The sequence below is a fragment of the Emys orbicularis genome, chromosome 1 (genome assembly GCF_028017835.1).
Source record: "Emys orbicularis isolate rEmyOrb1 chromosome 1, rEmyOrb1.hap1, whole genome shotgun sequence".
NCBI lineage: Eukaryota > Metazoa > Chordata > Testudines > Emydidae > Emys > Emys orbicularis.
This window is the reverse complement of record NC_088683.1, coordinates 14,431,603-14,503,691: the sequence shown is the minus strand read 5'-3', so window position 1 is coordinate 14,503,691 and position 72,089 is coordinate 14,431,603. Positions and strand designations below refer to the sequence as shown.

The 72,089-nt window shown below is 46.1% G+C and overlaps 1 protein-coding gene across 5 annotated transcripts; it reads right to left on the bottom strand.

Moving 5' to 3' along the window:
* Positions 1-45,649: 45,649 nt before the first annotated feature.
* GATA3 (GATA binding protein 3) lies at positions 45,650-67,627 on the bottom strand. Of its 5 annotated transcripts, none has more exons than XM_065401608.1 (6): positions 67,501-67,627; positions 66,459-66,956; positions 63,388-63,927; positions 58,983-59,128; positions 51,999-52,124; positions 45,650-46,047 (listed from the first exon to the last, which is right to left on the bottom strand). In XM_065401608.1, exons 2-6 carry the CDS (start codon positions 66,697-66,699, stop codon positions 45,763-45,765), a joined length of 1,338 nt encoding a protein of 445 aa, XP_065257680.1. In that variant the 5' UTR covers positions 66,700-66,956; positions 67,501-67,627; the 3' UTR covers positions 45,650-45,762. The 5 variants fall into 5 exon arrangements, with proteins under 5 accessions (XP_065257680.1, XP_065257697.1, XP_065257688.1 ...); XM_065401625.1 differs by having other exon boundaries at positions 58,983-59,125; XM_065401616.1 differs by having other exon boundaries at positions 63,388-63,924.
* Between the last annotated feature and the right edge of the window lie 4,462 nt (positions 67,628-72,089).

Below are 72,089 nucleotides of genomic sequence, written 5' to 3'. Positions count from 1 at the left end.
GCAGACTGTGAGTTCTCATGATGGGCCAGCATGGCTCCTCCTCAGGTCCACCTTGTTCTATCTGGTCCCCGAGTCTGCTTGGCTCCCATGGCTTCTCCAACTACATTCCTCACCCTTCCTGCTGCCCCAAACCTCTGCCAGTGCTCCCTGTTCCCTCATCCTCTACTGCCTCTTTTCCCTGCAACCCTGACCTCCTCTGTCCTCTTTTCCTGCCCATTTCTGACCTGATTCCCTGCTCTTACCTCTACCATGCTAGTCCTATTCATCTCCTAGCCTCAGTCTTGGGAAGCCAAGACCCCTCAACACACACCTAGCCACTTGTGTGATGCTGTACGTAGGGAGAAATTCCATCCTATCCCCTGAAGGGGACCTGATTACACCCTATAACATATTTGAATTCCATTATCTTACCATTCATTAGCTACAAGTACCACTAATGAACATATTATTCAGTCTCTTTATTAACCTAACAGCAGTATTTGATGCAATGACCACCTGATGCAGCTGTCTGATTCTGTGTGCCTGGTTGTTGTTGTTGTTGTTTATTACTATTATTATTATTTTGTACCTGAGAAAATCATAGACTAATACAGCGAGGGAAATGGAAATATGGCAAGGAACAGACTTAGCACATCAGCCATACAAGCAAAGACAAGTTTTGCAAAGAGGCTGAGTTATACTGGACTTACAGGAAAATAAAAGCGCAGGGATCTAGCTCGCTAGCTAAATATTTTTAACACATTCTCTACTAGTGTTTCTGAGATATGTTTGAGTTGGAAAAAGTTCAGAGAAGGGCAACAAAAATAATTAGGGGTATGGAACAGCTTCCATCTGAGGAGAGATTAAAAACGACTGGAACTGTTCATCTTAGACAAGAGGTGACGAAGGGGGGATATGATAGGAGTCTATAAAATCATGAATGCTGTGGAGAAAATGAAAAAGGAAGTGCTCTTTACCCCCTCACATAACAGAGGAACTAGGGGTCACCCAATGAAATTAATAGGCAGCAGGCTTAAAACTAACATAAGGAAATACTTGTTCACACAACGCATGGTCAACCTGTGGAACTTGTTGCCAGGGGATGTTGTGAAGGCCAAAAGTATAGCTGGGTTTAAAAAAAATTAGATAAATTCATGGAGCCCAGGTCCATCAATGGCTATTAACCAAGATGGTCAAAGATGCATCCCCATGCTCTTGAGTTTCCCTAAACCTCTGACTGCCAGAAGCTGGGACTGGACAACAGGGGATGGATCACTTGGTAATTCCCCTGTTCTGTTCATCCTCTCTGAAGCACCTGACACCGGCCACTGTCGGAAGGCAGGATACTGGGCTAGATGGACCATTGGTCTGACCCAGTATGGCCTTCTTATGTTCTTATGAGTCCAGGGATCAAGTCTTAGGACTCGATACTGTAAATGCCCCATGTATAAAATTGCTTTTTACCCCAGTGGGAACTCCATATGCTGAGAGACACAAGACTGGGCTCTTAGTGAGAAATTTTGTTTTCTAAAGATTGTAAGAATATACAGAATGGTTGACTATGAAAGCCATTGCTGCCATTCAACCTAGGGACTGATCCAATGCCCTGTGACATCAATGGAAAAATTCCCATTGGCTTCAGTGGGCCAGGCCCCTGGTGATCATATTGTCTTTATAGATCTCTCTGGCTGTTATATCCTCCAGTCACCATATGTACACATGACTATTTGGTTAAAATATTTACAACAGTATTGAGGAAGACTATTACCATTTTTACTTGCAGTAGCTAACAACTCCACATAGGATCATGTGGCCTATACAGCTATTAATCTGTGAATTTCATGTCATGAGTGAGTTGTTGTTTCTTGCTCTGTGTTGAAATAGCAGTAATAGTCATTACAAATAGTTGCCTAGGACTAACATTTGCTAGTATAAACCATGCCCCCTGATCATTCTTGCCCATTAAACCATCTTAGAGCATTTTGCACAAGAGTTACCATATTTCCTGGCCAAATTCCAGCTTGTATACTTTACACTCTGACCTATCTAAATTCTCCTTGTAGTTTCAGCTAGGGAAGTTGTTGCACTCTTCGATTCCTAGGGTCTACCAATGTGATATATGCCATCATGTGCCAGCAATGCCTCTCTGCCATGTACATTGGCCAAACCGGACAGTCCCTCCGCAAAAGAATAAATGGACACAAATCTGACATCAGGAATCATAACATTCAAAAAACAGTAGGAGAACACTTCAACCTCTCTGGTCACTCAGTAACAGACTTAAAGGTGGCAATCTTGCAACAGAAAAGCTTCAAAAACAGACTCCAACGAGAAACTGCTGAACTTGAATTAATATGCAAACTAGATACCATCAATTTAGGCTAGAATAGAGACTGGGAATGGCTGAGCCATTACACACATTGAATCTATTTCCCCATGTTAAGTATCCTCACACCTTCTTGTCATTATCACTACAAAAGTTTTTCTTCTCCTGCTGAATTGCTCATCTTAATTAATTAGCCTCTTAGAGTTGGTAGGGCAACTCCCACCTTTTCATGTTCTCTGTATGTGTATATCTATATCTCCTTACTATATGTTCCATTCTATGCATCCAATGAAGTGGGCTGTAGCCCACGAAACCTTATGCTCAAATAAATTTGTTAGGGTACGTCTATACTACCCGCCGGATCGGCGGGTAGTGTTTGATGTATCAGGGATCAATTTATTGCATCTCATCTAGACGTGATAAATCGATCCCCGAATCGACGCCCGTATTCCACTTCGGCAGGAGGAGTAAGTGGAGTCGACGGGGGAGCCGCAGCAGTCGACTTGCCGCCATGAGGACGGCCAGGTAAGTCGAACTAAGATACTTCGACTTCAGCTACGCAAATAGCGTAGCTGAAGTTGCGTATCTTAGTTCGAACCGCGCCCCCAGTGTAGCCCAGGCCTTAGTCTCTAAGGTGCCACAAGTACTCCTGTTCTTCCTAGGGTCTGTCATGTCTGAGGATACAAAATGACCTCCACGGGCCACTCCACAAGTGTCTGCATTTCAGAGGTCCTATTTCTGGTCCATTTCAGAAGTACCTACCTGATAGGTACTCATGAATGTTTTGGGATCCTTCTGGATAATTGTATACGGTGCCTATATTATCGTTAGCATCTGATGAAGTTTTAAGTGCTTTGCGTGTATGCAAATGCATTTTAAAAGGTTTGCATGAGGGCCATTTTATTAATCATTCTTTATTCATGGCTGTGCAGTGGCAGATGAAGCATTGTCATACTAGAGACTGGGATTTGGGAGGTCAGGACCAGACTCGGGGAGATCAGAGGCAACTCAGTTGGAGAGGTGGAGTCTGCTAATGCAACTACTTTTCAGGTCCCCTGGCCTATCACTTCAGGAAGCAGCACTAAGGAATCTATTATAATTCGTGCTGTAGATAAGCATAGGTAAACACTGGAAGCCTACCTGCCTGTCTGCAATGCACCTCCTCTCCACCAGCCAGGACAGCAAACTCCCACATCTCCATATCTACTCCATCTCTCAATGTGTCACTGTACTGCCGAGTCAGCTTGCCATACACGCTTCATCACTAGAGCAAGTGTCCGTTGTGTAACACTTTCAATAGCATTTGGAAAATGAGCAAAGCAATTAAAACCTCATTAGAGATCATTGTGCCTGAACTTGCCCTCCTGACTGAGGACAGGGTCCCATGAATGGAATTTTGCTTGAATACGGACCGCTGGATCCGGCCCATTCTTTGTAAATACCTTACCCAGCTCAGCTCTCCTCCATCCTTGTTTACATTAGCGTCTGGTTTTGATCCCGTCTGAACATTTCTGAAGTGGATAAAATCTGCCAACCTCAGCAGAGCATGCCAAATTCAGAATAGGGTAACCATCGCCAAGTGACTGACGCGCTGATTTTGAAAGCTATTTCAGTATTGCTGTGCTCAGTGTCACAACGCCTAACGGATGTAGGAGCCTAAATCTCATTTTCAAGAGGGATTTAGGCCTTCCTCTATTCAAACACTTGCAATATGCAAACACCAAACTGCACTGACAACCTGTTCCACCAGCCATGCGCAGAACTTCCACTGGGAATTTCCATGCCTAGTGATGATTCTGGGATCAAGGCCTCATGTCATCGGATTGCCCAGGGGGGTTGTCCTGCCACATGCTTGGTTTTTCTTCTTTTAGTTTAGCTATTACCTTTCGGAAAACTGGTGAGTCGCTGCGCTTTGTAACTAGTTGATCAGGATACATTTCATATTACGCCGCAGCTTTCCTTCCACGTCATGTGCTGGAGGTGTTGTTTGTTTTAGTTTGGTTCGGTTTGGGGTTCTCTCGCATGCGATGGAGGTTGCAAAAAAACAAAAACCAAATGGAACTACTACATCTAAATCAATAAGAACTGTTGGAAAATTCCCAGTAACTTGCCATCCTACAAGCCAAAGTTGCCTGAGGTAAATGTAAGTCACACTCTGCCATTTAATGAAAATGCTAATGATTTCTCATTTGGAATATATTTTAGCTTCTAGTTTGAACAAGATGCATCTCTCCTCCAATCAATTCCACACCGCTTTTCTGCACAAGGGCAGAATTAAAAAATGATCACCTGGCTCCACCCAAAAGGAAAAAGGAGCAGAAAGCACACCTTCTGCTGTGTGCTGGGGGGGATGAGGTGGGGGGGACGGAGAGGGCTTTTCATCATAGCAGTGAACCCGTTTGTGTCTCATTGTCTTAGAAAATCAAATTCTCAATGAAACTTCTTCATAACACAAAGCTGTACGGCCAGATCCTCAGCTGGTCTGAATCAGCATAAAGTCAATGTGGTTGCGTTGCTTTGCACCATCCAAGGTTCTGGCCTGCAATGTGCAAGTCTCTTGTTACCAGTTTCTGGAGCTCCCTTCCTGAAGAATTAAAAGAAGAAATGAGAAAGAGAAAAGGAGAAAGTCAACATTTCCAAAATAGAACAGCCTGTCTGTCCTGCCTTGCCAAAAACTTAAAGGCTGTCATTCTAGCACCTCATATTTCCTCCTTCTCCCTAGACGCACTGTGCTGGTGTTTCACTTGTAACAATACGTGAATTCAATAGCACGTCGACAGATTTGCATGCTCTGGCTCCCCAGCTTTTGACTCCTTTGTTGTATTTGTATATGTCTAAGCCTGTAACAACAACCGATAGTTTCAAAAATAAAAGGAGCTTCCAAACTGGTTTCAAAAGCAAACAACCATGCTTATAGCCAGTGTGCTTGAAACTGCTAGACAACTGGCTTGAGGGTGGAGACACCTGAAAGGGGATTTAGAAGACAAACACCTTTCCCTGAAACAAGAGCTGTTCAGAGAGGAGGAAAGAAACATATGCGCTTTGCATGGAGTGGATTTCTTGTAATGCTCAAAAGTGCATCCTCAGACTCAGCTTAACGTATAGGTGTTGTTTTAACCAAGTGACTAATTCTGTACCATTTTCCTTATGCACTGGATTTTAGATCAGCCTAGCACACGTTGCTAAAAAGCTTTGACTTAAAATAAACTTCTAACTGGGAAATCGTATACAATAAAGGCCTGATCTTCATCTGGTGTAAACTGGCATAACTCCATTGATTACAATGGAGCAGTGCTGACTTCTACCCGCTGAAGATCTAGACCAGGGGTCGGCAACCTTTCAGAAGTGGTGTGCCGAGTCTTCATTTATTCACTCTAATTTAAGGTTTCGCGTGCCAGTAATACATTGTAACATTTTTAGAAGGTCTCTTTCTATAAGTCTATAATATATAACTAAACTATTGTTGTATGTAAAGTAAATAAGGCTTTTAAAATGTTTAAGAAGCTTCATTTAAAATTAAATTAAAATGCAGAGCCCCCCCAGACTGGTGGCCAGGACCCGGGCAGTGTGAGTGCCACTGAAAATCAGCTCACGTACCGCCTTCGGCACCCGTGCAATAGGTTGCCTACCCCTGATCTAGACAATGGGTTCTCAGCATGGGGGTGCCAACTCCCAGAGGGTTTGTGATCAGGTCCAGGTGGGTCACAACCATTTTCCCTTTCTTCTGATTAAATGGGAGTGGGCTCGCAGAGCTATGGGAAGGGAGTCATTAATTTTTTTCTCTCAATAAGGGGTCACGGTATGGAAAAAGTTCAGAACCATTGATCCAGCCCAACATGCTTGTTCTCTTCTCTAGTATCTCCTGACTGACCATCAGAGGCATAGAAGCACTTGGCCATGGACACATAAGTCAGCAATGGAGCTGACAATAGCACCCAGGAATTTTGATTTCAAGTCCCCTGCTCTGGCCACCAGGCTATCTTGTTTCCCACTAAACAAACATTCCCTCTAAGTTTAGGACACTGGTCCCATATATTGATGGGCTGAAGTTGGCCAAGAGCTTCCAAGAGCAGAGTACAAAGTCACACCACCCTCTCCACTGCCACATACGGTAGCTGGCCCACCATCATAGCACACTGTTGATGGCACGGAGTGTGCAGTAGACGATCAAAGCACAAGGAAGGAGATCCACATCACATGTAGGCCAGCAGCACCCCTGGGGCCATCATCATACTTTGTACTCTCGTGTGGTCTTGCTTATGTCTATGCCAGCACTCTGCAAACAGGCATTTCCAGGCTCTGGAACATGATGGTTGCAACCAGCTTTTTCAATACATACCTCTCTATGGGCTAAGAAGCTGCACCTGACCTAAGAATAAGAACTAGTTGATTTCCATTCTCAGCTTTTACCCATGCCACCCTCTTTCCCTTACAGTCAGGATTTGTTTTTCCCATGAACAGCCAATATATGCAAAGCCTCCTCTTTGCCTTTCACCCACATAAGGAACATCAAGCACCATGCACATTACTGAGATGTGGTATCTGTCTGCAGCTATGTGCCTGCCTCTTGAAGCAGGCGCAACAGTTATGTATGGGCTCCATCCACTTGAGCTGACAATGGGATGGATCTTGTCTCCAACGCCATTTTTGTCACAAGTTTGTATTCTCTCAATGCATGTTTGTTGTATGTTCTACCCATTTCAGACTCATATCTCAAATGACTGGCGTTCTCCGGAGTTACAGAGGGGAGTTAACCAAAACCCTGTATTCAAACACTTTGAATGTTGGGGGACCTCAGATCTGGATCTGGACTTGAACTTCACAGTGTTGACCCATTTCTGCCAGGAATCCAGAGTAATATATACTGTTACCCATCATTTTGCCATCAACAAGAGCCCAGGGGCTCCATGTAATCATGGAAGTAGATGATGAGGCTTTCGTGTTTTGGCATTGGCGTACCAGCAGCACGAGTGATCCACTGTGGCACCACCATGGTGGGCTTCTCTCAGAAAGGGACACCCACATTTGAAATATTCTGAGGCCACCCATTTGAGGTGCATGGTGACTGAACACCTGTGACCCCAAAGAGGAACTAACAAGGATTCAAGGCCTGAATTCCTTACTCAGACTTCACTCGATCCTTAATGAAGCAAAGTTCCTATTTAACATCCACTGAATGTGCGGCAGTAGTCAAAAAAGCTAACCGAATGTTGGGAACCATTAGGAAAGGGATAGATAATAAGGCAGAAAATATAATGCTGCTGTATAAATGATTGATGCTCCCACACCTTGAATACCAGTGCAGTTCTGGTTGCCCCATCTCAAAAAAGATATATTAGAATTGGAAAAGGGACAGAGAAGGGCAACAAAAATGATTGGGGGTATGGAACAGCTTCCGTATGAGGAGAGATTAAAAAGACTGGGACTGTTCAGATTAGAAAAGAGATGACTAAGGGGGGATATGATAGAGATCTATAAAATCATGAATGGTGTGGAGAAAGTGAATAAGGAAGTACTATTTACCCCTTCACATAACACACAAACCTGGGGTCACCGATGAAATTAATAGACAGTAGGTTTAAAACAAAAGGAAGTATTTCTTCACACAATACACAGTCAGCCTGTGGAACTTGTAGCCAGGGGATGTTGTGAAGGCCAAAAGTATAACTGGGTTCAAAAAAGAATGAGATAAGTTCATGGAGGATAGGTCCTTCAATGCTATTAGCCAAGATGGTCAGGGACGCAACCCCAGGTCTCAGTGTCCCTAAACCTCTGACTGCCAGCAGCTGAGATTGGACAACAGGGGATGGATCACTCATTAATTGCCCAGTTCTGTTCATTCCCTCTTGAAGCATCTGACTCCGGCAAGTATCAGAAGACAGGATACTGGGCTAGATGGACCATTGGTTTGACCCAGTATGGCCGTTCTTATGTTCTTACCAGGGGCGGCTCTGGCTTTTTTGCCGCCCCGCGGGGGGGGGGGGGCGGAGCCCGGGGGGGGGCGGCGGCTCCGCTCTCCCGCCGGGGGGAGGGCGGCCGGAGCCCCGGGGCGAGGGTGGCGAGCCCCGGGGGGAGGGCGCCGGAGGGGAGGGCGGCCGGAGCCCTGGGAGGAGGGCGGCGAGCCCCAGCGGGGGCTCGGCTCTCTCCCCCCCCCGCGGCGGCCAGAGCGCCGGGGGCAGGGCGGCGAGCCCCGGCGGGGGCAGGGCGGCGAGCCCCGGCGGGGGCTCGGCTCTCCCCCCGGCGGCCAGAGCGCAGGGCGGCGAGCCCCTGCAGGGGTCCCGGCAGGGGCTCGCCGCTCTCCCCCCGGCAGCCGGGGGGAGGGCGCGGGGGGGAGGGCGGCCAGAGCGCCGGGGGGAGGGCGGCGAGCCCGGCTGTGGCCCCGCTCTCCCCGGCGGCCCGAGCGCCGCGCCGCCCCCCTCCAGGTGCCGCCCCAAGCACCAGCTTGGTTGCCTGGTGCCTGGAGCCGGCCCTGGTTCTTACATTGACTTCAGCGGGAATTTTGTCTAGATAAAGACTGGAAGCCCAATTCTGCAACCCTTAAATCAGTTAAGTAATGCCTTTCTCCATGAACAGCCCTACTGATTTGGGTCAAAACTTCTTATAGAGTGATGATGAAGATGATTTATCAATACAGCTCTGTGGCCTGTGCAAACAAATTAGATGAAATAAATGGAATTACTGATTTGCAGGAGGAGAGGCAACTCAACATGGGGAACTATGGTAAAAATTGGTCTTTAGGATTTGGTCCAACATGCCTTCATAACATTTCGTGACATCTCATGATCTTTCACTTGTGTAACCCTCTTCCTCCCATTATTTATTCTCATCTCTTGCTGGGTTTGTCTAATTTAAACTCAAAACTCCTCGGGGCAGGGGCCTGTCACGTAATTTGCTTGTAAAAGACCTGACGCACCTACAAAGCTGTATTAATAATGAGCAACAGTATTAAGCAACCTGCAAGCAGATTTGACCCACCGTGAGAGATGTGTTAGGCAAGCGCTGTGCATATGACCACAGTGAGCACTCATGCATGGAATCAAGAGATTTCAGACATGTTTGTCTTAGGTGGGAGACCGACCAGTTCCAGGAATTCTCTTGTGGCTATATGCCTGTTTGTTCTGGGGAAGTGTCTATGTAATTCACCTCTTGTTTGGATTAACTTCTAACAATAAACTAATAGGGTTTCCCCCCCCCCCCTTTTGTTACCAGTCTCTGGAACTCCGGGTATGTCTACACCCAGCCGCTAGTTCGGCGGCTGGGAATCGAAGTTCTGGGTTCGACGTATCGCGTCTTGTCTGGACGCGATACGTCGAACCAGGAAGTGATCGCCGTCGACTGCGGTACTCCAGCTAGACGAGAGGAGTACCGCGGCGTCGACGGGGGAGCCTGCCTGCTGCGTGTGGACCGAGGTAAGTTCGAACTAAGGTACTTCGAACTTCAGCTACATTATTCACGTAGCTGAAGTTGCGTACCTTAGTTCGAATTGGGGGGTAAGTGTAGATCAAGCCTCCCTTTCCAAGGAATTGGAAGGAGGAAAAAAAACAACTAGAGCATCCATGGCTGATTCTCTGCTACCTGTGTAAAACTGCCACCCTGATCTGCATTCATCTTGCACAAGTAAAAATGACTGCAGAGGGAGAAAGGCAGCGGATAATCATGCACCACCCATTAAACCTGTCTGGCTTCTCTTGCCAAAAACACATTGGCTTCCTCTGCCACTGCGCAAGTGTAACACTGACAGACGCCAGTGGTCGGTGGGCAGGACTGAACCAGGGACCTCTGGACAGGGCCGGCTCTAGGTTTTTTGCCGCCCCAAGCAAAAAAAATTTTGGCTGCCCCCTCCCCCCCAGCCCACCAGTGCCCCCCCCTACCCGCACCCCCTGCCACCCCAGCACCGGGCTCTCTCTTCCCCCCCTGCACCCCTTGCCACCCCAGCACTGGGCTCCCCCCCAAACGTGGGATCCGCTACCAGCACACGGTGGCCAAGCCCTGGCCCAGCCATGACTCTCTCCCCATGCGGGTGGAGCTGCTGGGTGGCGCGGAGTGGGAGTACTTCCAGGTGGCAGTGCGGCTGCGGGGCGGCGTGGAGAACACGGCCCCCTCCCTGGGCTTCGCGGCGCTGCTGGTGGCCAAGGTGGATCAGTTTGTGCTCACCGCCCTCACCCCTGACATGCTGGCAGCCGAGGACCTGGAGAGCCCCCCAGACCTGCTGCTCTTCAGCCTCATCGCGCCCTGGCCCAGCCCCGGTGGGCGGGAAGGCAAGGATCTCCTGCTGCGGGGCTACCTGCTCAGCACCGATGAGCCCAGCCGGCCGCTCACCTCTTCACACACCCCGGGAGCCCCTCTCGCCGCCGCCGCAGCCCGGGCTTGGCTCCAGGGGACGCCACTTCCCTCCCTCCCTGGCTCCTCACACACTCTGGGCAGGGCTGCCCAGAGAATTCAGGGGGCCTGGGGCAAAGCAATTTCGGGGGCCCCTTCCATAAAAAAAAGTTGCAATACTATAGTAACATGTATTTGGAAATGTGAAAAATAACTAGTGAAATAGATTCAAAAATTAATTTGTAATAATTTGAAAATACACTAAATACATTATTTAAAAACATTAAATGCTTTAATGGTATGTATACATTTGCAATTACATAATGGGCTGTTGCTGGGTGATGGTTGGTGCCAATGGGCTGCCGCTGCCTGGGGGTGGTGCTGCTGTTGCCCAGGGCTGGGTGGGGAGCTGGGCTCTGGGTTGGGGGGTACCCGGCTCACAGGGGCTGGGCTCAGGGCTGTGGGGAGATGGGGTCGGGGGGTGTCCGGCTCAGAGGGGCTGGGCTCGGCGCTGGGGGTCAGGGCTGTGGGGGGGATGGGGTTGGGGGGTGTCCGGCTCAGAGGGGCTAGGCTCGGAGCTGGGGGTCAGGGTTGTGGGGGATGGGGTCGGGGGGTGCCCGGCTCAGAGGGGCTGGGCTCGGAGCTGGGGGTCAGGGTTGTGGGGGATGGGGGATGGGGATGGGGATGGGGTCGGGGGTGCCCTGGCCCCTTACCATGCCGCTTACCCCTCTCCCAAACATCGCTGCAGCCGCCTGGTGTCTCCAGCGGGGCCTGAGTTCCCGCCGCTGGGCCGCAGCTTGCAGCCCCGCCCCCTTACCGGCTGAGATGCCGGGGGATGGGGGAAGACGGAGGCGGGGGGAGCCTTGGACATACCCGGGGCCTGGGGCAAATTGCCCCACTTGCCCCCCCCCCGGGCGGCCCTGACTCTGGGAGCCCCTCTCGCTTCCACCGCAGCCCAGGCTCGGCTCCAGGGGGCGCCGCTTCTCTCCCTCCGCGGCCGCTGCAGCCCGGGCTGCGGCAGTGGCTAGAGGGGCTCCCGGAGTGTGTGAGGAGCGGCAGGGGGGGAAGGGAAGGGAAGACTTGGCGCGGCAGCGGCAGCAGGACCCCATCTCCCTCCCTGCATCCCAGGCGCCGCTTCCCTCCCTCCCCCCCCCCCCCCCCCCCGCTCCTCACACACTCCGGGAGCCCCTCTAGCCACCGCCGCAGCCCGGACTGCAGTGGCCGCGAGAGGGGCTGGGGGGGGGAGGGGGAAGGGAAGCGGCGCCCGGGATGCAGGGAGGGAGATGGGGTCCAGCTGCCGCGCCGAGTCTCCCCAGGGCAGCGCTGTACAGGGTGCCGCCGGGCTGGGCAGGGGGCGCGGATCCCAGCTCGCACTGGCAGGGTGAGTGGCTGGGCCAGGGCCGGCTCCCGGCAATGCCGCCCCAAGCAAAAAAATAAAAATAAAAAAGGGGGGGCGGAGTGCCGCCTCTTAGAAAGTGCCGCCCCAAGCCCGTGCTTGGAGGGCTGGTGCCTAGAGCCGGCCCTGCCTCTGGAGCTTAGTGCATGAGCCTCTACAGCATTCGCTAAAAGCCAACTTTGCGTTAGTGAAGCCTCTAGAGCAGATTCATTATATCTCTCTCTCTAAGTGGTCTTGGTGCCACTAGATGGGACAGAACACCACACCCAGGAGGTGTGTGGGTTACACACAGTGGCGGCTCCAGGCACCAGTGCTCCAAGTGCATGCCTGGGGCGACAAGCCGCCGGGGGCGGCCTGCCGGTCCCTGCGAGGGCGGCAGTCAGGCTGCCTTCAGCGGCTTGCCTGCGGGAGCTCTGCCGGTCCCGCGGCTTCGGCGGCAATTCGGCGGCGGGTACGCCGAAGCCACGGGACCAGTGGACCTCCTGCAGGCAAGCTGCCGAATCCACGGGACCAGGGACCTCCCACTGGCATGCCACCGAAGGCAGCCTGCCTGCCGTGCTTGGGGTGGCAAAAAAGCTAGAGCCGCCCCTGGTTACACAAGGATTATTTGAGGGGCCTGCTCAGGTCAGACTTAATAGTCCACATTTCTTTGCCTTTCCATTTCACCAAAGGAGCCAATTGCAATAAAAATAGGGTCAGAACAATTTTCCTCACCCCACTTGACTCTCTGCTAAATAGGTCAGGGCATGGAACCAGATTGCCAAACCTTTTTGCGTATCACAAAGGGCGTGAAAATGTATTTTGCTGGAAAGCACCTGCAAGAAAACAAACTAAAACGCCCCCTCACACTGTATGTTTCTTCAGACATCTCCCAGTCTAAGGAAGAGGGAGTCCCTTACAGAGATACAGCGATAGTCACACAAAAAAGATTTGCTGGGAATAAAACTGAAGCCTATTAAAAAAAAAACCTTCATGTTAAAATATTCCACATGGTCCTCTGGTGGGTGGTCCTCCCCATCTATGGAACGACTGTAAGTAGGGACAATCTGCCAAGGCAGAATGAGAAATATTACAGGTACTTACCAAGCAACCAAAAAAAAAAAGGACAGAATCAACACACCACATAAAAAAACTCCAAAATGGTAAAAGAGGAAGGTGGACATGAGTTTCAGTGCATAAAAAATCCATGTTGATTGCAGAGTAAATTCTAACAAAACGTTGCAAGGTTTTTCAAGCACCCCTGGGAATTACACTGCAGTTCTGGGGGGGGCATAAAAACTCGTGTATCGTCTAGCTGGGCAGGTTTCACATGCTGTTATTCAATGAGAAAAGGCACGCTAACCACAACATCACAACACATTGCTCCTACCTCCTCCTCCCACCCCTGACTTGTTCGTGTGTTTCATCCACCTCTTGTGCCTTGTCATTAATTCAGGCCTTGCTCCTGTAATCCGATGCATGCGGCTGGACCTTTAGTCCCACATGGAGTGCCATTCAACTCGGAGAGGTCGGTGTGGGTCAGCCTGCAGGACCCTTATGTTGTGAACTTTTTAGGACAAGGACTTTTTCCTTACATTGGCTCTTCTCCTTGACTGGGGTCTCTAGGTGCTACTGTGATAAATATAGTGGATCTGATCTCACAGGTCTTACTGAGGCAAACTTCCTGTTGAAATAAACAGGAATCTCTAAAATACTGAGAAGGATCATCTTCATAGAAGCATGTAATTTACACAAAGTTGAGCCTCATCCTGCTAACCTGTGCTCATGTTAGTAGCCCTCCCCAGAAGAGTAGCCCCATTGACTTCAATATTTTGCAGGATTGGATGGTTGGCCATCTCCGGCTTTGGAGAACATTGTACTGACAAATCCATGTATTGCTAGTTGCAGTAAGTGAGTATTATTAAATAATAATAATTCGGTATTGCAGTTGCGCCTCAGAGCCCCACTCATAAACCAGGACTCCGTTGTGCTGGGGGCTGTACAAACATGGAACAATATGGGTTTATAGACTCTTTTCAAGGGGTGAAGAGCAGGATGGGTGCTTAGAGAAAGGAAATGGAGGCCCGTGCTTCTGGCTTTTTATCCAAGCTCTGCCACACCAATCTGCAGTGTGACTTTGTACAAGTCACGTAACCTGTTTGTGCCTCACTGTTTTTTTAATCAATCCATAAAATGGGTTTCAACCCATTTTCCTCACAGGGGTGTTGCAAAGCTATATTAATATGAGCTAGCCATGCATTTGCAGATAAATCTAACTATCCAGATAGTTATACCACACTCATCACTGTAGTAGCTGAATGCTTAGGTACCTATAATAAAAGAGTACTATGAGAACAAAGCTTTGCATTTACTGTTCTTTTCTCACTGCATAATAATATCTTTGCAGTGGGTTGCATGAAAGTGAGAGTTTCGCTGGGTGTGACATGAAGGAGTGCCTGGGTACTGCTAGGCAACGCATTAGAGCAGCGATTTCTTGTATTTCCCTGAATCAGGACTCTACATTTTTACCATGTGTTAATTACACCTTCCCTGGGCAACCAACTCTTCCCTCCAGCCCCTGCCTGCTTTCCACGCATGAACCCTCTACAAGCTGACACAAGCTCCTATCACTTCTTATTATAATCTATGTGCAAAATCTGCACTCCCACTTTTCATGTTAAAAAAAAAAAGGTAGGAAAGCCACCATGCAAATCAGTGGAACAATCCTGTGCCTACAAATCAGGCCCGGGATGTTTGGAATTAGTCGTCCCACATTACAGATGTTGACTAAGCAACAGTGAACCCTATATTCTGAAGGCTACCTATTCCCGTCAGCCTGCAGAGGAATTCCTACTCATCCTATTGTGACTGAAGCCAGGACCAGGCCCTGACTCTTCATGCTATGATTTCAGCTCTGTAGTTGTAGAGAGGGTTTACTTCAGATTTTAAAAGGGGAACATGATCATGAAACAACAGCCTCCGTTCTGGCTTTTGTTGCAAGTGGTGCCATCAGAGAATACTAGAGAGTCACACCCTAGCTGCAGGTTGGATTAGGTGGCCTCATAGATCTATTGTCCATGAGAACAGGAACATGATCAGATGAATCAAAGAATCTTAGGGCATGTCTACACTTACTGGGGATCGACGCTGTGGCGATCGATGCACTGGGGTCGATTTAGCAGGTCTAAAGAAGACCCACTAAATCGAGCACAGATCGCTCTCCCGTTGACTCCACCGGAATGAGACAAGTAAGGGAAGTCGACAGGAGAGTGTCTCCCGTCAACGCAGCGTGGCGTAGACACCGCAGTAAGTCGACCTAAGCTATGTCGACTCCCGCTACATTATTCACGTAGCTATAGTTGAGTAACTTAGGTCGATTTACCCCTGTAGAGTAGACAAGGCCTCTGAGATGGAAAAAGACCTTTTAGGTCAATTAGTATGGTGGCTTTCAACCTTTCCAGACTACTATACTTTCAGGAGTCCGATTTGTCTTGCATACCCCCAGGTTTCATCTCACTTAAACTACATGTTTACAAAATCATATTATTACTGAAAAATTGCTTACTTTCTCATTTTTATCATATAATTATAAAATAATATAAATATTATACTTACATTTCAGCGTATAGTATATAGAGCAGTATAAACAAGTCATTGTCTGTATGAAATTTTAGTTTGTACTGACTTGGCTAGTGCTTTTTATGTATCCTGTTGTAAAACTAGGCAAATATCTAGATGAGTTGATGTATCCCCTGGAATACCTCTGCATACCCTCATGTACCCCTGGGTGAGAACCTCTGAACTAGTCCATCACCCTGCCAATGTAGGATTGTTCACGGCAGTACACTTCCTCGTGTACTGTCCACTCCTGTTTTAAATATGCCAAGCGGCTGAGTTTCCAAAACTTCCCGGCAAAGATTATTTCTCAGCCCAGTAGGTCTCACTGGTAGGAAGATTTTGCTGATATCCAGTTTAATCTTGCCCTTAATTTTGCCTGATCAATCCTACTTTGTACTCATTACCATGGCATGGGTGTGTGGTATCCCTTTACTCCTTCTTTTATACTTTGAGCGACCCTAAATAATTCCTTCTCCTTGCTATTTACAGACTCAAATATCTGTAGATTGTTATCGTGTCTCTCCCTACCTTCAGGTGGGTCTTGGCCAAGCTAGATGTATTTAGCTCTTTTTCATCTTTCCTGATAAGTCATTCCCTCCAACCACATCTTACTGTTGTGTAACTCGGAGTGTCAGATGCACCCCCTGGGCCCCGTCTGCAGAGGCTATGAGTCTCTGACAGCCTTACTTATACAGCATTAGCTCGAGAAGGTGTAGCAGCAGATGCTTCTCATGCTGAAGGTCCCCCTGGTTCAGTTTCCCATGTATCGGCAAACAGGGCCGGCTCCAGGCACCAGCGCAGCAAGCTGGTGCTTGAGGCGGCCAACGGAGAGGGGCAGCACCGCCGAATTGCCGCCGAAGAACGAAGCGGCGGCAGTAGAGCTGCCGCCGAAGTGCCGCCGATCGCGGCTTTTTTTTTCTTTTCTTTTTTTTCGCCGCTTGGGGCAGCAAAAACACTGGAGCCGGCCCTGTCGCCCAAGATGATGGTTGTCATAACTGCTCTTGTCTGAGCTGGCTCCATGTGTGTTCCAGACAACTGTGGAAGGAGACAAGATGGGCATGAGTGGGAGGCAACATTCCAAGTTTTGTGGAGGTAGTTTAGCAAAACCGGGAGCTCAAACATCCCGAAAAATCAGTGGGTGCCAAGTCAGAGGAGCCTGTACGACACCCTCTGTTACTGCCATACCTGGAGAAAACATTTTGGATTAATCAAGCCTTCAAAAATTTATCTATGCAGTAATTAGATCTAATAAATCAGTGTTTCTCAAACTGGGGTTGCCGCTTGTGTAGGGAAAGCCCCTGGCGGGCCGGGCCACTTTATTTACCTGCCCCATCCACAGGTCCAGCCGATCGCAGCTCCCACTGGCCGCGGTTCACTGCTCCAGGCCAATGGGAGCTGCTGGAAGCGGCGCGGGCCGAGGGACATACTGGCCGCCGCTTCCAGCAGCTCCCATTGGCCTGCAGCGGCAAACCGCGGCCAGTGGGAGCTGCGATCGGCCGAACCTGCGGACGGGGCAGGTAAACAAACTGTCCCGGCCCGCCAGGGGCTTTCCCTACACAAGCGGCAACCCCAGTTTGAGAAACACTGTATTAAACGGCTTGCAGGCCTCTGGAGTTCTTATCTTGAGTGCATCAACAAGGCCTCAGTGTGGGTTTGGGTTTTCATGGAATTTTCAGAGCAGGTGTGTAGTCACGTCCGTGCATTCTGGGTGCTGAGTTCTCCAAATGGGCACAGCAAGGGCATGGTTAAAGGGCTGTATGCTCAATGAGCATTTTCAAGAGCACTCACTGGTTCCTGCATGCTCAAACAGGTGCTTCTGCCTTAGCCATGTCAGAGTGCAACTAAGCAAGGAAGCGACTGATCTGGCTATGCATTGGTTGAGCTGGCCACACCCTCAGGAATCCTACTCTAAACACCTAAACACACAAGAAAGTATAGGTGGGACAGAGATTCAGACAGCCAGTAGGAGCAAGCAGTGACTAAAGGGTTTGTGGGGGACTAAAGCAGAGGGCCAGAGAGATGCAGCGAACAGGACAGGAGCAGGCAGAGGATATTAGAGGGGGGTGCAGCTAGAGTATTGCAATTCAGGGAGGCAGCTGTTGCATGACAACTGTGTGAGGCAGGTACACCACAAGATAAATGAAGAAAAGGAGAAGGGCAAAACTGGCCCTGAATCAAGATTAAGGAATCATCCAGATCACATCAAACAGGATCCATGCACCAAGGACATTCCATGAGGCATAGGTTATCCAGAGGTATAGACCATCAAGGACTTCTTTGATGAGCTGAGTGGGGAGCCAAAGGAGATATCATACAAAAGTCACACCCTCTGAGTCCCTGTCAGGGTCACCAGAGCACTGGGTAATTAGCCACTGCTAGTCTTTTCAAAAGGTGTAACACACTGGCATTAATCAGTCTGCTTTTCCTCACTGCTTCAAGGCTTATCTCAACATTAAGGTGATGAGAGCAATGCAGCGTCCCCTCATCTATGTAAAGAAACAAACAATTGAATAGGCCACTTTCCCTCAGCGGTAAACATAGCGTATGGGACACATATAATCCTGAGGTGGAAAACATTGCCTATGGAAATGGAAGACATGCATGCTCTACGAACATCTTTGTGAGAGGCCAGAAGATGGTTGTGAATTCATCTGCATACGGTAATGAACCATTTACATATGCGTATAGAGGTTTATAATGGGAGATTAAAAGGAAAATCTAATAGAGATCAAGAGAGGACTGAGACAAGGTTGTATAATGTCACCAATTTTATTCAACATTTATAGCGAGTGATTAAATTAATCAAAGAAACAAAAGAAGGTATTAAGATGAATGGAAAATGGATGAATAACATTCTCTGGGCAGATAACACAGTGCTGTTGACTGATTCAGAAGAAGGTCTGATGAAGTTAGTGGAGATTATATATGAATATGATGAAGAATATGGTCTAGAATTGAATGTGGACAACACAAAACTATGGTAGGATGCAAGGATTCTGGGAAAACATGCAAGATTCAAATGACTGACACACCCATACAGCAAGTAAGAAATTATTGCTACTTAGGAAGCATCATTATAGAAGATGGAAGATAGGATACTGAAGTCAGCACCAGAACAGCAAGAGTCAGAGACACATTCTGGAAGAATAAACATCTTATGAGAAGGGAAATAAATCTGAAGACTAAATTTGACTTTGAAAAAACTTACATTTGGTCTGTGTTAAATTAGGGCTGGAAATATGGACATTTAAACAATCAATAATAAAGAAACTACAGTCCTTCAAATTATGGTGTTACAGAAGATTTCTGAAAATATCATGGATAGATCATGTGACCAACTAAAAAGTATTAGAAATTATTGGAATTCAACAAACACTATTAGAGATTGTATGAAAAGAAAGATTTGATTTGCAGGGTACATTTTAAGAGGTATAGTGGGAAATGCATGTTGACTGGCAGGGGCGGCTCTATGTATTTTGCCGCCCCAAGCACTGCAGTCAGGCAGCCTTCAGCGGCACGCCTGCGGGCGGTCCGCTGGTAACGCGGCTTCGGCGGCATGCCTGTGGGAGGTCCGCCAGTCCCACGCCTTCGGCGTACCCGCCACCGAATTGCCGCCGAAGCCGCGGGACCGGTGGACCTCCCGCAGGCATGCCGCCGAAGACAGCCTGACTGCCACCCTCACGGCAACCGGCAGGCCACCCCCAGGGCTTGCCGCCCCAGGCACGCGCTTGGTGCACTGGTGCCTGGAGCCGCCCCTGTTGACTGGCATTGGAAGGGAATGTTGACAGAAGAAGACACAAGACAGGAAAAGAAGATCTTTGATGGATCCTGGGTGGATCAAAAAAATTATTCATCCTCAAAGAGATTAGCGGAGGACCATATAGAATGGGCTACCATAGTTGCAAACCTCCAGTTATGGAGATGCCACATAATAAGAAGATGAGAGGTTTGGGAGTGGACCCACACAGCACTGTACACAAGAAGAATTTGTATAGTCCCCTTCTGCAGAGCATTCAGGCAACATCTCAGATCAGCCCTGTAAAGAGAGCCCAAGTCAAATTAGTCCTCACTGTGTATCCCAAATGGTGTTTGGGCGGTTGGCAGTCTAGCAATTGCCAATGGCTGAGCAGCCTGCCCAGCAGATGAAATATATCAGCAAAGTGTTTGGGGCTCATTAACCTTCTCAATAACTGTACATTTGCACCCTACGGATTCTTGGACTGTACACACCTGCTCTGCCAACAGGAAGGGTTTTGCTCAGCTTTCCATAACAGATGGCAGATGTTTGCCTCAGAGGAGACATGGGATCATTCGGATTTGCCATGTAACTCACATGTAGTTGATGATTTAGAGGTTACCATGAGCCTCCATTGTTTTTGTAGCAAGACACCAGACGACACATCCCATTCACTTCTACTCTACTCTACATAGGTTCTTATACTGCACTGATCACCTAGGTATGTGAGCACCTTCCAGTTGTGCCATAAGCAACATGACTAAAGACCTGAAGAACTCCTTGGAGTTTGAAAGCTTGTACCTTCCACCGAAGTTGGTCCAGTAAATGATATTACCTTACCCACCCTGTCTCTCTCGTGACTAATATCTATCATATATGGTGTCATCACTTAGCCAGAGGCCAGAAGCCAGCAAGCCAAAGAAAAGAAGCAACGGTGGTGTACTCTGCTCACGAAGTCTCCATTTTTGGTTGGTTTGCATGTAGACAATGAGAAGGCCTTGTCTCTCCCCAGCTACTCCCCTTGCCTCTCCCATTGTAACATTGGCTTGTCTTGTGGTGGTCAAAATCATTGTCATCTAACTTGACTGTTAAAATACAATCAAGTTTATTAAGGAAAACAAACGTAAAGTTCTACTGTCCCAACCCATCACATGCCTGCTAATGTGGCTGTGGGCTATCAAAGATTTAATATGGTGCCCTTATGCTGGTAAAGCTCAGGGGAAAATGCTTTAACAGAACAGCCTTCAGAGTCTTAAGGCAAGGCAAATATTATTGCACTTCCCCATCAAGCAGCTTCCCTTCCATCCGAGCAGCCACTTTGGGCCTTTCATCTTGGCGCGCTCTTGGCATTTATTATTGTAGAGCTTTTTCATATAGAGAAATGATTATTTTTGTTCTTGCTCTGAGATCACGCCATATTGGTAGCTAAATAAACCACATTTGTGGAGAAAATAGCCAGTTCTTCAGGAGGGGGGGAAATGCAAATGCTTTAGCAAAATGCACATTTCATCCAACATCTGATCCTGGGTATTCCAGCTACATACTCCACCTAGAAAATCCTCTCAGCTGATTAGCTAGCTAGCTAGATGCAGGGCCGGCTCTGGCTTTTTGGCCGCCCCAAGCAAAAAAAAAAATGGGGCGGCCAGAACGGCAAAGCAAAAAAAAAAAAAAAAAAAACTGCGGCGCGGCCGGAGCGCGGGTGCAGGGGGACCGGCTGGGGGGAGGGAGCAGGCAGGAGAGAGAGAGAAGGGGGCGGCCAGGGCTACAGCAGGGGCGCTGCCACACAGCCCCTCCCGCTGCGCCGCCTCCTGCCGCCTGCCGCAAGGGCTCCGCTCCGGTCGGCGGGGAGGGAAGTAAGAGGACTGCCCTGCAGGGCGCTCTGGTTCTCCACGCCGCCGCCCCCTACAGGGCGGCCGGAGCGGAACAAAAACAAAACAAAACAAAACAAAAACAAAAAAAGCGGCCATGCCGCCCTAGGATTGGGCAGAATGCCGCCTCGAACAATCTGCCACCCCAAGTACCAGCTTGCTCAGCTGGTGCCTGGAGCCGGCCCTGGCTAGATGCATGGATGTGCATTGTGGTGGATTCTCACCAGCCCCAGGGAATTTGACAAACAGCCACTCTGGTGGCTTGGCCTTCCAGCTATGGCCCAAATCCCACAGCTCTACATGTCACCAAGCCATTGCCTGGTGGTCCAGGAAGACCTGACCACCACAGAAAGAATGGAGCGCAGGCAGAGGGGAGGGAAGGGTGCTAGAGAAAATGTAGGAGTACTTATAAGAGGAGTGGATCAGTATTTATCCATCTACTCCCAAAGTCCTTAGTCCTGTTTCCGCCACAGGTTCTCTTATCTTTCAGGCAAGTTCAAAGTTTGTTAAGCAGGCAGGCAAGCATCAACCTGTGCCCAGTTCTCCACAAACTCAGTACCATTTTTCCACAAGGTGATTGCCTCTTTCCTCCTGCCCCTTTCTGAGGCTGGTTTTCCCCTTGGCATTCCTTCACCCTCTCAGTGTTCTTGGGTTTTGCCTCACCTACTCTCTCTCTCTGGAAAGAGCTGGGTCTGGCCTATGTAGACCCCAAGCCCCTCCCTTTCCCAGCATGCCTCTGAGAGGATTATTTAATTGGAGACAGCTGCTTGGGGTTTTGATTGTTTTGTTTCTTTCTCTCCCCATGTGACAGTTCACCCTGTCACTATATATATATAAAAAGTAACAGCCAAACCCAGGTCCCTGTTTGCTGCTGAGGGTGGCCGTGCTTCTCTGAAGTGTGACTGTCTCTTGCCCAGGTGAGTCAGAGTTCCCTCTTCCAGGAGCCCTTCACCCCTTAAACCTCTGCCTGAGGGCAAGTAAAGTTCTGCCAAACTAGTGGTTAAAGTGGACTGAAGCAGAAGGCGGAGCTGTGGTGGAACCATAGGCGCCGACTCCATGGGGAAGCACCCACGGAAAAAAAATAGTGGGTGCTCAGCACCCACCAGCAGCCCTGCAGATCAGCGCCTCCCCCTTCTCCCCAGCACCTCCCTCCTGCCAGCAGCCCCGCCAATCAGCTCCTCCTCCTCCCTCCCAGCGCCTCCCGCCCGCCGCCATCAGCTGTTCAGGAGGGGAAGGAGCGGGGGCAGGAAGAGGCAGGGGAGGGGGTGGGAAGAGGCAGGGCAGGGGGTTGGGGGAAGGTGTGGAGTGGAGGTGGGGCCTGGGGTGGAGCAGGGGTCGAGCAACCCCAGGAAATGAGGAAGTCTGTGCCTATGGGTGGAACACTGCTCACTGAAGCCGGGGAGAGGCCCCCAGCCCACTCCCTTCTACTTTTTGACTTAAACGTTTTCCCCTTGCCATCTATCTAGGGTGCTAGCCACCACAAAGGGAGAGGGAAAGAGATGGGACCATGACCCCACCCACCTTGCTCTGTGCACCCACCAGTAGAGCAAGCCCAACACAGACTGTGAAGGAGGCTGGGCCATCCTAGTAGATGGTGCAGAGGGTTCTCCTTGGACCCTATGGTGCTTCCCAGATGGACAGTCCCATCTGGAGCATCCCCTAGGATAAGGTGGCTCCACACAACCTCTCAAATGCAAAGTCATGCCTGAATGGCACAGATAAGCCCTCATTTCATCAAGACAAACTCCAACTGAAGCCAATGGGTATTTTGCCTGAGCAAGATCTGAATGGAGAGGACTTCTGGATCGGACCCATGCTGATTACTGGTTTCTCCAGTAGCAGAAAGCTGCATTCAGTGGCACACTTTAAGGGGTGTTTTTGTTTCTCATATTTCTATTCACTTAGCAAATTAGCACAGTGTCATCTTATGTAAATAAGAGATCCAATTTCCTTGTGCACGTTGAAACTTTTCCTCTGTCTTCACTAGCTAATGTGCAATACTTTTCCTATTGGACTGGGTTTTCTTTATTTGCTGCAAGCTATTGAAGTTACTATATGTATTTACTGGCCAGTAAGCCAAAGACATGTATGCCAAATATGTGGATGTTTTACTACATATGGAGATCAAAGCATGGCTTTTTCAGATGACTTTTGTTTCAGGATAAGGAAAACAACAAAGAAAGAAAGAACATATATAAAGTCTGTGTGACAGAGAAGAGAGAGCACACAGTGACTCAGCCCTTAACAATCTGCATCTGCTCTGAAACACAAAATGGCAGCTGCTTCACAGTTTCCTCTAAAGAGAGACAAGATGTCTCTGAAGTTTAAAGGTGCAGTATGCAGAAAAGAGAATGACAGTATTTCCTTTCAGTTACAGATGCGTACGCCACAAAGCCAGCTTTTTTGTGGGCCAGTCTAGTATACCAATTACAGTAACTCGTTTACAGCACCAACAGACGAGCTGGTGGTACAGGGCTGAGCAACATGAGGAGGAGAAGAAACTGTGATGACTCAAGGCAGCAAGGAAGTGAGAGCAGAGTGGGAGGAGGAGAACTGTTGTGGACAGTTACTGCGAACTCCTGAAATCAAGGCACTGAGACCAGGTAGTAATATACAGAATTAGGTGCCTTCTTGATGCCTCTTCCCAGCGTCAGTATTCAGACAGCCCTGACTAAAGTCTCAGTATGCACTGAGTTCAATGTAAAACCTGGAGCGAGGCAGCTTCTTATATTTGTTCCAAAGTCCTGGTAAGGGATATAGAGGGGATGTCCACCGGATGTTACAGGGAGATCAACTTACAGGTGACTCCTCTGTATTCAGTTCATTTCCACATTGCTAAATTAGCGGTTCACTTAGAATCATGTAATCATAGAATATCAGAGTTGGAAGGGACCTCAGGAGGTCATCAAGTCCAACCCCCTGCTCAAAGCAGGTCCAATCCCCAACTAAATCATCCCAGCCAGGGCTTCGTCAAGCCTGACCTTAAAAACCTCTAAGGAAGGAGATTCCACCACCTCCCTAGGTAACCCGTTCCAGTGCTTCACCACCCTCCTAGTGAAAAAGTTTTTCCTAATATCCAACCTAAACCTCCCCCACTGCAACTTGAGACCATTACTTATTTACAACTATTTATCTAACGATTTTAAATGTACCGACACCAGGAGAGCAGAACACAGTATCAGACACTACTGTAGTGATAGCCACTAAATCGACAGGTAAATAGATAGACACACCCTGGAATGAAGGATTTACATCAAGGTACATTTGGCCGAGTGCATGCGAGATTGGACACATCACGTGTTCAAGGTGCAACGTAGGACATCAGACTGTAAGGGACCTCCTGGGTCATCCAGGACAGCTAGCGCAGGCAACCCCATCACATAATCCTAGTTATAAACTTATCAAGCTCCATCTTAAATCTAAAACTGCCTGTCTTTAAATACAGTGAAGTAGCTTGACTGCATTGTGGACTCCCTAATGGTAACAGGAATTTATGTGGGTAAGGGCCCAATCCTGCCAGAGGCTGAGAACCCTTAACTCAGTTCAAGCCAATAGGAGCTGAGAGCCCTCAGGATCAGTCCCTAGAACTACATCTGGAAGGTCTGGCTGGGAATCAATGCAAGTATCCATAGAGGAAGGAAGGTGAGTGAATTATGACTTACCCCAGTCATATCAAACCATGACTCAAGATGTATTCAAATAATAAATAAACAGTAAGATTCCTTCTGTCGACACATTTCAATTTAGAACTTCAGTTTTGGCAAACAGCTTCATAAAAAAGCTTCTTACAATACCCAAGATGGTGTGAACACAGCTAACTCATGGTCACTCTTCAGGATCCAAGAACACCCGTGCCAACTTAACCTGGGAAATACTTCATGTAATTTGTTTAAACCTTGAGACTCTTGGGAGGTTTGTCTACCCTTGATTTTTATTTAAAGCAACTATACCGTGCTTCTGTGCTGCACTAAATCCGAGTCAAAGTGCCTTTTTGTAAAGGCAACACCATATGCCAACATCATTTTTAACAAAGACAGCTTTATAGGAAGCATAGAGCTTCAGAGGAGAAACAGCGCAAATAGATGGCTGTCCCGCTCCTGTTAAAGATATTGCTTTATTCTCTTTCTCCTCCTGCTCCAGTCCCAGTCTGTGGGTCTGATCCTGCTCTAATTGAAGTCAGTGGTAAAACTCTCATTGATTTCAATGAGAGCAGAGTGTTTGTCAGCTCACTTAGGTTCAGAGAAGTACCTGAACATTCAAGTTAGAGAGGGCTCCAGCTTCAAAATACAGCTGCAGATGTGGCTCCAGATTTCATTTTGGGTGGGTTAGGAGCAAAGATTTTATTTTGGCTTCTTATCGAGATAAGAGTCATTTGCAAAGTTTGGATCCAGACCTGGGTTCAGATTTCTAATGCCCTTAAAGTTCAGGGGCGTTTGGATCAAGGGCCATGGGTCAAGCCCCCTCTCTAGTTCAGACAACTTCTCAAGACCTTATCTCCAGCACCAAATATTCTGGAGTCTGCAAAAGTGTGTGGGAAACCTTACTAGCCCAGGCCGTCCTTGCAGTATTTCTGCACTTCCTGCTTGCTGTCCTAGCTGGACGCAGGAAATGCTTGTGTGGGAGGAGTGAAAATGAAAATGTTAATACACTTTACAAAACCTCAAAGTAGTTTTGGTTCAAGGAAGGGAGGGGGGAGCAAAAACTTTGGTTTGCTTCTTGTTGCATATCCAGGATCATTCTTCCTTCTTGGCAGTGATCTTTTGTGTTTGTGGATGCAAACCCCTTATGAAATAGCCCAGCCTGACAATCTTGGAGACTGGAGCCAGCTAGGATGAAATTCAATAAAGACAAATGCAAAGTACTCCACAATCAGTTGCACACATACAAAATGGGAAATGACTGCCTAAAAGGAGTACTGTGGAATGGGATCTGGGGGTCATAGTGGATCACAAGCTAAATGTGAGTCAACAGTGTAACTCTGTTGCAAAAAAAAAAAAAAAAAAGCAAACATTATTCAGGTATGTATTAGCAGGAATGTTGTAAGCAAGACACGAGAAGTAATTCTTCCACTCAACTCCGCGCTGATTAGGCCTCAAATGGAGTATTGCGTGCAGTTCTGGGTGCCACATTTCAGGAAAAAATGTGGAAAAATTGGAGAACATCCAGAGGAGAGCAACAAAAATTATTAAAGGTCTAGAAAACATGACATACAAGAAAAGGGGGGGAGGGATAGCTTAGGCTACGTCTTCACTGGGGGGGGGGGTGTCGATTTAAGATACGCAAAATCGACGTATCCGAGCCAACTTACCCCGCTGTGAGGACGGCGGCAAATCGACCTCCTCGGCTCCCCCATCGACGGTGCTTATTCCTACCTGCGCTGGTGGAGTACAAGCGTCGATTCGGGGATCGATTGTCGCGTCCCGATGAGACGCAATAATTTGATCCCCGAGAGATCGATTTCTACCCGCCGATTCAGGTGGGTAGTGAAGACGTAGCCTAAGTGGTTTGAGCATTGTTCTGATAAACTTAGGGTTGTGAGTTCAATCCTTGAGGGGGCCATTTAGGGATCTGGGGCAAAAATCTGTCTGGGGATTGGTCCTACATTGAGCATGGGGTTGGACTAGATGACCTCCTGAGGTCCCTTCCAACCCTGATATTCTATGAAAGGTTAAAAAAACTGGGTTTGTTCAGTCTGGAGAAGACTGAGAGGACATGATAACAGTTTTCAAGTACATAAAAGGTTGTTATAAGGAGGAAGAAAAATTGTTTTCTTAACCTCTGAGGATAGGACAAGAAGCAATAGGCTTGAAATTGCAGCAAGCGAGGTTTAAGTTGGACATTAGGAAAAACTTCCTAAGCACTGGAACAAATTGCCTAAGGAGGTTGTGGAATCTCCATCATTGGGGGAGTTTCAGAGCAGGTTAGACAATCACCAGGGACGGTCTAGATAATACTTAGTTCTGCCTTGAGTGCAGGGGACTGGACTAGATGACCTCTTGAGCGCCCTTCCAGTCCTACGATTCTATGATTCTACTTAGTCACAGCGAAGACAGCATCAGTGCAAATTTCACCATACTGTCTCACCAATGCATTTCAGTCCTGTAGGGGTGAGATAGCATCAAGTACCCATGCCCATTCGATCTTTGACCTTTTTCTGAGCTTGTCAGAAATTAGTGTCCAGGAAGCAGTGCTGACTAGGAGTTCTGGGTTTTATCCCCACCTCTGCTACTGTACAACCTTGCGCAAAACACTTAGGCCCAAACCCTCAAAGGTATTTAGGATCCTAGCTTCCTTTGACTTCAGTAGGTGTTAGGCACCTAAATACCTTTGAGGACCTGGGCCATAATCTCCTTCTGCCTAAATTTGCCCATTTGAGGATAACACCTACCTACCTCCAAGTGATGTTGTCATGCTTACCTAATATTAACACCTTCGTTCATTAATGTGCTTTGCGACTTCCAGATGAAAGCTGCTATAGCTTTGCGACATATCTGCGGTAGAGAGATTTTTATGATGAGTCCTCCAGAGAGAGACCATCAATGCCCATTTCACATAGGCCTCAAAACAACAACTAGATGAGAAGCAATACTGGTTGTTTGTCACCACGGGCTGGATTTAAATCAGGGCCCTCAGGAGTGGTTCCCAAGCAGCTCTCAGAGCAGCTAGGCAGCACCGTCTGCTAGTGGAGGAACAGCACACTCTCACCGCCTCGGCCACACGCCTTCAGTGGCCAGCAGCAGGTCACAAACTCCACGTGGCAGGCCAGATAAAATGATCTGGATGTAGATGCTGGGACACCAGTACCCCATCCCTTTCTTTTGGTCTGGTGATTGGGGGACCCCCTGTGAGAAGGGGGGTGTCTGCAAGTGCACTGAGTGCATATTGGTTAATCTGGGCCTAGCTACACACCCACAGTTTTCAAAGTAGACTGTTAAGATGCCAAACAAAGCACTACAGAAATTCACAAGAGTGGTCCAAAACACAGCATGTTACAACAGTGAATAGAGCACTGGACTGGGGCATGCGAGACCTGGGTTTTATTCCCAGCTCTGCCATTGGTTTGCTGGGTGACCTTGGGCAAGTCATGTCACTTCCCTGTACCTCAGTCTGCCCCATCTGTAAAATGGACATATTGATACTGATCTCCTTTGTAAAGTGTATTGAGCTCTATAGATGAAAAGGGTTATGTATTATTGTCATAGAGTTTGGGGCTATTTTAGTAAAATGCTACAGTATATTTCATATGGGAAGGGCATAATGGAGCATGGCCAACAGGCCAGAAGACATGGCTCACATATTTCTGCATGTACACATATGCAGCCACCCTGACCAACTTATCAGTGCATCTATATATCTATCAGTTGATCTATGTATTTTATATTTATATCCTATCTGATTATTTATATTAGCATGATAGCTAAGCTCCTGCCTATGCTCAGCTTCCCATGTATATAAGGCCTGGTCTACACAAAAAATGTGGCCTGCATAGTTATGTCAGTGAGGAGTATGAAAAAAAAATCAAACTGCTAACCAATGTAGCTATGCCAACAAGAGCTCTAATCTACATGCAGTTACACCAACAAAACATTCCTTTTGCCGGGAGAGTTTGTTTTGTTCATTGGAACCAGTATAAACTGTACCCACAAAAGCACTCTTTTGCGGCTATAAACTCCACTAGGAGGCATTATTGGTACAGTTACCACACCAAGGCCTTCCTCATACCCTGAGCAGGAAGAGAACGCCCAAGGAATGTAGGGTTGATCTCAGACGGAAATATTTGTATGCCGATACTACTTCTGAAGTGTACTAGTGCCCCCAGATAATGGGGGGATTGGGTATTATGGCTAGTTCCACACAGCCAGAATTTGACTGGGTGGAGTCACTGATTTTTTTTCCCCGACCTCTATTTTTAAACCCGCACTTATTTTACAGGCATGTTGCACTATCTGTCTCGGGTGTTAAATACAGGGAAGTAAAGTCGAATTGTGGTTTTTTTTCTCTGTGTGTGCTGGAACATTTTAAACACTTACAGTCCTGAGGTCAGCGAGCTGGAAGTGTCAGCTTTCTGACTAGGAGGAAGCCTGTGTACGTGTGCCCGTGGTAGGCCCGGCGAATCACTCTCCAGGGCGATGTACCTGAGAGTCTCAAATTCTGCCTGAAGGCGAGGAGAAACGCAGTTCAAACACTATTTATCACCCCTGTCTTTCAACAGCTCTCGCAGAGTCATCCAATATCTGCTCGAATGGTGAGCAACTCCCGTCCACGTTTGAAAGAAAGGTCACGCAGAGTGCTTCGGAAGAACCAGTCGCAGATGTGGAAGAAGTGGGCACTTTCAACCTTCGGCAGGTTTTGGGAGGCCTGCTCCAGGGGTGAAATGATTTTTGGGGGGGGGGGAGGGAGGAGTGAGTCTTTTCCATGGTCTTTGTGTGGAAATTATTGTCCAATTTTAAAGGAGTTAATGAATGGTGAAGATTATTATTAATAATTAGAGGATCCCCAAAAAGATCAGGGTCACGTTGTGCTAGGAGCAGCACAAACACATACTAAGAGACACCCTCAACCATGGAGAATTCACAGTCTCAGTAGACAAGGCAGCCAAAGTGAAGTGAATAGCTGGAGCTCACTGGCCCAGCCAGGATTAGAAACCAGGTCGCCTGTCCGTCCAACAACTGCCCTACCTGCGAGACCACACGGCCTCTATTATCATTGAAATAACTTGCCAGGTGTCATGGTGGATTCTCCATCACAGACAATGTATTTTCTAAAAGATCTGCCCTAAGAATTATTTTGGGGAAGAGCTATGATTGGTGTTTTACAGGAGGACAGATGATCACAATGGTCCCTTCTGACTAGGGCCCTACCAAATTCACGGCCATGAAAAATGCGTCATGGACCGTGAAATCTGGTCTCCCCCCGTGAAATCTGGTCTTTTGTGTGCTTTTACCCTATACTATACAGATTTCACGGGGGAGACCAGTGTTTCTCAAATTGGGGGTCCTAACCCAAAAGGGAGTTGCAGGGGGTCGCAAAGTTACTTTAGGGGGGGTATTGCCACCCTTACTTCTGCACTTCTGCCTTCAGAGCTGGGCAGCTGGAGAGTGGAGGCTGCTGACTGAGGGCCCAGCTCTGCAGGCATCGGCGCAGAAGTAAGGGTGGCAATACCATACCAGGCCATCCTTCCTTCTGTGCTGCTGCTGGCGGCAGCTTTGCCTTCAGAGCTGGGCTCCCGGCCAGCAGCAGCGCAGAAGTAACAGTAGCAGTACCGCAATCCCCCCTACAATAATCTTGCGACCCCCACACCCCTCAACTCCTTTTTGGGTCAGGGCCTCTACAATTACAGCACCATGAAATTGCAGATTTACATAGCTGAAATCAGGAAATTTACAATTTTTAAAATCCTACAACCGTAAAATTGACCAAAATGGAGCGTGATTTTGGTAGGGCCCTACTTCTGCCCTTGGAATCTGTGAATCAGTAGCACTATTCGAATTAGTAGTAGTAGCATTGTTATTAATTAATTAATTAATTAATTACATTCATACTGTACCTTAAAGCCAAGGATCTCAGATGGCTTTACAAACATTAATGAGGTAAGCCTCACAACAGCTTGATGATACTATTCTTAGAAGTGGATTAGATGCAAATGTAGTACTGGAATAAGGGTTTTACACTAAAACACAGCTCCATACCTAGATCACATAGGAACCAAAGAAGTACTTGTCATGATAGATCAAACTTTGATCCAGCTAGTTGAGCAGCCTGTTTCCAAGTCTCACCAGTACCTGATGCTTCCAAATAAGCTAATATATCATTATTACAGCCACCCCGAACAAACCTCAGAACCAACAAACAAAAATGCATAATTTGCAAATGTGCAACATTCATAGATCTTAATGCCAAAAAGAGCCATTTTGATCATCTAGTCTGACCTCCTGCATCAGAGGATAATTTTTTAGCCAGTGATTCCTCCATTGAGCCCAATAGCTTGTCGTTTAATTAGAGCATCTCTCTTAGAAAGACATCCAGTATTGATTTAATATTAGTATTGCTTCCTGGCACCAACAGGTAGCCAAAACCCTGAAGCATGAGGTTTGAGTATCTTGTAGCATGGTCTTCATTCTGTATACCTGCAAAGGTTACTGATGATCATAAATCTTTTCGAACTAAATATATCCTGGTCATAAATACTCCCCATGGTTCCAGAGAATACAACTCAGCTTCCATACAGCTGGGTGAGACGTAAGAACTAGAATAGAATAGAATACCCATTGGATAAATCTTCTATTAGCCCTAGCAAGTTGACCACCAGTTTAACTCCCCGCTAGGGCTATTTTGGCAAGATAGCCTAGTAGTTCTACATGCCAGAAATCTAGTGGGAAGTGGTGTAATTATTACTTGACAGCTTAATTGATAACTATGTAGCTGGAGCCCTTTAGATTTATGTGACCAGCTGAGACCAACTCTTTACTTGGGGTGTACATGCTGTTTTACACTGTGTTATTATTACTGTTCATCACTGATTGATCATGAATGTGAAGTCTCCTTCCTGGGTGGTGGTCAAAATGTCACTGTTCCAATCACAAGAAAAAATAGAGCTTTCTTGATACTGGGCATGTTCCTAGGGCCTTTCCCTTTACAGTTATATATTCATTTAACCTCTTGACACCTCTATCATCATCCCTGTTTAACAGCCGAAGTAAACTGAGGCCCAGAGCGTTTAAGGATGGGATTTTCGAAGGCACTCAGTGTTGGCCTGCCGAAGGAGAGCTTTACTACTGTTTTCTAGGCAAGCAGAGTTAGGTCAAAGCTGAGCGATTCTCAAAATCTTCCCCTCTTGCTTTCAGGACAGAAGAAACCCATTTCCATGCCCAGAATAAAACTCACATCGGTTGACGCCCAACCCTGCGCCTTTAATCGCAACACCATCTTTCATGCCCCATATTATCTTTCACATTCTTCATTTCCATCTTCACAATATCAGCAAATGAAGTGACTCATTGTATTTGCTGAAGCTGTATTTATAGGCAAGCACCATGTTTACATGATTTAGAAGGGCTATCAATCCTTTGTCTTCAGAAACCAGCCTCCCATAAACTGAGTTCCCAGCTGGACTCAAGACACATATTTTTCCCCCACCACAGAGCAGTATTGCAATATTGGCTAGGTGCATTAAGAGGTATTTAAGCCGGACTCTGAAATAGCTACACCTCTACCTCGATATAACGCTGTCCTTGGGAGCCAAAAAATCTTACCGCGTTATAGGTGAAACCGCGTTATATTTAACTTGCTTTGATCCACCGGAGTGCGCAACTACCCCTACCCCTCCACCCCTCCGGAGCACTGCTTTACCTGCGTTATAGCCGAATTCATGTTATATCGGGTCACGTTATATCGAGGTAGTGGTGTATATTCCACTGGCACGGGTCAGACACCAGAGTAGGTGGACCATTGGTCTGTACTATTGTGGCAATTATTATATTCCTATGCTGGTAGTTTTGAAGCTTCCAATGCATTATAACTTGCCACCCTGACATGCTATTGTTAATAATCATCATATTTAATATTTGGCACATCTATAATGTTTTTCCTCTGTAGGGCTTTGCAAAGGTGCATCATCTTATTAGCCTCGTTTTTCAAAATGGGGAAATTAATGTGCAAAAAGATTAAGCCCAACATTTTTTAAAACCTGGGTGCCTGAAATTAAGTCCCTAAGTCTATTTTCAGCCATCCCCAAATCAGGTGTCTAAGACCAACCTGGGCAACCAAAAAAGGGAGATGCCCAGACGTAGAGGCCACTTCTGAAAATCTGAGCCTAAACGAGCGCGACTGCACACTGAATCAGTGGCAGAGGGAATAGAACCCAGGGGTCCTGACTTCCAGTCACTTGCTCTAACTATGCCTAACACTCCTTCGTGTGGTACAATGTCAGATTAAGAGGCAAATAATGTCGTTGTTTATTGACATTTCTAAGGCTTTTAACATCATCATAGCATCTGAGTGCCCTTTAATTAACCACGTCGATACTAGACTTGATAAATATTAAAATAATTTGAGCCGACAATTGCTGCTGATTCTAGAACGGCTTTTGAAACCACATCCAACGCAAGTTTAATCAGGTAAATTCGTCGATTGTAAAGGGAAAGGGCTAACCAAGAGGCATGTCAAAATGGCTTGAAATACTAGCAGGTGTCAGTAAAGATGGAGAAGTTCAGACCTAAAGAGTCAGGACTCTGGGAATCTGCTGCAATTGAATTGTAAGGAATAGCCCTTTAAGAGAGCAACGGTCGAGCGACTCCTCCCTCCCCCTCTGCCAGCTGTACTTCATCCCAGAGAAAGAGGAGCTCCCTGAGATGTGTAGACTTACCTGCAGATCTACTGCGTAAGATAAACCTGGCAATGGGGTGGATGGCCGACAAAATCATCTATAGACTAGGGGCATGATCCAACTTGCCCTGTAACCAATGGGAGTCTTTCCATTGGCTTTTATTGGAGCTCAGTCAGGCCTTATGACCTGGATATGGACTGAAGATTGGAAGGAGACCTGGCACTTGAGAAGTGACTGTCTTATCAGGCCCAGTTTTCAAACTGTGGCCTGCCTATGTGCAACATTGCACTGACGCAGCCTGGGGTATGAGCAGTTTCCAGCCCAGGTGATAGAATTTATCCATGCCAGACACACTGAGAGTCACACATGAATACCAGGTTAAGGCCTCTTTAACAATTTTCCGCCTCTCATCTCCCAGCTGCTCCTGAACTTTGGGGAAAGTAACGGGACTGTCACTCCATCCATTGGTAAAAGGGGACATAAAGAAAAGACCCACCTCTGCTGAAATGAGTCCCAACCTCTGCCTTCAACATCAGATTCATTAACATCAGCTTTAGGGATAGATAATACAGACTCAGCCTGTACAACTTAGAATGAAGGAGTAAAAGCTTACATTGGAACCACATATATTCCACATACAGGTGATTCTCGCATCACTCAGACCAACGTCTGGTGGAATGCAATGTTTGGATGGGATCTATGCGCAATGGGCATCCAATCAGCTGGGTGTTTAGCTTTGCATAGGGATACAGGCCTGTCCATGATGGGGGAGGAGGTGGTACCAAATGAGCCAGCCAGCAAGGTGCACACATTTGGAAAGCTAATGGAGATAGGTAATCAGTCTTTGTAGCGAAGTGCCCTTGGCATTATGGGAGTCATCATCATCATCTCTACCATGGATTTACATATGGTCCTGAGTTGATTCAGGAGTCCAATCCTGGAACCAGGAACCATATGACCCTCTAAGAACACAGTTTTTCAGAAACGTAAATGTCTCGCCCTGGGACGAGGCAGAAGCAGACTTTGACTTTGGTGGGTGTAAATCAGGACAGAACTTGGCTCTTTGGACTCACTGCCAACCTCAGACTGACACGTGTCCCTCTGTTGAAAACAGTAACAGCAGGCAGAATTAACCCAATTTTGTCTATCCAAAACGTAAAAGATTTAGTCCAGATTCTAATCTCATACCAGTCCAACTCAGGAGTAATCCACTCAAATCCAAGAGATTACATCAGCATGAGAGGAGGATCAGGCAGGCCCTTTCTCTTTTCATAGAATATCAGGGTTGGAAGGGACCTCAGGAGGTCATCTAGTCTAACCCCCTGCTCAAAGCAGGACCAATCCCGAGACAGATTTTTGCCCCAGATCCATAAATGGCCCCCTCAAGGATTGAACTCACAACCCTGGGTTTAGCAGGCCAAGGCTCAAACCACTGACTAGCCCCTCTTTATTTATTGCAGAACATGCGTCCTATCAGCACTTCAGGGAAACCATTCACCACCAGCACCAAATCCCTGAGCACTGAAGAAGTCAGGACAAGATCATGTTCCATGTTTCAGTCTCCTTCTATGAGATTCTTTTTTAGAAAAGTCTAGTGCTGTAAGGCAAGTGGTGACATTTATTGATCATCTATGACAAGTCATCCATTCCTCTGAGGACCGAGAAGGGCTGTCAGCACATGAAATTCAAAGTTTGTCCCTCGCTTAGGGTCAGATCTAAAGCCCTTTGAATTGAATGGGAGTCTTTGCACCGACTTCAATGGGCTTTGGATCTGGCCCTATCAACAGAGGCTGAGGAGGCAGGACATTTTTTAGAAGCAGCTGATTCAGGAGAATCGGCATAAGCAGACTTGGTCAAATCGATGCAGCTTTTCTGAAAACAGCCCATTTCTGCTGCTGAACGCACCAATAGAAGCTGCCACTGTTGAGCGGAATACAAAGAGCAGTGTCAGCAAGTCAGCATTTGAGCAAGGGAAAATGTAGGCTGGATATCACAGCAAAAGTCTTAACAGTGAGACACATTCAACTGGGGAATAGGCTCCAGAGATAGGTGGTCGAAGCCCCATTTTGGGGACATTTAAAACAGGGCTGGACAAAACACTGTCCATTGCACTGTAGGAAAAAATCCTGCATTGGGCTGTCATGGGGGGGTGGGGTGGGAATAAATTACCTCATGGGTCTGTACCATTGCTGTGGGTCTAATTCCACCCTGAGGACCAGTACGATCTCAGTGGGAGTTGGACTCATGTTTCTGATGGCAAAAGACAGCCCTAGGATTCTATGACCAGCACCATTGCCCTAGGAATGTGTATTGTTTTTGATCCATTGGTGTAACTTCTATTGGCAGCTTCTATTGGTAGCTTCTGACATAATACTTAGCTAAGCAAACGTGCCCATATTCTGAATCCATATTCAGACACAGAGTTGGTCAAACTCAGCAGTAAATTCAATTCTAAATTCAATGCAGCCAGGTTGTGATCCAATGGACTCTTTCCATTTGCTTCAATGAGACATTAGTTCAGGTTCTTAATGTACCGTTCCTCCTGCAGAAGATCTCTGTAGGGTGGGCGGGGGGGGGGGGGGTGAGGGGCAGAACATATATGTGTCTAACAACCAAAAATCAGAAGAGAGGCAAAGGAATCAGCGTATTAGCTCTGGAAAGGAAGCGTCTAATGAGACAAAGCAATGTATTTCAAGAACAATGAGACATAGGCCTGAGATGCAAAGTTTGGATCTAATGCTTGACAGGGGTGTTCAGAGACCCATCATTACAAAGGATGGATCTGAAAGTAATCTTAAATAGATCTTAAATTAGAAGAGGAGGGTCGTGTCTAGCACCTGAGGGGTGTAGAGAAAACTCCATGATGTGAGAACGGTTAAAACTCCCACTCCGTTTTTCCTCCTCATTCCAAAAGAACCCCAAAACTTAAGGGAACTAACCTCTTCCAGTCTGACATGGGTGCACGCCGTGTTCCTGATCCAGAAAAGCACTTAAGTATGTGCTTAACTGTAAACATGGGAGTAGTCCCACTGAAGTCTCTGGAAATACTCGTGTGCTTAAAATAAAGAACGTGCTCAAGTGCTTTAGTAGATCAGGCTCCACTCAGTCACAGGGAAATCCCAAGGGAGGACTTTAAAGACCTATTGCTCCCTCCCCTGACCTCCCCTCCTCCCAACCAAAAAAAACCCCTAGACACTTGCTATATCTCCTAGAACAGTCAGTAAGCCATTCAAGTCGAATTTCTCTACACAATGGAGGACTGACATATGAAACTTGCCGCAAAAGTCAGCAAGACAAGTAAGTACTATGTGTTTTCAGTTTAACGGGTGGAGTTGGAAAGTCTGGAAACAGTGACTCAGGGCAGATAGACTGAACTCAAGTCCTGGGGTTAGAAAGATAAAAATTCAAGTCAATTTTGTATTTTAAGAAGTAACAATAAAGACAGGTGTCCTCAATGGACTCTACCTGGCCCTTACATGGCCCAGTGCAAAAGGGCTGGTCTGCCTTGCAAAGATAACAGCAATTCACACTGTGACATCAAATGAAAGACCTATGTATGCAGAGCAGACCCAGTTCCCCAAATAAGTATAGCTATTCAAATCTCACAGGAGAACAAAACTTTCACCCCATTTCTGATGACCCATCTGGAAAAGTCCCTAAATAAGGATAGAATCAACAGGGTTCTTTAGACATTAAAATGGTTTCTTTTAAAACTACTCTGAACACCTTTAGAGTTTTACAGAGTAACCATCCCATAGAGAATTACGGATGAATATATATTACTGATGAAAATAATGAAAGAATATATATACATTCTTAAAAAATCTTACAGAAAGGTTACCATTTTCTATTAAGTTCTACAGGATTTTCCATACAGAAAGACGTCCTAGCTACCTCTGTTCATGAAAGATCTAATGGCACAGTTCAGAAATCCATCATTTGTAAGACCTTCTCTCCTCATTTTCGTTTCCACCTAGAGGAGTGGTTTTCAACCTGTGGTCCATGAACCTCTGGGGGTCCACAGACTATGTCTAAAGGGTCTGTGAATGGTTGTGATTACAGAACAGTGGTTTTCAACTTGGGGGTCCGTGGACTATGTTTAAGATTTCCAAAGGGATCCGCACCTCCATTTGAATTTTTTTAAGGATCCACAAATGAAGAAAAGGTTGAAAACCACAGACCTAGAGTCATGAACAAATTCCCAGTTATGATCCTGTCTACCTGAATCAACTCCTTCTCTTCTTCACTTCTTGTCCCAAACTGTTATACAAAACTATTACTCTACAGATGATGCATTCCACCCTAATGGTGGGTGAAGCAATCTATTACATGATATATATGGTATTGTGAAGCTTAGTTCATGTTTGTGAAGTGCTTTGAGATCTTCAGACAAAATTATAAAGTATTGTTTTTATTAGCGATAACTCCAAGCTGCAGAGTTCAGATAAGAATCTCAACCACCAAAGTCCAGCACTGATTGAATGTGCGATTTCTCTTTGGTCATATTATAGATGGGCCCAAACTGTGAAGTTCAGATCTGGACTCATGTCCCAGTTTACCCAAAATTCAGTGGTTCAGACCCATGCCTAATCGCTACTGTTTCCCCAGAGTAGCTAAATATATTTTATAATTTATCAAGAAATCTATAAATCTACCCCAGAGTGACTTCTCCGGAAGTAAATTCATTCTTGATAGTTTCGGCATGCAGGAAGGGATTAACTTCTTTAGCAATGTGTTTGCACTTTTGAAAGATACTGACACCTTTGCTCCTTAAAATGGGTTGTTGCTGGTTTGGGGCCAGGTGGTGGTGGTCAGTCCTTGTACTAAGGAAAAAACGTTCTCAAGGAGGAACTAAAAATAGCTGAGATACCACAGCATTTACAGCCGTTAATATTTGTTTCTCCTGGCATCTTAACTATTTGTAAGCAATGCTTAGCTCTTAAACTTAGTCCTCACTTGATTGACTGAAGTTGTAGCAAGGTGTAACTGAAAGCAGAATTTGAAATGGAGGGTCTGAGCCTCAACTGATGTAAATTGGCATCAGTCCATTGGCTTTGGTGATCTATGAAGTCAATGGAGCTATTGTGAGTTCCACCTGCTGAGAATTTGGTGCTTAGCGAAAGAACAAGTTATGGGTCCAACTAGTGTGAGAAGATGGTAACACTTCTAATGTAGGAACCGTTAAGCAAGTAGTTCAATCATAAGATTAATGGTAAACATTAGGGATGGGTGAACTAAAAAGGTTCTGGGATTTGTCTTAAATAAGCTACAAGTTCAGCTACTTATCCCAACTAACATCAAAATTGGCCTATAAGTCTCCTGAGAACAAGATTTCTCTTGCTTCCTTCTTCCAGTTGGCCTGGAGAACAGGCATTCATGCAGTATTTTAGCACCTCTGGAATCAACTGCAACCCAGAAGAACAACAGGCAAAGTGAAAATGTGAAATAATGGGATAAATAACAGTTGACCAGATGTTTTTGCACCTCAGAAAATATTTGACTCAAGCATTAGGCCAAAGCCTGTGAGAGATTCTTATTTTATAGAAAGCAGTTTGACCGTGTCTAGTTGCTATCCTGAAGACTATGCGCAAAGCCCACCAAATGAATGTAAACTTAAAACACACCGCATATGCATATAATATAGAGTGGGCCAAAATGTGTCCAGGAAGCCCTATTCACTTCAGTGGAGTTGCAATGGAATTATGTGGGCTATTCTTGTATAGATATGTTGTGTATGTGTTTGTGTTTGTGTGTACAGCTAGTTTTAATACACACGGAGAGCACGTATATATGACAATAGGCCCTCAGTTACTCTTTCTGTGTGCGTGTGTGTATTTACACACACAATACTTCCTTCTCTGATGGTGGATGCACTCTTTCTATATATTAAAGACAAAAAAATGCTTTAAAATAACATTATTAAGGTTGAAAAGTCAAGCACTCAACAGATAGGAAATACCAGAATTAAAGTTGCCTGTGGAACCTTAATTCAGCCCCTTTGTGCATTAGTATACAGTATTCAATTATGTGATCATATACCATTTTTTCCCCTGCCTCATTCAGTGCACAGGATGGAAGGTGCTCTGTATAATGAGAAGTTATTCAATATGTTGTTGTGTCATAGAATCATAGAACTGGAAGGGACCTCGAGAGGTCATCTAGTCCAGTCCCCTGCACTCATGGCAGGACTAATTATCTAGACCATCCCTGACAGGTGTTTGGCTAACCTGCTCTTAAAAATCTCCAATGATGGAGATTCCACAACCTCCCTAGGCAATTTATTCCAGTGCTTAACCACCCTGACAGTTAGGAAGTTTTACCTAATGTCCATCCTAAACCTCCCTTGCTGCAATTTAAGCCCATTGCTTCTTGTCCTATCCTCAGAGGTTAAGAAGAACAATTTTTCTTTCTCCTCCTTGTAACAACCTTTTACATACTTGAAAACTGTTATCATGTCCCCTCTCAGTCTTCTCTTTTCCAGACTAAACAAACCCAATTATTTCAACCTTCCCTCATAGGTAATGTTTTCTAGACCTTTAATCGTTTTTGTTGCTCTTCTCTGGACTCTCTCCAATTTGTCCAAATTCTTCCTGAAATTTGACACCCAGAACTGGACACAATACTCCAGTTGAGGCCTAATCAGCATGGAGTAGAGCGGAAGAATTACTTCTCGTGTCTTGCTTACAACACTCCTGCTAATCCTCATTGTTCAGTGTAGGGCCCCATCCTTTATTTACTGCATGCTTTTTAAACCCCGCTCTGAAGATAGAATTATTCATTTCTTCCTGGGTGTTTCCATGGCACTCATCATTGTAATATCTGAGTGCTTCACAAACATTACCTCCCTGCGAGAAGAGGGGGCGGTATTATCCCCATTTTACAGATGGGGAGCAGGGGCACAGAGAGTTTAAGGTCAAAAGTATGCACTAATTTTGGGTGCCCCAGTTGAGATGCCTAGGACCTGATTTTACAGAGTATTCAGCATTACATAGCACTTTATATGTTCAAAGCATGGCTCCCATTGTCTTCAGCTGCAGTTGTGAGCACTTAGCACTTCTGCAGATCAGACCCCAGGGTCTCAGGTTGGGCATCCAGAAAATGAGGAACATACAATTAGTGACCACCTGTGAAAAGTCTGCTTGAAGTGACTTGCCAGGTATCACATAGGAGCTCTGTGGCAAGAGGCAGGGATACAATCTCCAGGGGTGCATTCAACTGTCCTAACCATGAGACCATCCTTTCTCTCCCTGCAATCCCCTGTCTCATTCAGTGCAACCAGAATGTTTTACTGAGGTCCTGGCTGCACTTTTCCTCCTGCTGATCCATTCAGACCCCATCCATGGCCCCACAAAGTCCTGGGAGCCTCCTCGACAACCTCCTCCTGGCTCAGGTCAAGATGGCCATCCATCACTTTAGGAGGAGGAAGCTGGACGGGGGGGTTGGGGCCTATTTCCGGTCCCTTGTCCACTCACGTCTCTGGGCAGAGTCCTACAGACTCTCTGGATGCTTTTGAGGAGACGTGGGCACTGTCCAGGATTCTCTGCTCAGTGTCCCCCTCTGACTTCCTCATTTTTAACCTTTGACCTCACTCCCGATCCTGTTTTTTCATTTATTGTCCCCAGAAATCAGTGATAGCCTCGGTCTAGCAGTTCCTCCCCTTAGCTGAGGGGGTCAGGCCTTTAGTTTTGGGCAGACCTAGACCTGCTTGTCCCCAGTTCTACAAATAGCACACACCTTCCAGCGTCAGCAACAAATAAGGTAGGAGTCCACAGACAACAGGTTTGTTCTCTACACCACCCTGATTTATCCCCAGAACAGGTCCCTCCTGTGCACTGAATGCATATGGGGTCTTGTGGGGAAAAATAGTGTCTCATCATGTAATTAAAGACAGTATCACAAGCATACACAAAAGTGGAGCAAATTAAGGTTGCAACCTTAATTCTGGCATTTCCCAACTTGGCTTTGCATCTTTAAAATTGTTCTTGTATCATAGATTGATCACACATACATATATGGACTGATCCAACACCACTAAAGGCAACAAGAGTTTTGCCTCTGATTTGAATACGAGTAGAAGCGGGGCAATAAAGCACATACTGTCAGAGATGATACTATCACCCTTTACCATTACTCAGAGCCACCACTGGGCTTTGGGTCAGGCCCTAAGTAAAGCAAAACAATTAGTGTAGGATCAAACCCAGATGTCATTATTCATGCAAAGCTCCTGAGTTTTGCCTGAGTAAGGACTGAGGGATTTGAGCCTCCATAATACCTTCCATGGTGAGTCTTATGCAACATGTTTGGGGGAGGGATAGCTCAGTGGTTTGAGCATTGGCCTGCTAAACCCAGGGTTGTGAGTTCAGTCCTTGAGAGGGCCATTTAGGGAACTGGGATAAAAAAATCTGTCTGGGGATTGGTCCTGCTTTGAGTAGGGGGTTAGACTAGATGAGGTCCCTTCCAACCCTGATATTCTATGTTTTTACAAATAGAATAGTAAACTGGAGAAAGAGGATCTTTACTCTCTGACACACACAAATGATTTCTCAGGTACCCGGTAGAGTTGCTGTGTTATTTCAAAAATGAAGCAAGGCAGATTCAAAATTCAGAAGGGATCAGTTTTTCTTAGAAATATTGTAGCAATGGATCAGTGGACAGCTCTTGGCCTGTTTTCGTGTATCAGACTAGCTTTGGTATTGCCTTCTTACCTGTGTAATAGAAAAGAAAACCTAAGATGGATAAACTCTAGAATATGTATTCTAGAGAAAAGAACGTTTCATCACTATGCGGAATAAAGATAATGGGTGAGATCTTGGCCCCGATGGAGTCAATGGCAAAACTCCCATTGACTTCAATGAGATCAGGATTTTACCCACTATCTATACCCCATACCCAATGTTTTTAACATGGTACATGTAATGCTAAAGCATCCGATCTTTCAAGCCTTGACTTCAGTTGGAGTTCCAAGCAAAGAGTGCTTGTGGGATCGGACCTCAAATGATAATGTGTTCAAGAAAGAATTGCATCCAATGTTTTATTACCGTTCCATTAGATCAATAGATAGATAATGTCAGTGAAGTGGTACAGGATGCAAGTCACAAGCAGAATTTTTCTCCCTGTTCCTCGTGAAAGACTTTTGGTGGCAAGGCCTGATCCAGCTTCCATTAAAGACAATGGAAAGACACCAATTGATTAGGCATTAGTGAAAGAGTCTTAAATCCATGTTCTGATCTCACTTAGAATGGTGTCAGTCAGATCAGAATCAATACCTTAGTCTTTACCACCAATCCGTTGATGAGTCAAAGGAGGGAAAGGTTGAAGTGTTATGAATTTTTAAAAGGGCAAAAAAATCTCAAGCTTAATATTGCCAAAGATGACGACTTCCTTTGATTAGTCAGACTAATTGAGACTAGCTTTATCATTAGCAGATGATTAATTAGGAGTCAATGAGATCTCTATTTGCACCACAGTAATCCTCCACTCCATTTTATTTCAACATTTAGTCTTTATGTTTTAAATATTCATTGAGAAAGCAGGTGATTAACATAGATTTGTTTTGATTTTATGTTTACACATCTTTATCAACAGCATAAAAGGGAACCAGCCAGTGTTACAAAATCGTTACTGTGTGTGCCATATACATCCCGTTCATTCCTCAGTTGTGGATGTAGACTTATTTCGGCTATATTTATTTGGAAGCAGGGGGAGGAAGAAGCTAAACAAAGACAACACAACAAATCAAAGTCTTCTTTGGCCCACTTTATTTTCATCTTGAATGTTACCAACAGGAACTGTGGGCCCAATCCTGCAACCCTTTGCTCGCATGAGAAATTCCTACTCTTGTGAGTAAGCCCACGGAAGTCAATGAACCTGCACCTGTTGCCCTGGGTATAGTCATGTACCCAGTGCAACACGTGTATGAAATGTTACCAGATCAGAATGGTATTTTATAGCCACTTTGCATTGGAGTAAATGGTTACACACAATTCAGAGCAAAGGTGAAGCAAACCCAATGGGTTTAATTCTCATTTCATGTAAATTGGTGTAAATCTTACTCTGAGTTCAGACCAGTATCACTGACAGCACAGTTTGGCCCAGTGGGACTACTTGAATGAGTAAGCATTATTCATGTAAGTGGCTGCGAGATGGAGCCTCCACTTTGTAGGTAAAAGGAATTCAGCTGTTGTATTGGCCTCATATGTTGCCACCCTCAGGGCATAATAATCAATTTGCTGGTCAATTTTGTTGAGAGTTGAATATTATTTTTGTTTAATGACAACTATGAGGTCTACAGGCCTGACAGTGTTGCCAACCCTTGTGATTGTATCACAAGTCTCAGGATGTTCGGTGCTTTTCTTAAAGCCCCACTTCCTGGAGTCCTGTGATTATGTAAAATTTCAACTTTCTTTTTAAAGTTTCCAGCCCCCATGTTTGTGGAGAAACACTAGAAAAACATGAACCCTAAAGACTCAAACACCAGAAAGCAAGTTAAAAGACCCCCAAATGTATTTATTTATTTTAAATCTCAATATTTTAAAATTCATCTCCTGAATTTTGGGGGCCTGGCTCATGATTTTTGATGGCTAGGGGTTGGCAATATGGATTTCATCATCATCCTTTGTATACTGTTAAGATTCCTGCTTCTGCAGTAAGCTCCATCCACTTCTCTGAGGCTCAGCAGGAACGCAGGCTCTGTCCACATAGAGATCACTCTAGGATCTGGACTTTAGACTGTAAAAAATGTCTCACTGCATAAAGAGGTGCTTTAGGGCAGCAATCTCTAGCACAGAACATGAGGAAAGCTTATCACCATACAGGATTTTTTCCAAAGGTCTCGAGGCCTTTTTTTTAAAGGCCTAAAGCAGAGTTAGGTACCTCTCTGCTAGCAGTACCTTTGAAAGCCTCCACACTAAATTCCTCATAGTACATTTGTTATCGTGGTTAGCACAGGGGCTTGAACCTGCAATCTCGGCAGCATAAGCTTCTAAAGCATAAGTGAAAGGAACGATTCGCCTAGCTGGGAGCTGCAGCAGATTCATATGCTTTGCAAATGAGGGGATCTGTAACAGACACTGAACAGTGGGTCACTCTAACGTGCACTTCATTTATTTTATTTTATTTTATTTTTAAACCACCGCAAACATTGCACTGGCCGTCGAAAGGAGCTGAAAAAGATACACGTCGCCCATACCCAGGAAAGCTATTTAATAAATATCATCAAAACAAAAATGAAAAGAATCCCCCTCCACACACCGCCAAGCACAAAACGCCTGTAAGTCAACAGAATTTAATCTAGTTTATTCTCAAAAAAAAAAAAAAAAAAAGAGGGAAAAAATATGAAAACAAAACAAAACCAAAAAAAAAAAAAAACAGGTCTTAACACTAGCAGTAAATAAATTTATACAACCATTCAGTCTGTATTATAGGATGAAATAAATCTACATCTTTCTTAATTTGGTGCTTTGAATTATACATACAAACAACAATTACAGGAACTTGTTCACAATGCATATAGGCCTGAAGAATGGCTATCTGAAAACCCTCACTGGCAATATCCATATGTTAACACTGATTGCCCCAAAACCATTATTACTTCCTATGTAGAAGGCCTGGTGCCTTGAATGAATGATCTGCCTACAGCTTTTAGTTAGTTAGTTAGTTAATGCATCAAACAATTTGAGCCAGCCAGAGAGAGAGAGAGAGAGAGAGAAGACACGACTGGCGGTTTGTCCATTCGTTCGTTAGATCTGGTTCTTCTCAGTCGGCATTTTTATTCTCCTCCCCATCCGCCTTTAAAAAAATTTTCCTCTGAGTCCTTCATGCCTGTCTTTACAGCTTACCCAGATGCAATAAAGTCTTCCTCAAATGTACAGTATTCCTTACAATATAAGTTATATGCAATGTTCAGCTTTTTTTTTTCACAGCACTAGAGACCCTGTTAAATAGGGAATATGAGTCTGAATGGCTTATTCACAGATGGAGTCCAGATTCAGAGGTTGAGAATACAGACACCATAGTGAGTTCCTTTAAAAAGTGGCAAACATCACTTTTTTTTTTCCTTTTTTTTTTCTTTTATGCCTTCAAATAACTTTTTTTTTTTTTTAATTTTTATCCATTTGTTTTGGGCTTCAAATGAATAACCGCACGCCTGCAAAAATGCAAGTATATAAAGTAAATCTCATTTTGAGACCGTAAGCATTCAGCAGGGGGAGTCTGTCTCTAACCCATGGCAGTGACCATGCTGGAAGGATGATGAGGTCCGAAAGAGAGGCTGGATGGCGGGTGCATCGGTGTCGGCGTAGTCAGCATGTGGCTAGAGTGACTAAAAGGTGAAATGTGGCTGATGGAGGACATGTGTCTGGAGAGGGCGGCGGGGTTAAAGGAGCTGCTCTTGGGGAAATCTTCCAGGTTGTCGTGGACTTTTTTGCACTTTTTGGATTTGCTAGACATTTTTCGGTTTCTGGTCTGAATTCCTTCTTTCTTCATAGTCAGGGGTCTGTTAATCTAAACAAAAATCAATTATTTTTTTATTGTTTTTTTTGCTGCTGTCCCTCCTCCCCAGATCACCGTGGAACTCATCACTGACACATCATTAAGACCTGGGAAACGGCCAACCAAATTCCAGATGCAAACGAGTCTTTTGGGGGCATGTGAAAAAAAAAGCTGGTAGGGTTTCACGGTTGCCAAGACTAATGTATGTAACTTCTAGTGACCAAAAGGTTTAGGTTACCATGTTCCAGGACACTAGGTAACCGGAGTGCATCTGCAAAACAAGCTAGTGAGTATCAGCTCATATAGTCCTTAAAGGCACTATCTCAACCCTCAAGGCCTCTTGTTAAGGCAAATTTAAAATCATTAAAGCTAATATCCAGTGAAATAATTAAATCTCAATCTTGTCTACAAAGGACCTAAAATACTCTTGTCACCATCATAGAACTGGGAAAATGCTGCAAAACATGAGCAAAAAATATTATTGGTATTTTTTTTAAATAAATTTGCTTTGGACATGCTTACTCCTTTTTGTGTGTTCCTTTTCTGCAGACATTTCCTTGATGTGAGTTTTATTGGCAGGAAGCAAATTTAAAATTCACACACACAAATATTTGCAGAAAACCCAAACATTAAATTCTCATGCATGAATATTTGCCCAAGAAGTGAAATTCACACATCCAATCAGGGAAAAGAAACAATACCATGTGACTTATCGAACCAACCACAACTAAGCTCAAGAAGGAAATGCTGAATATCTAATTCCCACAGGCTGAAATTCATCTCTATTCAGAGGCCAGTATCAGACACATGTCCCACTTAAGTCCCACTTACAGCTTAAGGGCTTAGCTGGGACTTAAGTGATGCAAAGGCCTTTTCCTGACTTCTCTGCACAGGGATGAATTTCACCCACAGCAAACTATGCTCCATCCAGATAATTCAACAAAATCCCTAAAATATTAACCAGATCATTTTGACTATTACTATTAATAATATATTTGAGGGAATCACAATCAGCTGGTGGATATCATGCAAGCGGGAAAAGAGGCTAAATATATCTGATAAATTATCCATTGCAAATTATTCTCTCACCTCTAGTAAATGATGACAAATAGGGGTGTAAAAATATCATTCCTGCACCATTGTGACCATTATTTATGATTATAGGAAAATTTACCTTCTTGTTTGTAGGCTATTGCATGGTGCTCTCCACCATAGCATATGAGTTATTAATTAATGTATGCAATAGTCCACTCAGGTAGGGCAAGTTTTATCTCCATTCTATAGAGGGGGATCTGAGGCCCAGATCAGACAGGAAGCCTATGGAAAAGCCAGGAAAAGGACCACGCTTACGTGGGTCCCAGTCTAGCACCTTTAACTACAAGACCAGCCTGCTTCTCAATTGCCATTTGTAACTCAGAGGATCGGAACCTCTGAGAGATGAAGCTTTTCACCTGTAGAATGCTGGCTCAAATCCAGCCCAGGTCAGTAGTCATCAAAAGTTGCTATCATCTGAGTCTGTTTGATGGCCTATTTTAAATGAGTCAGTGGTGTCATCCCCAGTTCCTAGCGGAGAAGTATTCCTATTAGATTGCTAATGAGGCTGCCAATTGAAAATGGAGAGTCCTGGGACTGAACGAACACAGAATGTGAGCTACCCATTTAGTTTGAAGGACACTCAGGTCTGAAGGGTATTGGGGACAGTTTGCACCCTTCCTGACCACACCATATGTGTTCGGTAGATATACAGACCACTGCCGTCAAGGTGGTCAATTCTGCATTTTCCACCAACACTGGGTGGGGGATACCAGAACATGTGGCCCCATTTCTCCCAGCAGAGTCAGTGCTCGTGAGTTCCTCGTGGCAAGATCACATGCAATATGCGCCGTGTGCAGGTGCTATACACAGGTGCCCTCAGTGATCTGGCAGGAGAGACCCGAGGCTGAATTTTGCTGTGATCCCAATGGCAGGATAGAAAGAGATTTTGGTTTTCCACTGACTTTAAAATGTAGTTGCAGTATAATTAAAAGGTCACCCATAGGAACTGAACCCACGGATCTTTCTCTGTTTCCACTGCACATAAACATGAGGTCCAAAGGTTAGGACACGGCTCCCTTTTCAACAAAATTACCTCTGCAGTAAAAGCTAAACACATGCTAAATAAGAGATTATTTCGAGTAGCATAATAATAGAAATGGGCCAAACACATGTATATGAAAATCATTCATTTCAGATGGATCCCATTAATTATGGGCAGTCCTGCAAGGAAATATGTTCTCTGCTTTACTGTATGCAGCATACAGACTATTCTGTTCTTGGGACACACCGCTCCGCTGCCCTGTAGCTTCCAGCTATTGCGAAATAAGGGTCAGAACTTGCACCTATTGAAGTCAGTGGCAGCTCACACATTTAAAAGGGTGCACATTTGAGCTCTGTGAGCCCGATCCTGTGAGAGGCGGAGGGCCTCCTGCCAGGTGCTGAGCATCCTCCACTCCCTTTGAAGTCAATCGGGCCTGATCCTACTTCTAGGGAATATTGCATGTAAGTTCAATGCGGCAAGATCGGCCCCGAAAGCCCCAAATCCAACACATCAAATAGATGGAATAGTCAGAGATGACCCGTGCCTGCCCATAGTGGGGGGGGGGAAGTGAGGGCAGACGGCTTCAGCACTGTTACTGAGCATGCTCAGTCCGTGTGAGCATGCTCAGAACAAGCCAAGCAGCAAATCTGGGGGGGGAGGGATGCTGTGACTCTGCATGCTCCCCTCCCCCCCGCGTCGTCTGCGGATAGTCTTATATATTATAGGTCTGATCTTGCTCAGACTGAAGACAGTGGGATTTTTGCCATTGACCTCAACGGTGCTCTGTGGCTGCAGCAGATTTAGTCATTATAATGCTCAGTTAATCTCTAGGAGTCCCTTTATCTGAGAAAGCACTTGAGGATCTCAGAAGGTGCCCTATAAATGTGAAATATTAGTAATTATTAATATGATTGTTAATGGGTCCTATTAAAGTCAATAGGACATTTGCCAGTGACTTCAATAGAAGCAGGAATGAGACTATTATTACTAACATCCTCCAGGCAATTGGGTTTGCTTTACCGGCAGGAATCTAGTGGAACACTAAAAATAAATTAGCATAACTGGGAGGGTCAGGGAATAGCGTCAATATCCCAGCCCTGCTGTCATGCCAGCCATGGAATTGGTCTCATTGGGAGTTTTCCCTACAGATCATTTGCAGGAGTGGGCTCTAAACAGACAACAATTTAAAGGTCTGAATAAAACTCATTAATAAAAACACGAAAATGCAAGAACAATAAAAAACGTATTCCATATATTTGATCCATTATATTCAGTGACTGTTCCTCACAGTGCCCACACTAAAAGATGTTGAATGCTTCTTTGGAGGGACAGGGGGCCTTAAATTCATACTGATCACCACAGCTTACTAGAGACTCATAGCACCAGTTAAGAATGGACTTATCTGATGAGACCCGGCGACGTACAGACTTCTGTCTCACCGCTCACTAGAAACTAGTGCTGGTTTGAAAACGCACATGGCCAGATCCTCGGCCTGTGCAAACTGGTGTTCCTCCATCAACTTCAGTGATGTCCCTTTACAGCACTTGAGGATCTCTACACTTTCTTGTAAATATATTAGCCTCTAGAGGAAGCCTGTCCACCTGCCATAACCGGCCCCCTCTGTAGCAAAGTATTGACTGAAGGATTAGTCAGGTGCTATTCACAAGACAGTTAACACAATCTTATCGATCCTGCCTCCCAGAAAGACAGCAAAGGAGGTGGCCTCCGCTGGAAGGCGACTCAACAAAACTCCTAATGCTTTACAGCACATCATGGAAATCAGTCACCATACCGGATGCTGCCTTCCTGCCCTCTTCCTCACCACACTCCCAGGTATCTGCTTTCACAGCCTGCCTTCTCCCACCTATGTTCCCTCTGGTTTGGTTTCTTTGCTGGTATTTGCTTATCTCCCTAACCTCCACAACACGCTAGGGCCTTTGCAATCAGAGGCTCTTACATTGTCTGGGCAGGAGAAAGGTGTTAATAAATAAAACCTTGATCTTCCACCTCGCAGTCAAAGATCTTTAGATCTTGGGGGGGAGGTGATATTTTCAAGTGAAAAGCAGTGCTGGGAGTTGCTACCTTCCCTTTCCCATCAGGGCTAAAGACAGAGCTGCAACTGGACATCATCCACGAGGAAAGAGGATCTTATTCATTAACGGCCAGTTTTGAAACTCTTGCTGATCAGTATCTTACTCCACCAGCAGTCCCATTTAAGCCAATGGATCCACTGAGAGCAAGATGCCACTCGACTTGAGTAAAGGGTATCAGAATCTGGCTCATGTACTATAGCCGCCACCCAGGTTGTTGTTGTCACCGGCTGAAGATGTTTTTAAAGAATGTGAAAGTGGTTCTAATCTGCTCAGCATAAGCGATGTGCCCCATGTCACAAATTTCACAGCTGAATCTGAACTTCCCCAAAATTTGGATCTGGGGGGCAGGGAGGCCTGGATCAGGTCCACGACACACAGGATACATAGTCATAAAAAATGAATGGGTGAGTGAACCTGCAAAAGCCAGACAGGTTTGGATAGGAACCCGAGCTCCCTGCTACTTTCTGATCCCTCTTGGACTGGAAATACCATGGGACAGTTCAGTGCTTTCACTCCAGATTCCTGGAGCCAGCTGCCATTGGAGGCAATGGCCACTTTTTCAGTGACTTCAATAGGAAGAGGGTGGTGCCCTTCGTTCACTCCTTGAGACTGAAGGAGTGTGGAGATACGTGAAAATGAAAACGAATGGGGAAAGTTAACCAAACTTTGTTCCATGCTCAATAAGGGGGGCATGGCTAGGCTTGGGCAAAGATCTTGGTCATTTTTTATTTTACCCAAACTGGTTCTCTCATCCCTAGAGACAAAACAGCTTGAGTATTAAATGGAAATGATGGCCCAGCTAATGCCCTCAGCTACACTCAGCTCAGTATTTCTAAATGAAACATAAAGCAAACAACCACTCCAAAAAAATGTGACATCAAAGCAAAGCAATTGTAAGTCTTTGCCTTCTTTCTTACGTTGTTATTATTATTATTATTATTATTATGCCATGTATGGAATGAATGTAACAGTGTCTATTATTAATTAATAAAATAATAATAATAATAATAATAATAATAATAATAATAATAATAAATAATAATAATTGGTATAACTCTTCCCAGATCCCTTTAGATCTTTCCTTAGGGCATGCATCCCTGGTTTAGGTGAGCTGGCTTTGCATGGAGCTATTAGATTAAATCTACCAGACATTTCATTTCATCTCCCCTTCCCTTCCACAAGCAGCGCTTTAAAATTCACAGCACAGGTTTAGCAGACTCTTCATCCCACTAACTAAATCAAATCCTCTTCATTTTAGGAATTGCATGTACCATCCCGGGCAATTATAGCTACCTTTTTGAGTGGGTGGGGGGGTTGGGGAGAAGGAAGCAAGGAGGGGCCTAAGAAATAATGGCTGGTGTGTTATTTTTGTCCTGAGTTCATATTTTCTCAAGGAACCGGACTTAGCATCCAAAGCATATCAGTTTGCAACATGGCATGTTGTCTTTTCTAGTGTGCGGAGTCCAACACAAAGTAGATAATATCGCTCTCTGTTGATAAACTCCTCCTTTCTTGGCTTGCGCATGGTAAAGGTATATCGTTACTGATCTGTGGGCCTGTCTTATAAGGCTTCAAACCGGGTCCTGTTACATCAATTCTATTTTAATCAAAATCATTAAGGAGGGGACGGGGAGCGTTTCCTCATCCTGGCTAATGGTCTGATCCTGGCAGGTCCCAAAGGGATAAGTGGGTGTTCCGAACCTCTCAGGATTGGGGCCCTTTAAGTTCCGGAGAATTTTTAATGTACGTGCCTGAAACAGAAGCTTCCTGACGAGAGTTACAGTTACACTTACATTGTGCAGCTTGTAATAGAGCCCGCAGGCGTTACAGACGGGATCACCATTGGCATTTCTCCTCCACAGCGTGGTGGTGGTGGTCTGACAGTTTGCACAGGATGTGCCCGCCCGTCTTGCTGCAGACTGAGGTAAGGTGGGAGAAAAAAAAGCCCCCGTATTAAAAAGATTCAATCAGCAAAACCACTGAGCCAGCAAACAGAAACTGGACAAAACTACTGCACGTTGCTAAATGACTCATGAGAACAAATAGTCATTCCGAAAATCCCCAAGGTGCATTCATCCCAAACTATATAGGAACGGCACTGGGGGCCTACGGTAAGTGCCAAACCTCCAGAAGAAATCATCCAAAACAGCAGCTCTGGCAGATCACGTTTCAGAGGGGAAAATATTACTTAAATGCCATCAGGCTTTTCCATTTTAAAACTTTCAGGTGCCCGTGGGTCTGATTCTGCATTTAGGGCCCAAACTAACAACCACTGAAGTCAACGGACAGCCTGGCGTTGACCGCCCTGGGTATTGGATCAGACCCTAAAGCACATTCAAAACTCGGACGTCACTGGGCGTTTTGGATGTGCAAAGAATGCAGGATCAGGCCCCAAATAAGGCTCCGTCCTGTAGACTTCACTCACATTGAAGCGCACAGAACTACTGCACAGGCACCGTCTTGTAACTCATATTTCAGCTAAGGGTGGCAGCAGCTGACTTCTCAATCACGTAATTTTAAGCCAAACGTTTCAGTTCATTTGAGTATTTATAGATCTGAAATAAGACTTCACCGTTTTATAGAAGCCATATAAGAAAAGGAAAAAAAAGAACCATTTTCATTACCTGTAAAATAAGAATGTAGAAGGACGTTTGGGAATGTACTCCCTCTTTTATACATATGTTATAATTAACAATCACAACTTTTACCATTTTGCTCCACTCCATCCATCTGCGATGGATAAACTGAGCTTCACTTTGTCATGTGTTAGGGTACGTCTACACTACCCGCCGATTCGGCGGTTAGTGATTGATCTATCGGGGATCGATTCATCGCGTCTAGTGTAGACGCGATAAATCGATCCCCGATCGCTCTGCCGTCGACTCCTGTACTCCACCGTGGCGAGAGGCGGAAGCGAAGTCGACGGGGGAGAAGCGGCAGTTGACCCCGCGCCGTGAGGACGCGAGATAAGTCGACCTAAGGTACATCGACTTCAGCTACACTATACTCATAGCTGAAGTTGCGTATCTTAGGTCGATTCCCCCCCCCCCTCCCCCCAGTGTAAACCAGGCCTTAGGCTTTCAAATAAGATATTTAAAGCCAAAGTCCTTTCTGCCCCTCATGAACATTAAATGGTTATTGGGCTCTGATTCCACACCTATTCATTGGCTTCAAAGGGACTACTCATGAACTGAAAGTTAAGCGTGTGCTTAGGTGCTTTGCTGGAGCTAGGCACTGCTCAGCACCTTGAGGAACTGAGTTTTAATTCTCTTCTTTGTGCCACTAATCTAACCATTTACCCCACTACCCACTCCAGCTGCCTATCGCAGCACATACAACATTTAAAAATCACTAAGTCTCTGGACACTGTACAACAAATCTAAAACACAAATGTGGACATTAGGGGTAGTGTTCACTTTAACTGTGAATTTCCTGGCTTTAGGTAGGTCATGTTACAACTTAAATAATAATTAAATGTAGTGTGGGGAGTCAAGGGATGGGGGAGGGGCTGTTTTATTGGGCATTACATGTCCTTTGTTTATTGGCTGGTTAGGATTTTCATTATTTAGACAAAAGAAGTGTGAAACATAAAGTAAATACATACACACACAATAACCTGCTTAGAACACTCGCCATGATCGAATTCAAAGGGGCTGCCACGATCTGGGCCAATGGGAGTTTAAGGTATGTCAGGAATGCAAGGATCAGGTCCTAGTTGTGTATACAAAGTAGGCAAGATATGCAGCAATTTGTCTGTGGTTCAAGCCATTTAATTTGATTTTAACTGTTAGTCTGCATGTGACGGGCTATAACTGGAAAAACACGGTGGGTGAAATCCTGGTCCTATTGACTTCAAGGAGTCTTGAGGTCCTGAACCTAGACTTTGCTCAATGGAAACTCCCACAGACTAAAGAATCAAGCTCTGAGGACCTCATCTCAAGCACTGAAAAGTTTCCAATTGGCTTTAGTGGGCTGTGGATTGGGCCCTAAATGTGCTAAAACTAACATGCAAACATTACATTTTCTGCCAAGTCCAGGCTACCAAAAAAGAAAAGAGTGAAGCCAAGGTGGGATGCAAATATGGCTAGTGATCATGATAAAGGAAAGGGTAGTTTTGTTCTGATCTCATTAAGGAAAATGAGGATTAATTAAGAGATCTAACTGGCAAACTTTTAAACAGGGGAGCCCATGCAGAGTAGTAGTATGTTACACAACATGTGAAGTAAACATTCAGTTGCAGTCTAGGACCTTGTCTACACTACAGGGGGAGATCGATCTAAGTTATTCAACTTCAGCTACGTGAATAGCGTAGCTGAAGTCGATGTACTTAGATCTACTTACTGCGGAGTCCACACTACGCAATGTCAACTGGAGACGCTCTCCCGTCGACTCCCCTTGCGCTTCCCATTCAGGTGGAGTACAGGAGTCGACAGGAGAGCAATCTGCGGTCGATTTAGCAGGTCTTCACTAGACTCGCTAAATCGACTGCCGATGCATCAATCGCCGCACATCGAACCCCCCAGTAAGTGTAGACAAGGCCTAGGATTATTTTCTAAATGTGGCAATTCTTTTTAGCCCATCATAACAGATTTTTCAATGCAAAAATTGCAAATAAATTAAATGTTAACACTCCAAATTGTTTCAAAAATTATGCCAGGTGTCTGCATGCTCTGAAGTGAGTATATTCAGATTTACAAAAATATGAACTGCAGACACATTCTTGCTAGGCAAAGGGAAAGGCGTGTGCGTATGTGTGTGTGTGTGTGTCTGTGTGTGTGTCTGTGTGTGTGTGTGTGTGTGTTGATTTCTGATCCTGCAGTCCTTTCTTGGGCAAATCTAAAGCCCCAGTCCTGCAGATACTGAGGCACATGCTTAATTTCAAGCATATGAGGAATCCCACTGAAATCAATTCAAGTTAAGCGTGTGTGTCAGCATTTGTAGGATCAGAGTCGAAAACTGACGTGGGGACTGATGCTTCAGTTTCTGCATAGGCTCATATCCCATCTCCAATGGCCGTTCCATGAGTAGAGCAGGAGCAGCACCAGTCTCTAGGCTTTCAGTGGGAGTTTTACCCTCGTCAGGCCTGAAGTATTGGGCCCCTGGGGATTTCTAAAACCAGTGATATTTGACTCAGCCCACGCAAGAGGAAATGTCTCCCTTGGAGACATTTTGCGGTTTTGTGCCCTATGCCACTGATGTTCACAATCAGTAATTCCACACGACACAAAAATCCTCATGATAAATGTAATTTAAAGGCAAAAAAAGCATTATTCTTGCACAATTATCTCTTTCTGAAAAGAAATGCTAAAAAATAATAGAACTAAGGGTCTTATCCTACTCCCATTAATGTCAATGAGAGAACTCCCACTGATTTCAATGGAAATGAGCAAGCCCCAAATTAGTTGTACATATTACAACTGGAGTGTGAGATTATCATGTAATGTCCTGCAGATACAAATCCCCCCTGGCAGAATGCACAACAACAATACTTTGCACTTATAGAGCATCTCCTGGGGGAGGATCTCAAAGCGCTTTTCCATTCACTAGTGAATCCAGCTTCACAGCCACTCTCTGAAACTAAGTAAATCTGGTTTTAGGCGCTATGGCCCACAAAGGTTATTAGTCTGATCCAACTCTCATAAATGAAGTCTGCATTGATTTTAGTCAGAGCTGGGTGGGGGTGTCCTATCTTTGCCTTCAATGGGCTGTAGATCAGACCCTCTGAAACTAGCCCAAGGTCATACAGGAAGTTTGCGGGAGCGAGAGAAATACATCCTAGATCCTGTGCCTTAACCACATGCCCAGCCTGTCTCTCTCACGCTCCTTTTGAAAGTTAGAACAGATCAAGTTGAACCACAGAGGCCTTTTTTTTTTTTTTTAAATACATAATGAAATGCAAATATAAGTTACAGCTCTGTTGACATCTGCCTTCTTGGGGAAATTTGGCAAAAGCAATGTGGTATCAGATGGAGGCAGAGCGCTTACTTTGTTCAGTTTATATAGAAAAGGGAAAGGCAAAAATCTAGAAATCTAACATTTATATGTCACCAGTTAGTACAGACCGTGTTCAAACTGCAGGGACTTTTTGGGGGGAGGGAGGAAGACTACTTCATTTTAAGGGCACATCACAGGATATATATATATTTTTTTGTAAGTGAAGCTTTGGGGTGATTCAGAGCGTTCTTTGATGTGCAATCAGACTTGCTTTGAGAGCACACCTTGCAGCTGCCTGGGGTTTTGTATGGGGTTTTTTTTCAACCTCCTTCTCCTTCTAATACATTCAAACTCCTCAGTGTTTGGGTTGGGGAAGCAGAGCTGTTGTTTATGGGTTATCTCCAGTGCTCAGATATCCGGCAGCTTTTTCCTAGGAAGTTAGCTTTACACATGAAGAGAGAAAGAAAAAAAAATAATAAAGACAGAAAAATGGGTGTGTGTTTAAGACAGGGGAATGGAGGGGGGGAGGGGCATGGAGGCTAGAGCTTCCCAAAATCAAAAGCCTACAAGCACTTCCCTCCCTAGAAAGTTTTTCCTTTTTCTAATAAGGGCAGGAAAGAGACTCCGTTAAGCAGGACCAACAGTTTCTTTTAAGGGAAAAGTTCATTGTAAGTAGTGGAGCAGTATTGCCTGTACTGTGCAGCATTTGAAAGAAAGAGGAGGATGTACCAGGGAACTTACCCCTCCGTCCCCAAACCTACATGTCCAGTCGAAGACAACAGCATTTCTCCTTGCAGTGTTATCTTTCCTCTGGTCATTTAGAACTTGATCCCAAAAAAGATGTAGCATTTGCATATGTGAATAGTCCTATTCACTTCAATGGGACGAGTCACAGGCATAAAGTTAAGCAGGCGCCTCAGGCCTTGTCTACACTATGGAGTGGAGATCAATCTAAGTTACGCAACTTCAGTTATGTGAGTAATGTAGCTGACGTCAACGTACTTAGATCTATTTACTGCGGGGTCCACCCTACGCCATGTCGACTGGAGACACTCTCCTGTCGACTCCCCTTGCGCTTCTCGTACAGGAGTCGATAGGAGAACGATCTGCAGTCAATTTAGCTGGTCTTCACTAGACCCACTAAATTGACCACCGATGCCTCGATCGCCACATGTCGAACCCCCGATAAGTGTACACAAGGCCTTAGTGTTTGCAGGACTGGGGCCGTAGGTGCATGCGTAACTCTACTCATGTGAATAATCCCAGTGGAATCAATGGGACTAGTCACTTGAGCAAAACTACGCACATGCCTTGCAAAGACCCATTGGCTTACTCGCTGTGCAAAAAGTTAAGCATGATTTGCAGGATAGAGGCCTAAGTGTTTGCAAGATCTGGGCTTTAAGGGGAGTTGTATTATTCTGTCGGTTAATTCTGCTGTTAAGTACCATGGGGCAGGAATCACACTTTCCTCTGTGTTTTGAACAGCAGCCAGCATACTGTCAGCATTTTTAATAATAATAATGAGACTAAATGTTCCTTCATTCTAAACATGCAGTCACTTCCCTGGGAGGGAACACAATTTTGTCCCACTTCTCCCACCCCACCCCACCCCCACCCCCCGGCCTTGTTGCTTGCAAGATCATTAGCCATGCCTTCCAGACTTTTTGTGGCTTCCCAGGAAATTCACAGATAGATCACTGGGGATGCTAAACATATGATGTGTATTACAGTTACAAGATCTGAAACCATTATTTAATGGAATGAGGCATTTATTTAGGTGCCCTCTGAGGGGGCTGAGGCACATGCTTAATTTTACACACACCATTCACTTCAGTGCCATTACTCACAGGTTCTGCCCTACACCCTGCGTCCTCGTTTACACCCGTGGGTGTAAAACTCCTACCAGACCGGAACGGTAGCATTTTACACCCACGTTGCACTGATGCAAATGACTATGCCAGGGCGATGGAGGATGGGGCCCAAATTTAAGCATGGGTGCAATCCTTTGTGAGACTGGGGCCTAATTTATGCAGGGTCGTGGAGGATTCTCCATCACTGACAATTTTTAAATCAAGAGCGGTTGTTTTTTCTAAAAGATTTGCCCTGGGACTTCTTTTGGGGACGTTCACTGGCCTGTGTTTTCCAGGAGGTCAGACTAGATGGTCGCTATGGCCCCTTCCAGCCTTAGACTCTAGGAATCTCTGATCTATCAGTGCCAGTTACCAAGGCGATCTGTCATCCAATCAGCAGAAGTTGACCATAGTGGGCGACATGCTCCATCCTAAATACCGCAATAAATAAACTTGGAAACTATTTTGAGTTCAGAAAGGGAGGGAAGGAAAGGATAAGTCCCTGTGTTCCTTTAAAACCCAGCTGTCCCTGTAATCCCTCTTGGGTGGAGGAGAAAGAAACGCACAAATTTCCCCCACGAGGGTTTCAAATTTAAAAAAAAAAACGGGTTTCAAAATCTCACTCTTTCAAGGTGAGGCCTCTCAGACCTTGTGCTCTGCCACACTTCTCCTCCAGCCGCTATTCCCCACCCAAGACCCAGGTAAGAAAATCAGCATCCCTTAAAGTAATTCCTACAGATAGAGATTTGTAAAGGCACAAATATAAAAAAAAAAATGGTACGTAACTTGGCAGGCACAGTGTAATGTGGGGGATGGGCTGAGAGTCTCTCTATAGCTCGTACTTTAAAACCCCTCTTCAGTACAGACTGACATGTCTGTGGGCTCTCCTGCCCTTTCCCTGCAGAAAGCTCGCCATCCTGGGCTGAGGAAATCAAACACAACAACGACAGAAAGTTAGTGCTGTCTGGCTCGAAGCTCCGGAAAGGGACTTACCAGCCTTCTCTTGGGCTTAATCAGGGGCCGGTTCTGCCCGTTCATTTTGTGATACAGTCCACAGGCGTTACACAGATAATGCCCGGTGCCATCTCTCCTCCACAGGGGGGTTGAGGTAGCGCCACAGTTTACACACTCCCTGCCTTCTGGAAACAAGAGGGCACATAGTTCACTTATGGAAAGCAATGGGGGGGGGGGGACAAGTGTGAAAGGCCTCTGATCTAGCTCAGCTCCCTCTCCCCCAAGCATCGCCTTCCCCCAGGCCCTCTGCAAAGCCCTAGCCATCGCTTTGGGCAGGGCTGTTTGTTCATTATTTCACACACACGTTGTCGTTCTGGTGGCCAAACAAACCACAATCCCAAAGCTTTAGGGGCCCGATCCTTCCCCACCCTCCCCATCGGTGGAGGCAGGATCAGCCCCTTGCTTGTTTTGTCTGCGCTGCTGGAAACCGTTCACTAGCCTGCGCAGAGATCATTACAGTTAGCAAGGAAAATAAAGAGGGGCCTGATCCTGCAGGACTGCCTAGCACCAGCTGCAATGAGTTACATGGAACTGCTTCTCCCACACACTAATATCCACAGGCGATCAAACCACAGGGGGCCCGGCCTGTAACCCTTCCTCACATTAGTAGCCCTTACCTAGGGAGCGGTTCCATTGAAACTAATGAAGCTAGTCCTGCCAGCAAAGACACTTTGAATAAAGGCTCCATAGAATTCCTAACTCCCTCTATCCCTGGCCTCGGCGGGCAGGTCAGAAGTTTTTGGTATATTCCAATGAGTTAGGGCATCAGCCAAATCGCATCGATTTGGCTTGACAACACCAATCGATCTTTAAAGTCTGAATGAAAGCCCTAGCCCAGCCCCTGTGCTGCCTATGAGGAGTTCCTAGAGGGCTGTGTTTTCTTTTAAGTCAAGCAGCAAAGCAAAAGCATCAGCAACCGGTTCAGTGAAGAGAGAGATTCGGTCGATTACTGGCGTATTCAATTAACAGGGACCGTATTTCACTCGACTGGTGGAAAACAAACCGAAAACAAACTCAGATTCGGTGCCTCACCCACAGAGGTGCTTTGTCACTCTCCTCTGTTGATGAGGCTTTTAATTAAGTCTTCCAACAGAGATACTTAGGGGACCCTGCAATGCACATATGGGGCCAGTGCTGTGGCTTTAAAATATTTTGTTTTCTTTCCTTCTTATCAACCTGCTTCCCAATTCCTTTCTTTCTCAAGCAGGGAGGGAAAGAGATTGTCAGCTGTCTACTATTTTAATTCTGATCCCGTATTACTGCCATTTGTTTAACCTAAATAAGCAATACCTTTAATATTGCCCTGGCCTATAGTCTCCCTTGCCTCCTTTATCCGCACCTAGCTAAAGTCAGGCTGAAATTGTGACAACAAACATTAGGCTTTGCTCCTGGCTTTGGTTCAGACAAACCATTTTTAAATCTAACCACACATCCCCAGAGCTTTCAATAATAAAATATCCTGGTGATTATGCTTATTAGATTGGTTAAAGATGATCGCCTGCAAACTAATAAATGTGCTCAGAGAGCAAAAACGAGGATGATCAAAGTTGATCACTGCACATAGAAGGGTTATGGCCCAAAGCTTACTTTTAGGCATTTGGGAACAGGAAATGTATGGTTTTTTGCTACAGTCACAGGAGTGGTTTTTGTGCTAAGGGCTTTGTTGAACCAACCCAGCCACTAACAGTACAGGACCCATCCTCCCGCACTGAAACAATTCATTTCCATTCGTTCTTTGAAAGAAAAGAAGAGCTCGTTTGTAAACCTCAGAGCTGCTTGCGAGCTGAGCCCCAGACTGCTTTAAAAGCCTTCGATTTCAAAACGAAACGCTTCGGGTTAATCAGAAAGTAGGGGCCCGATCCTGCCATCCTAACAACAGAGCCAGAAAGGGGCAGGCGCTAGCCCGCCCTTGGGGGGGGGGGGGGTGAAGGGGGTTCTGCCCCTGGGAAAAGGGCTGCGGGGTTCAGGTCCCCATAAGGCGCCCACCGAGAGCTCGGCTCAGGCAAGCCCACAGCCAGGGCGCGCCTGTTAGGATCTGATCGCGCCTAGCACGCCCCAGGGTAATTAACTCGCGCTCCTGCCTGGCCACACCGCGTTCTAAGGCCGCGTCGCCACGTTCCAGACAAACAATCCGTCGCCTCCCGAGCCTGGCTCGAGCCCGTGTCCCCCGGCCAGGCCCAGCCGTGGGGGGAAGCGTTGCGCTCCGCGGTTTGCTTGCGGAGAGGCCCCGCTGCAGGGGGAATGGGAAGCGGGGTCTGCGGGAGCCGGGGGGGGTGTGGCTCGCTCTGTGTAGGCACCCGGGTGACAAGAACCACAGCGTGACAACCTTAAACATGGCAGCAGCCGCTTGCAAAGGGCTCCCCTCTACCCCCCCCCCCCACGCTGCACTAACAACACTCACTCCCTGAGCAGCCAGCTGGACTGGGGGCCGCTGGCGCAGCGAGGAGATGCTGCCGGTTTATTTGATTCACACCGTGCCTTTGGGGCCCATTACAATCCGTGCATTAAAGAAGAAGAAGAGAAAAAAAAGAGGCATCCGCACCCTAACCACAAACTTCAACCGTTTTTCCAAAACGCTGCCGCCTGGTCGGCCTGTTGTAGAGCATTTGCAAACAGCAAAACCCCACAAAGGTAGCAGCCGTTTCTCCCTCCTTCACCTGCGACACCTCCAGTCCCTTTGCCCACCCACCTCCCCGGCTTCCCAGCTAGCTGAGGTTGAAATGGCAACCCCACCACAAAGCCGGCGCTGCTTTTGGTGCTGCAAACCGCAGCTGTCTTTCTAGAAGTAACAGAGAGTGGCAGCAGGAAAACAAAAACAAACAAGCCAACAACAACAAGAAGCTTTGGAAATGACTGGCCGGGCGCACACACCGGAGAGGCGGTTTGCGGCACGGCTGCTGCTGCAAACGCCACCTCTCTACCATCTCCTGGGCACCCTCTTTCCTGAGCTGCCGGTCCGGGTCTTGGGGCTGGGGGCTCGCCTTTCAGAAAATGTAGGAGGCGCATGGACTGTCTACAATCAAGACAAGAATGCACCGGACTTGGTTCCCTTCAGAGTTCATTTGTTTTCCTTCCCCCTTGATACACTGATCAGTTTGTTCCCCTTAACACTGGACATCACCAGTAAGTTCCTCTTACTGTTCTATTCTCTTTCCCTCTCTTTTGTTTCACTCCATGTCTCTCTTTCTCTCTCTCTCTCTCTCACACACACCCCGTCTGCTTTCATGTACAGAACATGCAGGTCTGGGGTTTTTTGTCACTCTAACCGCATCCGGACCCTATTAAAGTTCCTGGCGTTGGATAAACAATGCAACTGTCGCGTGCAGCAGTCTGAAAATAATTGGATTAGCTCGAACATATCAGCTAAATAGAGACAGTCCCTGCCCAGACAGTCAGAGTAAATGTCACCCTGGAAAAACCCTGAAAACTGATCGCGTTCATGTCAGGCAGCCCCGCAGCAGCCTCCACTGAAGGGGGGTGGGAGCTTTGACTAATCGTCCCCTGCTGCACACAGAGGGAGAGAGCATGGAATATGTTGGTTTTCAAAGTCCGGCTCATGAAATCTTTGGGAGTGAGACCCCAGCCTCACAGTCTAAACAAAACTCCCTTTGCAGAATGCTTTCCCAACGCTGCTACAAACTGGCGTCTGGGCTGGGGGGGGGGGGGGGGGGATGAGACTGGGAAGTGGGCGCTTTGGGGTGGATAAATCCGAGCTGCTCTGTTTGCCTCTTTGCCCGGTAAGTCACTGGACCGATATATACCCGTCAGGGTTCTGTGACAGCTCCCCGGGGAAAAAAATAAAGCTGAAGTCCCCTGTTGTCCCAGGCCACTTCAAGCACACCAGTTACAGAGTCCCTGGTTTTAGTAGCTTTGGGGTGGATTGGGGGCTGCAAAAGGGACTGGTACAATTCCTTCTGGTTCTCCTCCTTGCTGGAAGCAAGGAAGGGCCAGGGCATCAACCAGATTCATGTAGACAAACTGGTAGGTGGATTCGCTGCCCTCGAATTAATCTCGGGATGCAAACTTCGGCTGGGACTTTTTACAGCCTTTACCCCTATGTGGCAGGGCAGCTGTGATGTTCCTCCCCCCCCCCCCCCCTTCACACACACACCTTTGTTTTATTACAAAGTCCTGTTGCACATGGCATCTCACCCTCCTCTCCTAGCTCAGTGTTTCTTGTGGTGGGAGGGGGCTGATCTGGCCCGTAGGGAGGCCAATATAATATGCCCCGGAGGAGATTGAAAACACCTTCTCCAGGGGCTGAGCTTGAGAGAAGGAGCGTGTCTGCAGGCCTGCGCACAGGGCTAAGCCTTGATCATGTAGGTTCAGGGCCTCTCCATATTTCCCCTCCCTACCCCGGGGGTTAATAATCTAAGAACCCTACCTGTACTGGAGCGTGCTTTTGGTCTTGATTTGCACCCAAACCCGGTAGGCGAGCCCCCTAGGAGGCTGCTGGGGGGGAAGAGTCCAGAGCCATATTCTGGGACGTAGGGCGGGTAGGTGGTGATGGGGTGGTGAGCGGAAGAGGAGGCCCCTCCTAGCGATGCCATGGTGCTGCGGGAGTGAGAGGACTCCAGCTTCATGGTGTCAGCCAGGGACACCTGGTACTTGATGCATTCCTTCTCGTCCTGCCGGCTGGAGCCGGTGGATCCCGGGGTGGAGATGGAGGGATCCGGGGAAACATCTTTGGGAGGGGTCGGAGGGAAGGTGAAAAGGTGCGGACTGGAGTGGCCGGCTGATAACGCGGAGGAGGAAGCCGGCGGGTAGACGGAGAGGGGTCCCGGAGAGCTGTGATGGATCGAGGTCTTGGAGAAGGGACTCAGGTTCCAAGGAGACGCACTGTGGTGGCCCCCTAGGGGTTTGCTCCCGTCCAGCCAAGGGAGAGATCCGTGGAGAAGCGGTGGGCGACACACCTGGCTCCCTGCTAGGAGAGAACAGAAGCAGGCCAGGTTACACTCCCTCAGGGATGGGCCAGCACATGCAGGACCCCCAGGCGAGCTCTCTTCGTCACCCATCTCAGCCCTCCTGGTGCTAACCTCAAGAAACAGCTCGCACAGCGCTCTTCTCACGGGTGTCAAACCAGGAGAGAAAAGTGCAGCCAGGGAACCAAGAGCTATGAACCCGCTGGCCTGAGCAAGTCTGAGCTTAGAGCCCCGATCCTGAACTGTAGTCCCCCCCCCCCCCAGTCCGTTTGGCATCAGCTTTATGCCTAAAAGCAAGAGGCTATAAGTAAAAGCTATTATCGGATCGAGGCCCAGAGTGGTGCTCAGGTGTGGTTGGTTGGAGGGCAAAAGGGAGTCAAATCTTCGGATATTACTTATGGATTTGTCAAGCCTTTATTAAATTTCCCTCTCCAATCAATCGTACAAGGCCTCTCCAGTGAAGATCCCACATGAAACTGCAAACCCTCCGAGGAGAATCCATTTATTATTGGGTTCTTCATTCCCTGCACTTAAGTAACCATGAACTACGAGACACGGAGATATTCTGTCCACAAGAAGAGAGCCAGGAGAAGACACTGATGTGTTAATAACTTTTTTTTTTTCACCATTAGTCTGTTTTCGCACATGGACTTGTGTGTGTTTGACCCAGACAGCTTTATAAGGACAATATCACACACACAAAGTGTCACTGGTCTCAAAAGATCTTTACATTAGATATGTTCAAACCTTATCTTAAAATATACAGCTAGACTGGATTTTTGCAGTTGACTTTGCCCATTTTATCCTTTTATGTGACTGCCAACAAAGAAAAAAAGAAAAAGAAAAGAAAAAAATACTTAATGAAATTGACATTTTTTTAAAAATATCTTATGACGGAAAACATATTGAATCCGAGGAGCGCAGCCAAATTATGCTTCTTGTGATATTTCTAACGATATATTGATCTCTACGGAGGCATTCAAATCTATTGTGATAATTCTAAATATAGAAAGCTACAGAGATCGAAATAGATACAGATATTTAGAGACACAAATAGCTAGCTAGAATGATATATAGTCTCTCTCTCTATATATGATCTCTATGCATGTGTCTTATCATGTTAGCCATTTGTGAACAATACTGAAAGTCAATATGCTAAAGGAAGGGGAGGTGGGTTAAATGAACACGAAGGGTCAAAATTCATTATCTTATCCAGGAAGTAACGTAGTAAATAATATTCAGGCTACATCCGAGAGACCGCATTTCCACTTTCTGCTGATAAATTGGGGGGAGGGAGGATAAAAGCTGCTGATCCTTACCAATCATTATTTTACAGACTCTAAAAGCAGAACAATGCATTTACTGAACAGCGAGTAATGCTTAGCAGCTCACTCAACAAGTAGGTGAGGTCCTGTGCGCAGATCAGTGAATCCGGACTAGCTCCGATGCCCAAACGATCATCCCTTTCCATTCAATTTTGTTTTATTTTAGGATGGGTTTTTTTTTCTAATTTATTTCAAACCTAGGGCTTCTGCCGAGTGGGAGCGCTGAGGTTATGCCCTGCTTTTTAATCCTAAAGAAAACTCCAGCGCTACAGGCTGAATCGCTTGAATTATTCTTTTTAAACAAGGGGCAGGAGAAGATTCATCCTGAAATGTATTTAGGCCCCGTAAAAACAGTACATGTGTCTCCTCGGTATAGCTGTGTATGAGGCTATGTGTTTGAATTATGATATAGATCGTAAATTCACATTATATACGGCTACATACATAATTACATGTATGTGGTGTATCACAACGCAGCACGAGATGTATAAGTATATGTACAGTAATATATAAAACACACTGTCATGCGGCACAAGGTTAGAAAGCCAGGCTTTAACATCAAATGTATTATTTTCCCATCCAGGGTGAATGTAACATCCCAGCCGTGAATACACACATATATCACTATTCCATCTCTTCCCCCCCCCCCTCCCCTAATATTAACTGATAATGCTACAAAGAATTCTAATGTAAAGGCAAAATAAAATTAAAAAACAAATCCAAATGGAGTTTAACTGTTGAGGGTGGGGGGAAAGACTTGCATCGACTACTTTTTCTTTAGCACTTATTTGGGACAAGCCAACTCAAAAATTCAGCGGTGGCATAGTCTTGCCACCGGTAACAACGTGGTTGGGATTTTTATGGTATTGGTTGGTTGGAGAAATAAATACGATCTCGCTGCTTCTCGCAGGATTTATCTATAATATATAGCTAGTAATAGGCCCATACCAAAAGGCCATGCATGCGTTTTCCGCAACATGAGGACATTTTGCAGATGACAGTGTTCCTGGGATTAATTCAAGGCGCCCTTGTTAGTTGCTAACAGCTACTAGTTGCCTGCCCCTATTGCTTATAATGCTTTAAATGAGCAGTTTATAAAATGAGACACACAAACGCAGTCCTGTTTCCGGCGCGAAAACCTGCCCGCTGTCAACCTGAGCGCAGCTAGCGGGGGTCCCCACACCAGGGCAAGGTAGGGGAGAACTCACCGTGATGGGCCGGCGGGTACCTCTGCACCGTGGCTCGGACCGAGTTGCTATAATAGGAAGGGACGTGATTCCCTTGTCCGTCGATGTTAAAAAGTACATCCACCTCCTCGGCCAGCGGGTACTGAGTTGGATCCATGTAGGAATGGCCGAGCCCTGGGTGGTGTGAGTCCGGATGCTGCCCATTCAGCACCGCGGGGTGATGGTGGCTTACCCACCGCGGCTGGTCGGTAGTCACCTCCATCGCGCTCTCTCGGTGCGGGACTGTCTCTCTTCCTCCTCCCCAAAGCTGGGCAGACTTTCAACGGGAAGGTAGGCGGTGAGTTTATATACAGAGAGATGTTGTCGTGCTTTTTTTAAAAAATAAATAAATAAAATGATAATAATAATAATCGATTCCAAAAAAGATGAAAAAATAGTAGGGAAAACAAACAAAAATCTAAGAAGCGAGATCCCAACAGTATCTTCCGCTCTTTGCAGATGTTTCTCTTCTTTGATCACCTGCAGTGAGAGAGAGGAAAGGGGAAGGAGCGAGAGAGAGGGGGAGAGAAACGTGTTTGAGTACTTCTCTGCTTTATCACCTGACTTTTAGGCAAGCGAAAACAAGCCCCTCCATAAACGGCGAGATCTTTGAAAGCCCACCTATTGTCCTAAGCATAGACCCACCTATTCTACCAGGACACACACACTCTCTTTCTCTTTCGATCTCTCTCTCTCTGTGCAGCAGGGGAATGAAATAGACCAGAGTTACAGACGCAGGCGTTGCTGCGGGCTGCTGCTGCTGTCCTTTTCTTTTTTTTTTTTCTTTTTTTTTTTTTTTTAATGTTTGGTCAGTTTCACCAGCGATGCGCCTGCTTAGAAGCGGTGCAGATTGTGACCGCGGAGAGCCTGAAGCATTTTCAGGGTTTATTCATTATTGTGCAATAGAAAGAAAGAAAGAAAGAAAGAAAGAAAGAAAGAAAGAAAGAAAGAAAGAAAGAAAGAAAGAAAGAAAGAAAGAAAGAAAGAAAGAAAGAAAGAGTTGTTAAAGAAATTCAGCACAAACCTTGGTGGAGAAGGAGTATGTGACCCAGGAGAGATGAAGCTGAAACTGCTTGATCAGATCAGATTGTGCTCTCTCTCTCTCTCTCTCTGTCCCCCCCCCTTTTTTTTTTTTTTTTTTTTTTTTTTTTTTTTTTACAGGGAAGGCATTCTTTCTGAAAGGAGCAGGATGGCGCCAGCCGGCTCAATGCTCACAGACAGCTGTGGCGAGACGCAACTTAAGGAGGTTCTACTGTCATCAGCACTGAGTGGGAGGAGCCTGTCATGGGATAAGGAGGGGACAGGGCACGAAACACAAGGAAACTGCAACCCAGCTTTACTCCTTTCTACTTTACCCCCCTCCCCCAATATCCCTTCACCCCCGTGACCGGAAAGTCTCTGAAAGCATCCCCTCGTTAGGCTGGAAATACTGAGACAGAGTTAACACGACTTTTTAAGGGGGAGAATATTCGAATGCACGTGAAACAGAAATGTTATTAAGGGCGTAACCAATACGTGTGTCTTATTATATGATGTTATTAATTATTATTATGTTCTTTCATTCCTATGCACCATCCCTACTCTTACTTACAGCACTTACTTTGTTCGGGAGATACACGGAATCTGAAGACACAACCCGGCCATCAAGAAATGATTTTCTATGGTGACTCCTGGCCACTCTCGGAAGAGTTTCAGAGAGCAGGTGAAGGAGACGTGTGGAACTCTACGTTCTTTGTCGAGCTACTAATGTATCGTTTTAAAGCATTACCCCTTCCAGGTCAATTAGTTAATTCCAAGTAGGACTAATCTGGGGCGACAGTTGTACTTTAGAACGTGTGTGAGAGGGTGTTTGTTCCTCCAATGTGTCAACGTGCTGGAACAACGCGAAGAACCATTATTTCAGAAATACCCATTCTTTCGGAGTTGTTCCTTTATTACATCCGATTCCATTCAGTTGAGAAGAAAAAGAGATCCAGGAAACAAAGGTCAAGCAGAGCGTAGTTTAACGTACCATTAAAATAGTGAAGGAGGCTTGGGCGGGGGGGGGGGGGGGGGGGGGAAGGAGGTTGTTTGGGGGAGTTTTGCTTTTGTTCTGTTTGTTTGTTTGCTGGTCGTGCAGCTGAACATGCCTGCTGCGATCTCCTCTCTGGGGCTCAAACTCCGCGAGCGAGAAAGAGAAAGTTCCTGTTTTTCTCAGCGCTCATCTGACCACTTTCGTTTCCACAGCCGGCACAAATAATAATTAACACATTCGTGCCCCATTACGACCCGTGCGGCCTGAGTGTGCAAACGAAGTGCCCAGAGCCAGCTCCGGGGGTGAAAGAGGGCTCGGGACGAGCCCAGGCAGGGACTGGCTCCTGCGAAGCGGGGTGCACCAATCAGGAAGGAGCAGGAAGTGGGCGCTTGTGAAAGCCTTTCCTGATTGGCTGGGAGCTTTCGAACCGGCTCCGGCAGTTCGGTCTATTGAGCCATTGCATCCCCTAGTGGCTCCGAGGCAGGCAACAATGTGCAACAAGTCCCATGGCTTCCCCTGCGGAGATTGCAAACTAGCAAAGTGTCAAGGAAATCCATAATGAAATGGAAGTGTGCACGGATCGCGGGGGAGGGGACTTCAAAGGCGAGAGCGAAATAAACTACTAGGCAACAATATATACAGGGATAGATACACGGGCAGCAGATTGATCATGTAACGTGGCCCCTTTGTGTGAGTACAAGCCCCAGCGCTTTAATGAGCCTTTCATTCACGCAAAAGGCGACCTACGCGCAGTCCACTCCCCAGCGCTCCGGGCTAAGTGGAAAACGGGGTGCTTTTAAACGTATAGTCTCTTCATGCAGCCTCGCGCATTGGCCCTGCTTAATTTCATCGGGCCAACACCTTGATTTGGTCCATAGCAGCACCGAACGAGGTATAAAAACGTTCCGCATACGTCAGTCCTCCAAAGCTTTAATTAGTCAGCCTGATACTTAATATGCAAACTGGAAATTGCGCCGCACACAGCCGACAGCGAGAGAGATTTTATGATAAAATAGTAATGAGAATTAAATACATTTATTATGCGCATATTTGCATGTATGCCAATTGAATTGTTTTTATTACAAAAATGCTATATTCTAATTTGTCTTTCTCTTCGTAGCGGATAAATGGCTACCTACATTCAGTTACTTTTCTGAGTTGGGCAGTTCTGAGGCGTAGAGACAGAGAAAACATACCGCAGAACTGTTGTGCTCGCAGGAGTAAACGGATAAATATCGGTTTATCCATCCCGGTTTGAAGATGAACTCTGGGGATGCCAGACATTTAAAAGAGCGGAGGGCGGTCACGGATATAAACAAGTCCAAGGGCTTTTAACTAATGCAATAAAACGAGATGAGCTAATCACTCAATAGCTAATCTCCCGGGCTCTCATTCGGATCTGCTGAGTGTACAGCTCCGAGCACCGTGCTAGTGATTTCTGGGTGCGCTGGCACGGCTTGTTTGTTGCCTACAAGCGCTGAGCGTTCCCTCGCTGCAGTCAGGTAGGCACCCGGGCTGAGTCGAAGGGGATGCTCTGTGTAATGGAGCCGGGGCTGCAAGGAGGGGTATTCAGTGTCTGCTTCCCAGCTTCTCCCCCCGCCTCCCTTTGACTCCTGGATTGACAGGGTGTAATTGGGAAATGGGAGGTTGCTCTTTTGATGCTCTCTGCATTGCCCTTCGCTGGCCAGCCTAGCCGACGCCACTGGGCATTGACGTCAGGGGCCGAGCTCAGAGCCATGCTGCCGAGGGGAAGCCATGCTGCGTGCCAGGGAGCCCATTAGCGGGGCAAGAGGCAGGCAGGCAAGGGGCTGCAGAGAGAGAGAGAGGGAGGCGCTTCTCGGGGCTGGAGGGGGGCTCTCTCACACACACACACGAGACACGAACCAGGCGCTCAAGGAGCCCCGTGCATTAATTAATCTGAGACGCATTAGGTTTGGACCAACTCTTCAATCCTTATGCAGAGTAACGATGCAAGTGTGTCCACACGATTCCCCTTTCCTGCTGCTCTCTCTCTCTCTCTGTCCTCGCTTCTTCCCCCCCCCCCCCTCCACCCCGCTCTGGACTGGGATGGAGGGGGGAACATGGGCAGGATTCCCCCCCCCCCCCATAACATTTGCTGGCCTCTCCGGTTCCCTTTCTTAGCCTGTTCTCTGCATTAGTCAATTTCACCATCGGAGAGTGGATGCTGCAAAAAGCGCCGTCTCTCTCCCAAGACACACAGCTATCTCCCATAGGTAAGAGGGATTCTACTTGGATTTCCTTTTTTATTTAATGTCGTTATTTATTGCTTAAAGCGATCCCAGGAGGGGGAATCCTGCCGGACTCCATCAATTTCAAGGGCAATTCTCTTTTTGGGGGCAGGGGGAGGCGGGCAGGGGGTCATTTTAAAGGCAACCCCTTCTCCCCCCTCTGACTGTACAATGTGTCAGTGCGTCTTATGATGAGACAAGGAACATTTTATGAAGACCCCTTATACAGACCGAAAGCCCTCGGGGGAAACACGAGATTTCTAAAACAGATTGTCTTGGAAGTTTAAAAACCCTCAAAAAAAGTGAATGAAGATGAGAATGAAAATGGTTCGTTCCTTGTGGTTATAGGATGATCATCGTAATAAGATCAGTGTTTTCAAAGCGCAGATGTTAAGATGCCGTGACAGGTTAGGTGAGATAAAACTGTATTTAGAAAGAGTTATAGCCAAGCCCACATAAACTTGCAGGCGTACAGCGAGACAGACAAAAGGAATATCCATGTAGAAGTCGTAAAGTTGCTAATCCCAGCAAAGAAAACTTGTGTTTCTGGGAGCCTTGGGCGATCATTAAACTTGTTTACATAAGTGATTTGGAGAAGAAATGTTTCAATTTACTGCAAAAACATAAATATGTGCATTAGGGCAAATATGGATCATATCCGGCACGAGGGTAGAACTGGAAATTTGTACTTTGTGGAACAATCTTACACTGATTAGGGCATGGACTACAATGGCCTAACAAGTCTAACTACTATAGCTCTAGGAGTGAACACTGCTTTGTAAAGGACTTTGGACTAATTCCACCAGCATCCCCCAACCCTTCTGTTACAAATCTGTCACTTTAACTTAAACATTTCTCTGTCTTCTCTTTAACTTAGAATTGTCTGTGCAACTCTTGAGACAGAGGGCGGAGGGGGTGAAAACAAAAGGTGATCAAAAGAATGCTGGGGATTTGGGGCTGGTGGATTGAAAGCAAACACCTCTGATGACGCGTGTATTAGTCGTTATTCTGCAGAAAATAATCATGACCTATTTCTTCATTAGTCCTAACTACTCCGAACATAGTCCGGGGATAGAGTTTAAGAACAGCATAAATAACAAAATAACAGCAATGATAATGACACGACGATCTATTCACCGATGGTGGCTCCTTGAATATTAACATCATCCTTATCATTACTGGGGGGCTAGGGGAGTTAGGATTCCCTTTGCAACCCTTAATCGCCCCCCCCCCCTCCGGCTACCCGTTAGACTCAGCCTGGACTGTCCCTTCCCCATCCTTGTCCAGTTGAGTATGGTGCAGTTGACATAATTCCTTCCACCCCAGCGGGGGCCTTAATTGACAGCTCGG

Coding starts and splice junctions, on each gene's coding strand:
- GATA3 (XM_065401608.1), bottom strand. CDS start 66,699: ATGGAGGTGACTACCGACCAGCCGCGGTGGGTAAGCCACCATCACCCC. Junction 52,125..58,982: donor TTAAGCCCAAGAGAAGGCTG/GTAAGTCCCTTT, acceptor ACCTTACCTCAG/TCTGCAGCAAGACGGGCGGG. Junction 46,048..51,998: donor TCTATTACAAGCTGCACAAT/GTAAGTGTAACT, acceptor ATTTTTGTTTAG/ATTAACAGACCCCTGACTAT.